The 72,089-nt window shown below is 38.8% G+C and overlaps 1 protein-coding gene and 1 pseudogene across 2 annotated transcripts; one reads left to right on the top strand and one right to left on the bottom strand.

The window, feature by feature from the left end:
• Nucleotides 1–2,834: 2,834 nt before the first annotated feature.
• LOC308531857 (large ribosomal subunit protein eL32-like) lies at nt 2,835–3,315 on the bottom strand (annotated as a pseudogene). Its single transcript has one exon. The product of its transcript is annotated as a large ribosomal subunit protein eL32-like (transcript).
• A 24,790-nt stretch (nt 3,316–28,105) lies between these two features.
• Nucleotides 28,106–71,662, top strand: SMURF2 (SMAD specific E3 ubiquitin protein ligase 2). Its single transcript, XM_081109486.1, has 18 exons — nt 28,106–28,142; nt 34,885–34,993; nt 37,642–37,775; nt 38,788–38,853; nt 40,502–40,586; nt 42,778–42,861; nt 45,200–45,402; nt 47,811–47,895; nt 54,705–54,863; nt 55,292–55,487; nt 58,329–58,432; nt 60,987–61,101; nt 62,838–63,016; nt 63,759–63,896; nt 66,462–66,582; nt 68,517–68,718; nt 69,979–70,054; nt 70,351–71,662. The coding sequence occupies exons 7-18, from the start codon at nt 45,354–45,356 to the stop codon at nt 70,448–70,450; spliced, it is 1,524 nt and encodes a 507-aa protein (XP_080965612.1). The 5' UTR covers nt 28,106–28,142; nt 34,885–34,993; nt 37,642–37,775; nt 38,788–38,853; nt 40,502–40,586; nt 42,778–42,861; nt 45,200–45,353; the 3' UTR covers nt 70,451–71,662.
• The last annotated feature ends 427 nt before the right edge of the window (nt 71,663–72,089 follow it).

Raw genomic sequence — 72,089 nt, 5'->3', positions numbered from 1 at the left:
ATTTTCAAGGTCCACCATTTCTTTCTTCTTTTCAGTCGGGTCAAGTTTCTAAGTTTTCTAAATCTCTGTTTTTTGGCTAATGAAAAGAAAATAGGATTCCACCAAATCTCCTATTTACCTACTCCAGGACTTCTGTGAGGGTCAAATGAGATGAGGCACGGGAAAAGGCTTCACAGACATTTGGTTAAAGTGTGGAAAGTTTGTACCTGGCTATAAAGCAAGTCGTGTTCCTGGGCTGAAGAAACTGCAAGGAGGCTAGTTGTCGCTAGGGAGAGGAAGCTGGGTGTTGCTATGTGACGTCATTACCCGGACGGACACTTAGCATATCCTATCTAATAAAAGAGAAACATGGTAATTGGCGTACGACCGCTACCCTTCCCATTGGCTAATCAGGGCAATATGCAAATTAACTGTCAGTCAAGATGGCGGCCGGCAGCCAGGCAGCTTGAAACTAACATGAGGCTTGCTTGCTTCAGTGACGGAGGACTCCAATGTTCCCCGCCTGCTGCTGCCGGCCTCTGAGCTGCAACTCTAAGCAACTATGTTACAAATATAGAAGCTAAACAAAACTCCAGAAACCTGCTTTAGTCCGTAGGACTTCAGCCAGCAGGATCGCAACATTGTTTCAAATACAGAAGGTAAACAAAGGCCAGAAACCAGCTTTTAGCAGCAGAGGCCTAAGAGCTGGAGCCAAGCCTCAAAGCTAAAGCTGGCCCAGAATAAAAATAAAAGAAAAAAAGGAGCGGTTGGGAGCTTCAGTCACTCGCCAGCCTGAAAGCAGCCTTCAGCCCCTCACCCAGACTGGCCAGGCACCCCAGTGGGGACCCCCCACCCTGATCTAGGACACCCTTCAGGGCAAACCAGCCGGCCCCCACCCGTGCACCAGGCCTCTATTCTATATAGTAAAAGGGTAATATGCCTCCCAGCACCAGGATCAGCGGAGCCGAGAGGCTTCCCGGCACCAGGATCGGTGTGACAGGGGGCAGCACCCAAACCCCCTGATTGCCCTGCGGCTCTGTGTGTGACAGGGGGCGGGGCCACAACCTCCTGATCAGCCCTGCTCTGTGCCTGATACGGGGGAGCACCCCAACCCCCTGATCGCCCTGCAGCTCTGTGTGTGACAGGGTGCGGCGCCCCAACCCCCCCCCCCCCCCACGGGCCCTGCTCTGTGTGTGACGGGGTAGAGCCATAACCTCCCCATCGGCCCTGCCCTGAGTGTGAGAGTGGCGGCGCCCCAAACCCCCTGATCGGCCCTGCTCTGTGGGTGATAGAGGGCGGCACCCCAACCCCCACTCCACGGGCCTTGCTCTGTGTGTGATGGGGTAGAGCCATAACCTCCCCATTGGCCCTACCCTGAATGTGACAGAGGCAGCGCCCCAACCCCCTGATCCGCCCTGTTGTGTGTGTGACAGGGGGCGGTGCCCCAACTCCCCTATCGGCTCTACTCTGTGAGTGACAGGGGGGAGCTCCTCAACCACCTGATGGGCCCTGCTCTGTGCGTGACGGGGGGCAGCGCCCCAACCCCCTGATTGGCCCTGCCCTGTGCGTGACAGGGGGTGGCGCCGCAACCTCCCCATCGACCCTGCCTTGAGTGTGACGGGGCGGTGCCCCAACCCCCCAAACGGCCCTACCCTGAGCGTGACTGAGGGTGGCATCGCAACCTCCCAATCCGCCCTGCTCTGTGCATGACAGGGGGCAGTGCCCCAACTCCCCAATCGGCCCTGCTCTGAGCCCGACCAGGGGCTGCACCTAGGGATTGGGCCTGCCCTCTGCCACCCGGGAGCAGGCCTAAGCCAGCAGGTTGTTATCTCCCGAGGGGTCCCAGACTGCGAGAGGGCACAGGCCGGGCTGAGGGACCTCCCCTCCCCCCCAAGTGCACAAATTTTTGTGCACCGGGCCTCTAGTTAGCTTTATATATATATAGATAGATAGTTATGGTGTTTATTTCCCATGCACAATGCTTTTATGTACTTGTGGTTGATAAATATTCTGTTAATTGAACTTTTCTATTTTGGACTACCTTTTGTGCACTAAATTGATGGTAGTTTTATGTCTTTTATTCTTTTTATTTCAAATATATTTTTATTGAGAGGAAGGGAGAAGGAGAGAGAGAGAGAGAGAGAGAGAGAGAGCGAGAGAGAGAGATAAAAACATCAATGATGAGAGAGAATCATTGATTGGCTGCCTTCTGCATGCCCCTTACTGGGGAATTGAGCCTGCAACCCGAGCATGGGCCCTTGACTGGAATCAAACTTGGGACCCTTCAGTCCGCAGGCCAACACTGTCCACTGAGTCAAACCAGCTATGGCAGGTTTATGATTTTTAATCATGGCTTCTCTACTAGACTATAAAATTCTTAAGGGCAGGAAATATGTCTGATGTATACTTTCAGAATCCTTCTATAATGTATACATAATATACTTTTAAAAAGCTCATTTTTAACAGATTTTTAAAAATATTTGCCAATTTGGTTGGTTAAAAATGTTATCATTAGCCCTGGCCAGGTGGTTCAGCTGGTTGGAGGGTCATCCCATGCACTGAAGGGTTTAGGGTTCAATTCCTGGTCAGGGCATATATCCAAGTTGCATGAGAGAGGCAACCAATTGATGTTTTTCTCCCTCTCTTCCCCCTGCCTCCCTCCTTCCCTTCCTCTCTCTCTAAAATAAATAAGCATATCCTCTGATGAGGATTTTTAAAAAAAGATATTTAATTTCTTTGATTCTTAGTGTGGAAATCATGTTTTTATATTTTTATTTGTCATTTCTACCTCTGTGAAGTCCATGTTTTTATTTATTTATTTATTTTTATTTTTTTGGCAGAATTTTATGATTTTATTAACACAAATACAATGTGTACACAATCTGTCTACCATTTTCTTCGCTGCGCAGCCTGGCATTGGGATCGGTGACTCTGATGGCCAGCTGGCCTGCTCTTTCCACAGGGGCTTTGCGGTTCTTGGAGGAGACGTTGTGAGCAGTCTCAGCACAGTGAGATTTATTGCACTTCAGCAGCGCTTCAAGCTCCTTGACGTTATGGACCAGAAACTTCCGAAAGCCACTGGGCAGCATGTGCTTTGTTTTCTTGTTGCTCCCATAGCCATTGTTGGGCATCAAGATCTGGCCCTCGAATCTTCTATGCACCCTATTGTCAGTGCCTCTGGGTTTCTGCCAGTTCTGTTTAATTTTGACATATCAGTCTGACTGGTGTCGGATGAACTTCTTGGTCCTCTTTTTGACAATCTTGGGTTTCACGAGGGATCTGAGGGCAGCCATGGTGCCAAGTAGGAGATGGCTGCCACCTCCATAGGCAGCGCCAAGGAAGAGCTGAAGTCCCTGTATGTGTATATATATATATTGTTGTTGTTGCTATTATTGATACTCACCAGAGGATTGTAAATAAATACTAAGGGATTTATGGAAATGGTTATTTTAATATCTTTATTATTACTAACTAACAATAAATTTATTATAATTTACATGTTAATAATAATAAAGTTACTATTTTTACCCAGCTAATACAAACATTTCACCTGGGATGGAATGATACTTGGGTGAGTGTGGAGGAGTCAATGGGAAGGGAGTTTCTTGCCTCTATTTCTGTTTTATACACTTTGAAGTTCTTGTCCTTTTGCTCCAATTTAAGGGATCCTGATCAACTCCCAATACTTGGGATACAGAGGAATCTGTCGTTAGGTATTCTTCCTTTTATTATAATAGTAAATATCAAGTACCTCTATTTGCCGACTATTAAATTCTTTACCTAAATCATTTCATTTAATTCTCAAAGTAATCCTATGAAATAGGTGGGTACAAATATTAACAGCAAACACTGATCTTAGAGAGGTTAAGTAATTTGTCCAAGGGCTCAAAGCTAGTAAGTGGAGGGAGCTAGAAACAGATTTGAAAACAGATGTGTTTTTCTCTCATTTCTAAGCTCTGTGTTACATTGTCTCCTAAATTGTTTAAGATCTCTTGACAGAGAGGTCTGGAGGCTTTTGAACAGTTTTTCCCCCTAAGCAGTTCCTTTTTGTGTCAGTTTTCCCTCCAGCTAAAAAAAGAAAAGAAAAGGGAGACAGAATCGTTTGTAACTTCCTTAGAACCAGGTTTTAGGTCAGATAGGCTGAGTGAGTGTTTTGGATTAAGAGAAGTTTGTTTTTTCTCTGCCCATGTCTCTTTTGACAGCTGACTGAATGTTAAGTCAGTTGGAGATTCATTTTGTTTAACTGGCAAATATTCCCTGGGAAGACTGACTGTTGGAGTATGTTGGGGTGTGGTGAGTTATTAACCATGTGGTGTGGATTACACAGGATACTTTGACCATTGTACCTTTAGACTTCTAAGCTAATGGAGACATTTGTGATTAATGTGCCAAAACTTAATCAAGTCAAAGCTTGCGGAGATTGAAAGTGTTGCCTATCCCCCCTTTTTAAAAAAGAGAGGCTTAGAGGAAAACTAGAATGATGGGTAGTTAACAGATAGTCACAGTAAAGCGCAACCTCACTGGGTGGCTGTTCTCCAAACCTTATTTTTCTTTTGTAGAATGGGAAAAATATTATTAATCCAGAGAACTTAATGAGCTAATCATATAAAGTACTTGGGAAGTAGTAAATGCTCAATGAATATTAGTTATTATTGTGTAAATACTTTTTACACTCAATAAATAGGGTGTGAAATGAGTTCAGAAGTAGAATTTAGGATCTTGTGAGGGCATTGGTTAAGTGCATTTGGTGTCATGAAAGAGTAGGTCATAGGAACTTGAGTGGGTTTTCAAAGAACACCTGTCACTGTGTGTTCCACATCAAGGCAATTAATTTTCCTTCTGGGATCTGGAACTTTGCCCTATCAAGTACATTTTTCTATTTCTTTCAGAATTTAAATATTCACATGTGCTTTCCATATTAAAAAGTCCTTCAGGCCATTTTCTTTAACTCCTGCATTCTTTTTTAAAAATATGTTTTTTATTGATTTTGTGGGGGGGGGGGGCGGGGAGAGGAGAGAGAAGAGAGAGAGAGAGATATCAGTGAGAGAGGAACATTGATTGGTTCTGCCTACTGCAGGCCCCCTCTCAGGACTGAGCCCGAAACTTGGGCATGTGCTCTGACCTGGAATTGAACCAGTGTTCTCTCAGCACATGGGATGACACTCAACCAATTGAGCCATACTGGCCAGGGCTTTTGTATTTATTCTTTTCAAGTTTGACTTTTAGAAAAGAGTAGTCTACTCTCATTTCTATCCACATTTCCCACCTTTCATTTAAGTGCTAATTCAGTGTTTGTTCGGTACTCTTATAAAGCTGCTTTTGGTGAGGATACTAGTTCCCTAATTGATAAAATGTGTGGAGACTTTTCTGTCTTACCTTTCTTGACCTCACCATATACTTCATTTGACTAGTAGTTGCTTTTTAAGGTCATCCTAGAGCTAGTTAAGTGCTGTTGAAAGTAGGGCCTCAGGGGGTATTTAAAATTTTCCCCAATCATCCAAGGAAAATTCTTACCTGGATCTTTCAAGGAGCTTGTAAAGCAACTTATTCTTATCTTTATCAGTTCAGCTAATGAGAAGCAAACTCTGGGTGCTTTTATAGTTTTCTAAGGACAGTTTAAAAAAACCAATTTGGCTCAGTTTGTTTCAACTGAGGATGGACCATCATTTGTTTTCTCTCCCCTGATGATTGTCTTAGAGCCTGTAGAAATTTTTAGGTGGAACTGTATTAAGAGATAGTTCTGTCTTACTGCTTATATCAACCTGTTGTACCAGTTTGGGTGTGGTGGCAGGAACTCATTTATTGTGTTTGGGCAGATTAGCTCTCTGCTCACTTGCAGAGTAACATCTTTTGTGACATTTAATTTGATTGGGATTGTATATTTTAGAAATTCCCAGTTGACTGATAATCTCTCAAGTGAAGTGGTTTTCTACTTGATGCAGGTATGAAGTCTTTGGAAGTTTATAAAATAAATTGACAAACCAGCAAAAGCTTCTAAGATTTTTGCTGTTCAGTTAATCTGCATTAAGTTTATATTTCACTACCTAAGGGTAAAAGCAGATGATTATTCTCTCCAGTCACCTCAAGTGGCTGGTCTTTCCTTGTCATTCATTATCCCTTTTTGTAAAACCACCCTTTTCACCGAGATCAGGTAAACAGTTAATCTTCATATTACGAGAGCATTTCTGGGTTCAAACTACATATAGTTTCATGTCTCTCAGGTTGACCCTTGTTTCAAATATTAAATAGCTCTTTCCAGGTACCTTTTGTGATTTCTCATGTCATTCTTCTAAACCTAACTAACACTTAAGCGTTATTGTCTTTATAAGTTGTCTCTACATCTTCCGGGCCTAACCCTTTATTTTCTCTATCAGTAGTCTAGGTTTCTGAATAAGTATTTTTCTTGCAGTCAATTCATCAAATTAATTTCCTGTAGACTTTAGGCCGAAATTCTTGTGTCAAGGCAGCCTTTTTGGTGAGTGTTCTAGGCTCTTTCAGTAGGAGGTTTCTGAATAGACCTACTTTGGTTCTGGATAGTTTACCTGTTTGTTATCAAGATTGCTTTTCCTGGCCTCTGTTCTCTTAGTTCTGTTTTTCTGTTTGCTTCTGTTTCCTTTTGCTATGTTTTTAAAATTCTACTAACATGCTGTTCATCTTAACCTCTTTTCCTATTAAAAAAAAATGTTTTTATTGATTTTTTTTTTTTAAGAGAGAGAAACATCATCGATCAGCTGCCTCTTGCATGCCACCCACAGGGGCTTGAATCAGCGGCCTCTTAGTTCCTGGGTCGATGCTCAGTCGCTGAGCTACACCTGCCAGGCTTAGCCTCTTTTCTTAAATTTCGCTTACCTGTCATTCGCTCTAGCCTTTTTACTGCAGTGTTACTAAAAAGTTGTCTTCAAGATTCTGCCCTGGGACATTAGTCTCAGCCTCTAAGATTCTTTCCCAGGACATCAGTTGACTCCTTTAGAAACTTCATCTCTTTAGAAACTCGTGGTTTACCTTGGTCTGGTTTTTCTTTTAATTCCAGTGCAGTGATAATTGCTCTAATTTGCCTTATGTGTTCTTTTTTTAAAATATATTTTATTGATTTTTTACAGAGAGGAAGGGAGAGGGATAGAGAGTTAGAAACATCGATGAGAGAGAAACATCGATCAGCTACCTCCTGTACACTCCCCACTGGGGATGTGCCCGCAACCAAGGTACATGCCCTTGACCGGAATCGATCCTGGGCCCCTGAGTCCACAGGCTGATGCTCTATCCACTGAGCCAAACAGGTTAGGGCGCCTTATGTGTTCTTAAATACCCTTTACAATTTATAATGAGGTTTTGGGTGGGGATAAAACAGTACATGAAGGGAGCTATTTTCTCTCTAGATTCTACCTATAAATAAACAGCAAAACATAATGGGAAGAGTATGGATCTTGAACTGAGAAAAATTTGAATTTATAGCTTCCTATTCTACATGGTAGTTTTGAGACTCTGAGTCTCAATTTCCTCATCAGTAAAATTATATATTCCTCATATAATTTTTGTGGGACTAAAAGGACAGTTTATATAAAAGATGATGTCTAGAAGAGACTGAGTATGTACATACCAAAGGTTTTATTCCCTCTTGAGAAATGGACCTCAGTTAACTAAGCTTTCTGTGGTAATTATTTTGCAAAATATATGTATATTAAATCATCATGTTGTACACCTTAAACTTACACAATGTTATATGTCAATAATGTCTCAATAAAACTGGTTGGGGGTAAGAGAAACAGAGACAGTCTAGCATACTGAGAGCATCAATCAGTAAAGAATTATTTATTGAGTACTTGTTAAGGGTCAGGCACTATGGTAGCAGAAGAAGTTTAAGAAGATATTATCTTTGATTTTAAGGTAGCTTACAGTGTGGTATTTTAATATGATAGAGATAAAAGTACTGTGAAGAGACTAAGAAAGGAAAAGTGAACTTGGCCAGGTTGGTAGAGGTCTGAGTACGTGTTAAGGGTCACTTTTTGCTGGGAAGTGATGGTTTTGCTCAATTTTTAAGGCTTAGTAGGATTTAACCAGGTATGTAAGTTGGAGGTTAGTGAAGAAGGCGTTCTGTATTGAAAGTGTATAGTGGATGAAGGGTGTTGAGTGTGTAGGAAGATTAGGCTGGACCAAATTATAAAGTACTGTGTGTGCTAAGGTGTTTTGGCAAGCCATTGAAAGATTTTAAGCAAGTAAGTGATGTAGTCTGAATTCTGTTTTAGAAAATTTGCTATGGAAAGTATATGGATAATAGGTAAATTTCTAGTCTTCCTTGATGACTATGTGTATTGGTGATGCTGTTAAACGAAGGAGAGAGGGAAAGATGAGTAAGAATTTAATGGTGGGGAACCCTAGAAACAGTTACTAAAGAGAAAAACAAAGGCTATTAGAGAACAAAAAATAAGCATTGCCAAGCAAGGAACCGGATCTAGCAGAGTCTAGGTAGGCTGGGGACAACTTTTTGGGAAGGAGATATAGAGTAGCTAGAAGACCTTGAGGTTCTCTGGTTTATATAATTCTCTGGTTTATATTAGGATAGCAAAGTCCCTGAGTGTTTTTGATAGGCTGGTGACATATGGATTTGTTGGTCAGACAAGGAGTGTATCAGCCAGAAGTGGTCTGTGTATATGTTTTGAGTATATACATATGTACCTGTCTTGCGATTATGGTGTGTAGGTAGCTGCCAAGGCACAGGCTAATCTGAAAACATGTTTGAAGTGTATCAGGAATTAAACATAGTTAAGCTCATTTCCACTAAACTAAGAGAAAACAACATCACTTTATATTTAAATTAAATCACCAGAGAAATATTATAGCAGTCCTTTTTAATCAGTTAACTGCCACGATATTTTGAATTTAATTAAAAAAGGTCCGCCGCTTGCGTCTATAGATGCTTATGGCATACAGATGGTTAAAAAAAAGAACATATAATTCTGTTGTGTTCCAAAATCTTGTGCAGCATCTGTCAGTATATGTAGTTACGAACTTGAGCTGCAGTTTTGGGGCAAGTTGTGTGTTTCTTGGAGTCATCTGCTTCCGAGTCCTTTTAATTAGACTCAGTTTAAGATCACTCAGGGGCATGGAAATCTGGTGGTCTGGATCGGTAGCTTGTTTTTACTGTGACACATAAACCTATGTGTCAGCACTTTGAAGCTTGACTGTTGTAGCTGTTGACAGGAGGACCTGAAAATGATCCCTTTAGGTGAGATCCTTTCTAGAGAAGAAAGGTGTAACTTACCACTTGTTCAGTATAAGACTGAGTAAATCAGGTTAGTCTCTGACATTACTTAGTTAGGTTTTCATGTAAGAGTACAGAATAAGTTTTCAGTGGAATCGATCCCGTTTGCATTGGGCACATTATAATGATTTCATAGGTAGAAATCATTCCCTCAGCTCTGAGGGAACAACTACATGGCCATTAGTGCAAGTGGCAAAACTTCAGGCTGGGAAACATGAAAGGTTTCTGAAACTTTGAGGATGATATGAACAGTGGAATTTCTGTGTTAAGAGAGGATATTACCCAGTTTGTGGTTAATTAACTCCTCCAGTGAAACAAACTTCTTGGTCATTTGACAGGAAAGTAGGGACTCCCCAAGTTTCATTAAGCAGTGAACCTGCTTCAGTGGCTGCATGTTTAATGGTAACAGTGTATCCTGCACAGGAAATGCCCTTATTTATTTATTTTTGGTTATTTTAAAGATAAGTCATTCCACAGACAATATTAAATCAGAGGTGACAATAGGAGGTAGTTTTAGGATTAGAGCTGGGCATATTAATTTTTGAGTTATTGCTAAATAATCATGTAGTTCCTGTTCATCTAAAGAGGGAGTACTGTTGCAAAATTAAGTTTTGAATAAAGAGTTGAAGAGTGATATGCAAAGGGAACAGAAAAGGATTTAATAAAAAAGGATTTCAGTTGACAAATTATTGAATGTTGCTTAGAAGTAATAAGAATTGCATAGCATGTGGGATCCATAGAGTGAGTAGAAAAGTGCCACCAAATGCAAGCAGGGAGGGTATGTCTTAGCAAGATATGCAGTAGGCTTCTGGTGTGAACACTGCTGTTCGATTTCGTATGGAAGGAATGGAGGATCAGGAGGGGTTTGGTTAAGAGCTACAGGAATTCTAAGCATCACAATTCTTTTGATTGCCCTGAAAACTTGAATGAGTCTGTAGTTTTTTCCATTAATTTTTAAAAAAATATGTTTTATTGATTTTTTACAGAGAGGGAGAGAGATAGAGAGTTAGAAACATCGATGAGAGAGAGAAACATCGATCAGCTGCCTCCTGCACATCTCCCACTGGGGATGTGCCTGCAACCAAGGTACATGCCCTTGACCGGAATCGAACCTGGGACCCTTCAGTCTGCAGGCCGACGCTCTATCTACTGAGCCAAACCGGTTTTGGCTCCATTAATTTTCTAAAGGAGCAATAGGGGAGTATTACAAAATACTTATTACAATAAGCCTTTCTTCTAATAAAGACTCAATGTGAAATTTATTCCTGATAATCATTTAAGGTTTAAATGAATATTGGAGCAACCAAGCAGGGCTTTGTAAGGATCAATTTGAAGTCTTAGTAGGGTCAGCACCATATATTCTGTCATAAGATCTTTAGTCCAGAGTACAGGTATTGGATGCAACATTGGGTTGGGAAAGGCCAGTATGCACAAGAAAACAAGGGCTTCTAGGGCTGCTATAATTTTGTTTTGTGCTCATTTTTCCTTTGGAATCTCTAAATATATGCCTCTGTAAAGCATTTAACTTGACAGTGCTATCTACAGACAAGCCTTAACCTAGTAAGTTAGCCAGAGTAAAGGTCACACTATACAAATGTGTCTTCCTTTTGGTCAGTAGTGAGTAGCTTTCTTTTTCCTTATAGAAACTATCTCTAAAAAATAAGCTGTCACAAATTATTTAGTGAATATTTTAATTAAATTGTAGATACAAAGTTTAATAGAACCATCTTATTATAATCTTGGCTTATTTTTGCATGTAATTGGATAGAGATGGAAACATGCCTTCAAATTGTAATCAAACCCTATACACATAAGACAGTATATGTTTAGCTTATGCTTTTTTCTTTCTACATATTTACAGATTTATAAAAAGATGTTGATAGGTTTCAGGTGCTTTATTTTACATGCATACTAACTGGGTGTTTGAGGGGGCATTATGTATAAACAGGTATCAGTGAATTTCTGGCACTTTCATTGTCAGTGATTTTTCTTCTGCCAATGTTGATAAGAATTTGGCATTGTGCCTTTCATTTAAACTACACATAGCAAGTTAAAATGATCATTTGAATAGAGCTTGGGCAGAATGATGTAAATGGCAATATGCCATTATAGAAAAAAAATCTAGGAAATGTGATGCTTAGTCCTTTGCACTGGAAATTTTCCTGGGGAATACATAACACACGTTTGGCTTGCAGTGGAATAAGAGGGAGGAGCAGTGGAAAAAGGAAGCCTTTTGTTTACTGTAAAACAATGCAGTGAATTAGACATAGCGATGTTAGAACAGGAGTCTAAGTATGATAAATCTAGGCAGATTCCATTGGAATGGCAAGTTATGTTGTGACTCAATCCTGAGCCCTGCTATAGAGCTTCAGAATGTCTGAGACTTTAGTATCTATAGTAGTTACTGAATTGTGTACTCTGTGCATGGTGTTTTAGGCTCTGGGGATGCAATGGAGATAAAAATTAAGTTCTTGACCTCATGGAGTTTAATGTTGTAGTTGAGGAAGACCTTAGGAACTGAAGGGTTAATATTGGCTTAACTGTTTGTTTGAAAAATGTGGGTCTTTATGAATGTTTAAATTTGGTAATTCCTCGGCCCTCTTGGAGAAATGACTGTTTCCTGGGCTGGGCCAGGGAACATACGAGATAAGCCGATAGCTTTTTCTAGAGTCAGAAAGTATGGAAGTGTGCTTCTTTCTCCCCAGTGATGTGGGTATGTCAAAGGAACACAGGAACCAACGGTAATAGCTCCCAATACCAAAGTTAAAATAATTTGAGCAATAAAATAAAGTAGAATTGGATTATAACCCAAAGTATAAAATAAATATTTATGAATCTATACTGATATAAATAAGTGATTGAAAAAAAGTAGATAAATGGAAGAGGGTAAACAAATTTCCAATGCAGAATTACAAATAATTTATGTAGCCATTCCATTGTTAAGAAGGGGGAGAATAACTCCCTGGTTCTTAATATGGGCTGCCCCTGGTGACTTCCATCCAAAGAGTACAGTATGTAAAGGAGGATCAAAGGATAACTTTACAGTGGAGAGACCTTAAAAACACAACTTGAGTCAGGTCAAAGTTAATATCAACAGTGGTAAGTCATGTTGATAGTATATACCCTTGATAGGATATTGTGAAAATGATACTGTTACCTTTTGTGGTTTTTCCTCTAACCTATGAACCCAGAATAACCATGAAAAATCAGACAAATTTAATTGAGGGGCATTCTACAAAACGACCATTGTTCTTAAAAACTGTCAAGGTCATTAATAACAAGTCTGAGAAACAATAAAAAAATCTGAGAAACTGTCATAGCCAAGGGGAGTCTAAGGAGACATGATGACTAAATGTAATATGGTGTCCTCCTTGGGATCTTTAAACAGATAAAAGATGTGACAACTCAGGACATTTGAATAAAATATGAACTTCAGTTAATAGGTATCAATATTAGTTCATTAAAGTGTGACAAGTGTAAAATATTAATAGGATAAATGGGTGTGCGTATATGAAAACACTGTACTATCTTTGTAACTTTTCTGTAAATCTAAAATTATTCTAAAAGAAAAAATTTATTAAATTTAGTAATTCCCTATTAACACAGGAAATACTTCAAAATTATGAAGTTATAGCCTGGCTCAGTGGTTGAATGTTGACCCATGAACCAAGAGGTTGCTGGTTCGATTCCCAGTCAGGGCACATACCCAGGTTGCAGGCTCAATCCTTGCGGGGTGGTGGTGGTGGTGCAGGAGGCAGTCGATCAATGATTCTCTCTCATCATTGATGTTTTTATATCTCTCTCTCCCCCTCTCTTCCTCTATCTGAAATCAATAAAAACATATTTTTAAAAAGTATGAAGTTAAGTTTTTTTTGAATATATATTTTAAACAACAACAAAAATGGCTCACTTATATCAAATGTATGAAGATTTTAGTCAAAAAGTTTCCCAGTAAGTGTAGTTTTTAACTGAATAAAACTGAAACAAGATTAGGATATACAAAAAAGCTTTTTTTAAGTTAAGTGCAAATTTATTAACTTTCTCAACACAAAAACAATGCTCTACTTTGATAGAATAAATGCAGATATAGTTTATTCTAGCCAGCCACACTGTAAATGGTTACCTTATAGAGATCAGAGGTAGCTTTAAAAGAAAGCTTCTCTTAGGAGCATAATAATCACGTTCTGGTGTAAATTCACGTTAAAAAATAAGGTTCAGCTAAAGCCAAGCAAGACATTCAGCACGAAATAAATGCAAAGCAAGTAGTCTAGGTGCCTGGCATATAGCAGGCACACTGTGGAAGCTATTACTGCACTATCTGAAAGCATTTCAGCTATATGTCTTGTAATTCTGTAACTTCATTTCTCCAACTTGAGGATGAAAACACGTAAAAGTACTTTCATTCACTATGACTTAAGAATCTCCTATGCTAATTGTAGACTGAGCACTATCCTGGCTAGTGCTATTGGAGACTCAGCCACTCACCACCTTCTCTTTACTGGTCACCTTCATTCAAACAGACCCACTTCCTTATTGATGACTAGAGACCCGATGCACGAATTCGTGCATGGGTGGGGTCCCTCGGGGTGGCCTATAGAGATCGGGCCCCAGCTTGTGCCCCCAACCTCGCAGCCCCGCAGTCCCGCCTGGCACCCGGCCTTGGTCTGGCGCCGCTCCCTCACCTGCTCCACCATCCCGTCGGGGCAATCGATTGGGGCCACTCCCCCCACCCCATACCCTCAGTGCCTAGGAGCTGGGCAGTGGCCTCGCCCCCTGCCGCCGCCGTCTCTGGGACTATTGACAGGGCGATCAGACCCTCGGTTGCACCCGCCTTGGTCACCTGCTCCACCATCCCACCACAGTCCAGCTCTCATCAGGGCCCTATCAGGGGCCGGCAGCACCTCCACTGCTGCGCACTGCCAGCACTGCTTCACTGATGCCCACCATGGCCCGCCCCTGCCCCCTAGTGGTCAGCACATGTCATAGCAAGTGGTTGAACTCGGTCTTCTGGTCAAACGACCGCCTGAGGGGACAATTTGCTTATTAGGCTTTTACTATGTAGGATGACTGCTCAAGAGATTTGATACAGTATATCTAAATTTAGCCACACAATAATTTACTTTCTTCGTGGGAACACCAAGAGAAAGAAACCTTATATGATTCAAGTAAATAGTTGCAGTGAAGCCACAACACTATTCTATATGTAGGGAGGAAATTGCATCACTTTCTGGCCATTCCTAAGTTTTTCTCCTTTGCCTTCTTTTTCTATAGACACTCATAAAAGACAGCATAGTTTAGTGTTAAGCTATAAGACTATATAAAGTTAGCCGAAACCGGTTTGGCTCAGTGGATAGAGCGTTGGCCTGCGGACTGAAAGGTCCGAGGTTCGATTCTGGTCAAGGGCATGTACCTGGATAAGGGCACATCCCCAGTGGGAGATGTGCAGGAGGCAGCTGATCGATGCTTCTCTCTCATCGATGTTTCTAACTCTCTATCTCTCTCTCTTTCTCTCTGTAAAAAATCAATAAAATATATTTAAAAAATATATATATATTTTATTGATTTTTTACACAGAGGAAGGGAGAGAGATAGAGAGTTAGAAACATCGATGAGAGAGAAGCATCGATCAGCTGCCTCCTGCACATCTCCCACTGGGGATGTGCCCGCAACCCAGGTACATGCCCTTGACCGGAATCGAACCTGGGACCTTTCAGTCCGCAGGCCAACGCTCTATCCACTGAGCCAAACCGGTTTCGGCAATAAAATATATTTTTTAAAAAAAGACTATATAAAGTTAAACACTTAGAGTCAGATGCCTGGGTTTTACTGTCACTTATTAACTTGTGACCAACTACTTAATAGCTCTTTATCTCAGATATCTGTAAAAATAAGATACTATGAGACAGATACCTAATAGTGCCGATTTAAAGATTAAATAAATTGAAATATAAAACACTTAGAATATTACCTGATATACAACAAGTGCTCAATAAATATCAGCTATTGTTATTCCTCTATTCTAAAATTTAAAATTAATCCACCAGGTTGCAAGAATCTTAAAGAGCAAGAAAGGGATCTTCTCACAACCTGGCGAGAAGCCTGTTTTCGTTTGGGCTGCCATAACACAAAGGTGGCTTAACATTTATCTCCCACAGTTCTGGAGGCTCAGAAGACCAAGATCAAGGTGCCAGCAGATTCAATGCCTGGTGAAGGCCTTCTTCCTATTCTGTAGACAGCCGCCTTCTTGCTATAACCTCACGTGGCCAAGAAAATGGTGACCTCTCTTAAGTCTCTTCTTATAAGGGCACAAATCCAAATTTAAGAACTTAACCCTCTGGACCTAATTACCTCCCCAAAGCCCCACCCTCAAATGTCATCACATTGAGGATTGGGGCTTCAACATATGAAATTCGGGGATACAAACATTCAATCAGTAACAAAGTTTATGCATCTCGTAAGCTTTCAGTAAACATGAATAAGTACGTCGAAATCTGTATGTCTCAAAAAACCACAGGACTCTGTATGTCTAGCCTCACTCCTCTCTCAAGCTCAGAGCCCACATTTCAAATCGACTACCACACACCCACTTTGAAATCTCACCAGCACTTCAACTTACAGTTATTCAAAGTTGAATTAATCAGCTTCCCTAGTGAACCAGCTCTTCTTTCTTTTGACTTCTCTGGCTCTGTGAACTGCACCACATGCTTCCCATTATCCAGAAAGCAGATGTCTTCCTTATCTCTCCCTCTCCCTGACCACCCCACATCTAAAGCATTTGCCAGATTACATCAAGTATCACATATCTCTCTGCCTATTTCCATTTCCAGTATTCACATTTAAATAATATATCTATTTTATAATGTGCCAAAAGACCCCCACACACAGTTTCTTGCTTGATCCTTAAAAGTTTGTGAGTTATGTTTAATATCCACAGAAAAGGAAATTACAGCTAAGAGTTGTGGCTTGCCCTAACCTGTCACCTAGTAAAAGGAGCATTCTGAATCCAGGCTCCATCCTCTTTTTCTATAGATTCCTCACACAAAAGGCTATCAATGATCCCAGCCATCTCTCTCATAAACCTCTAGAGTGAAAATCTGAACCTCTTTGTTCCCACTAATAAGCCCAGGACTTTTCTGCCTTTGCCTTTATTCAAAATATTCCCCTCATCTCAAGTGCTATTATTCTAACCACTGACCCTCAAAATCTTGTCCATTTATTATTTTTTTGGTTTTGTTTATTAATCCTCACCTGAGGATATTTTTCCATTGCTTTTTAGAGAGAGTAGAAGGAAGGGGGAGACACAGAGAGAAACAAGAATGTGAGAGAGACACATCAATTGGTTGCCTCCTGCATGAGGCCTGGCCAGGGCTGGGGATGGAGCCTGCAACTGAGGTATGTGCCCTTGACCTGAATCAAACCCCGAGACCCTTCAGTCCACAGGCCCACCCTCTATCCACTGAGCCAAACTGGCTAAGGCTAGAAAGGTCATTTTTAATTGGTTAACTTGAGAACCAGTTTTTCCTTTGGTGAAATATTTAAATGCTGATATTGCTTGTTGTTTTAATAAGACTATTTACCTCATTGTGGTAGAACCTATGTCTTTTAATACATCATCTTATACGCTAATTAAATTACCTGCCAGATACTAAGTACAGTAAGTTAAACCTAGAGGTCCAGTTTGTTCTGCAGCATGAATTGCCTAAAATTCCTTGATTAGATGGCATTGTAGCAAGATATTAAGCTAAAAGTAGATCTAATATGGTTATAGAGGGTAAACTATTATATCTATTGAAAGAGGAAAATTCTTATGTGTTTTTTAAAAATAATTTATTAGAGCCGAAACCGGTTTGGCTCAGTGGATAGAGCGTCGGCCTGCGGACTGAAAGGTCCCAGGTTCGATTCCGGTCAAGGGCATGTACCTGGGTTGCGGACACATCCCCAGTAGGAGATGTGCAGGAGGCAGCTGATCGATGTTTCTCTCTCATCGATGTTTCTAGCTCTCTATCTCTCTCCCTTCCTCTCTGTAAAAAATCAATAAAAATATATTAAAAAAATAATTTATTAGAGTTTATTTGAGCCAAACAGAGGGTATATCTGGAAGCAAGATCTCAACAGACTGAGAACAATGCTTCCCAGAATAACAGTTTGCAGTTTCTTTTCTGCATTTGGAATTAAGGAGGGAAGATTACATGAAGGTGGGCGAAAACTCTTATGTTTTAGAGAAGGCTCTTCTGCAATCTAGGTTTTTATTAACCATTTTTTGAAACTGTATCACCAATAATTGCTTTAAGTTGCTTTGAAAAGGAAGAGCTGACCTTAGGGACTGTTCCATTTTATATATGATGGTTAAGAGTTTGGGTTCTGTAATTAAATTAATTTGACTTGGAATGTAAACTCTAGAACTCAGTGTAATCTTTGGCAAGTCTTTTATGCCTGAACTTTAGTTTCTTTATTTCTAAAATGTAGGTGATACAAACATAAATAAATAAAATGTAGGTAATACTATTGACTTCACAGAGTGGTTGATATATACTTGCACATAGTAAATATTCAGTAAATGTTATACAATCTTTTTATATTCCCTACTAAAATTACATTGTACTAAATGTACTATTTGTAAATGGACTTTTAACCTTTTTAAAAATGCTTTTATTGATTTCAGAGAGAGGAAGGGAGAGGGAGAGAGAAATAGAAACATCAATGATGAGAGAGAATCATTGATGTGCTGCCTTCTGCATGCCCTCTACTGGGGATCCAGCCCCCAACCTGTGCATGTACCCTGACCAGGAATCAAACCTCCTGGTTCTTGGGTCAATGCTCAACCACCAAACCACACCGGCCAGGGTTGGACTTTTATTCTTTTTTTTATTTTTATTTTTATTTTTTTTATTGCTTAAAGTATTACAAAGGGTATTACATATGTGTCCTCCCCCCCCCCCCCGCCCTTGACAATCCCCTGGCCTCCCCTACCCCTCAGTGTTTTATGTCCATTGGTTATGCTTATGTGCATGCATACAAGTCCTTCGGTTGATCTCTTACCCCCCTCCCTCCTGCCCCCCCAACCCTGCCCGGCCTTCCCCCTGCAGTTTGACAATCTGTTTGAGGCAGCTCTGCCTCTGTAGCTATTATTGTTCAAAAGTTTATAATGGTCTCTATTATCCATGAATGAGTGAGATCATGTGGTATTTTTCCTTCATTGACTGGCTTATTTCACTTAGCATAATGCTCTCCAGTTCCATCCATGCCGTTGCAAATGGTAAGAGTTCCTTCTTTTTTACAGCAGCATAGTATTCCATCGTGTAGATGTACCACAGTTTTCTAATCCATTCATCTACTGATGGGCACTTAGGCTGTTTCCAGATCTTAGCTATGGTGAATTGTGCTGCTATGAACATATGGTGCATGTATCCTTTCTGATTGGTGTTTCTGGTTTCTTGGGATATATTCCTAGAAGTGGGATCACAGGGTCAAATGGGAGTTCCATTTTTAGTTTTTTGAGGAAACTACATGTGGAGAAAAAGGAACACTCGTGCACTGCTGGTGGGAATGCAGACTGGTGCAGCCACTATGGAAGACTTTTATTCTTAATAGCATGTTAAGAAAATATTTTGTCAGTAAACATATTTACATAATTTTAATGGCTCTGTAATATTTCAAGATGCTGCTTGTTATCCTTATCCGTTTGATTATTATTGGGCAAATAGGGTTGTATCTGATATTTTTGCTCATTGCAACATCTATAATAATAAAAGGGTAATATGCTAATTAGACCAGACATCTTCCGGACATCATTCTTGACAAAGCCCGGCTGGAGGGAAGCCAGCCCGGGTCCTGAGTGCCTGTGGGCAGCCTGAGGGAAGCCAGCCTGGGTCCTGGGTGCCTGCCTGCGGGTGGCCGGAGGAGGGAAGCAGCCCGGGTCTTGGGTGCTTGCCAGTGGCCGGAGGAGGGAAGCCGGTGCCGGCAGCTGGGGGAGGGCCTACTCTTGCACGAATTTTCGTGCATGGGGCCTCTAGTTTTATAATAATGCTCTTGAATGTGGCTCTTTGTGCAGTGCTCCTGTTTCAAGCAACAATAACTACTAAAACACATACCTATAAAAATTATACTGTGTACAGTTTTCTGTAGAACTTATTTCATTTTCACTTCACATTTAAGAGTTGAGGTAGAGGTTGTTTCTTGGAGCAGAAAAATCTAAATTGCTGTTATGTGCCAGCAATCAGGAAGGGTGCATATTAGTAGACATTTTTAAAACACTAGCCCATCTTGTTGGAATTTGCATAGGAATGTTATCCTGAACTTCAGTTTTATTTTACAATGATAACATAAGTTCAAAGAAAACCCAGAGAATTCTACTCTGTTCAAAAATAGTCTGTACAACTTTTGAGTTGCAAGAACAGTATTATAAAATCTGTTTTTGTACAGTGAAGGAAGACGGGATGTCTGAGTGTTTCTTTTTCCTCTCTCTCAAGCAGTCTCATTCCAATCAGCAGTGTAATTGGAATGCAACTCCAATCTGGAGGAGGAAGGGGAATTTTTGGCAAGAAGACATTGAGCAGTTGGGAGTTTTATTCAGATGAAGCATAGACAGCCATTCATTATGAGTACAACTCAGTAAGAACAGCAATAGCATTCTATTTCTACAGCTGGGATTTATACTCTGATATTATTACATAGTGTTTTGCATGTAGTAACTCCTTTTCATCCAGAAAAGAATTATTGACTTAAGTGAAATGGTAATATTTATTACATCTGCACTTCTGCAATGATTTCCTCCAGTTACTGCCTCAAATAAAAGTTACTAAAAGGGGATCTTTGCAAAATTTGAGAACATTTCTTGAGAAAACAACCACAACAAAGGCATTTATAGCATATTTGAATTATACTTGACTTACAGGCTCTGAGGGCAAAGGACTACATCTTATTTATCTGTGTATCTGCAGAATCTATCATAGCACTTGGCTCAAAGTGGGTGCTCAGAAATTGTTGAATGAAAGAATGAATGCCAGCGGTTCTCAACTTGTGGGTCGCGACCATCGGAAAACACATATAGCATATCAGATATTTACATTAAAATTCATAACAGTAACAAAATTACAGTTATGAAGTAGCAACGAAAATAATTTTATGGTTGGGGGTCACCACAACATGAGGAACTGTATTAAAGGGTCGCGGCATTAGGAAGGTTGATAACCACTGATAGGCAATGCTCCCTTCTCATTAAGCATCTCACGATGGTCACATCAGCATCTGTGTGAAATAGGATTTACCAGTATACCAATGAGGCCAACCTTAGCTTATTTTGATAATATCCTCCACCTATTTCAAACCATCTATCTGTAGAAGGGGTGATTAGAATAGCTAGAACAGGATAGGTTTAAGGAGTGTAAACTTAAGAATGAGAAATGCTTTGAAGGGATTTGAGAAAGGTACATGATTAAAGTAGTCTAGTAAGATTAATCTAGTGCAAATCTATAGGCCATGTGAGACATGGTCCCTAATGGATTCTGGAGTAATGGCGTTGTGCTGGTGTAATGCCACATTTGTAGTTAGTATTAATCAAATTGACACATGACTGCTACATAAATATCTAGAGTCCAGTTTAATGTTTTGTTTTAGTACAAAAATTAGTGAAAATTTATTGAATTATATACTTAAGATTTTTGCACCTTTCTGTATATGTTACTTCAGTAGAAAGCTTACTAAACATTAAAATTATTCAAGTATTGGTAACTATTTAGGAGAAAGTATACTCTCTAGCCTTTGCTCTGGCCCCATCTACCTTACAGGCTTTCTCTCCTGTTAGTCCCTTCTAGTAGCTTAGTCTGGCATTTCTCAAAATTACTTTTACCTTTCTCCTGTAATAATCATTTAGAAAACTAAAATGAAAGTTCTTCCACACTGCTACCCCTCCCTAGCTCCATGATTTCCAATCTTGTTTCAACTTTCGATAGTATCTATTACAAAAGATGTTAAATTTACAAATACAAATTTATACAAATATAAATATAAATTGTTACAAATATAAAGTTACATTATAATATGGTGCATACATTCCCCAGGAGCAGTGGTTCTCAACCTGTGGGTCGCGACCCCTTTGGGGCTCGAACGACCCTTTCACAGGGGTTGCCTAAATACATCCTGCATATCAGATATTTACATTACAATTCATAACAGTAGCAAAATTACAGTTATGAAGTAGCAATGAAAATAATTTTATGGTTGGGGGTCACCACAACATGAGGAACTGTATTAAAGGGTCGCGGCATTAGAAAGGTTGAGAACCACTGCCCAGGAGATTCTGATATATACAATACCTCCTTAGTTGAGAATTTATTATGGTATCAAATTAGATTTGTCCTATTAATACATTAACTCTCGCCCTAGCTGGTTTGGCTCGGTGGATAGAGCGTCAGCCTGCGGACTGAAGGGTCCCAGGTTCAATTCCGGTCAAGGGCACATGCCTAGGTTGTGGACTTGGTCCAACCTGCAAGAGGCAGCCAATCAGTGATTTCCTCTCAGCATTGATGTTTCTATCTCTCTCTTCCTCTTCCTTCCTCTCTGAAATCAATAAAAATATTTATAAAAAAAATACATTAACTCTCTGAGCATTACCTGAGCTCTCATAATTGGTACTAAGGATGGAAAGAGCAATGGGCGCTGGTTCAAGTACCCAGAGTATATTCTTAAGAAAAAGAACAGTGCAATAAAGACTCCAAGGCATGAAAATAATTTATCTATGCAAATAAATTACCAAATCTCAAATTATGTTTAAGAATCAGTCTTTTAAAATATACAACTGAGAGGTTTTTTTTTTCTTTTAGAGTATAAAATAATTTAAGGAAAAACTGGCTGGCCCTGGCCGGTATGGCTCATTTGCTTGGGTGTCATTCCATGCAGCAAAAGGTTGACGGTTCGATTTCTGGTCAGGGCACATGCCTGGGTTGTAGCTCAATCCCTGGTTGGGAATGTGCAGGAGGCGGTCTATCAGTGTCTCAATGTTTCTCTCTCCCTCTCCCCTCCTCTCTCTCTGAAAATCAATAAAAAATCTTAAAACAAAATTGGTTGGAGCTGTCTATCTAGTGTTAAGGTTAGCAGTCTGACCAATCCTGGTATTTCTTTATGTTTTAAATTAACCTTTAAATGAACCTCTCGTAGGACCCTGTTTTATCTTCCCTGGTCTCTGGGTTACTGAAATTCAGTTTTTCTTCATAAACTTTAAACTTGATTTTAAAATTCTTTGTTTTGATTTTTCAGTTGCCCTTTGAAACTTTTTTATATATTAGCAACATCTTATTTGTGATTTTTAAAAGAAGATGAGTATGTTTTAAATAAAGGAATACACTAAAAATAAGATTTCATAAGTCAAAATCATGATGATTTGAGAATTGGTAATTTATCATATAGAATAAAAGTTCCTCTTTCAGTGAAATTATTTTAGATTTTTTTGAAATCTGTTTCATTCATTCAACAAGTATTTATTGAGGGCCCATCAAATGCCTGGCAATGTGTCCTTGATGCTGGAAGTACAAAGAAATGAGGCAGACATGGAGTTTTGCTGTATGGAGTTTTCCAGCTCTATAGTTATAAGCAACGTTCTACACTTAAACAATTATAATGAAGTGTGATAAATGCTTGTGATAGCAATGGGCTTCTGTGAAAATACAAGTGGGCGGAGGGTTGAGAGAAACATGTTCTAAAAGGCTTTCTTCCCTTTTGAGACCTAAAAGATGAGAAGGTGAAGCCTGAGAAAAATGTGTCAGGCCTGGGAAGGTTGTGGGTGAGAGAGTGTACATTTAAGAAAGTGAAAGTTTAGAGTGGCTGGATCTTGGACTTGGGGGCTTGGAAGGGAGAGATGGTGATGAAAGCTGAAGTCAGAGGGGTAAGCAGGAGCCAAGGCCAGAAGGGTATTGTAAATCAAAGTAAAGTTTGGGCCTGAAGACCTTGGGAATGTTTTAAGGATGAAGGTCAGCAGAGGGGAGAGAGACAAGGTCCCTAAGGAAGGGGTAGATTGGGTATGAGCTACAGAGCACAGGCAAAAGGATAGTTTTGAGGAATGCTTTAAGGATGCTTTGGAATATTAGAAGGAGGGAAATGGATGGAAGGACTTAATCATATTTTTAGGAAGATCACTTTGGGTCCAGTGTGGAGAACTGGTTGAAGGGGGGTGAGGCAGGAGATTGATTGGGAGGCTACTGTAATGACCTAGATCAGTGATGGCGAACCTATGACACGCATGTCAGAGGTGACACGCGAACTCATTTTTTTGGTTGATTTTTCTTTGTTAAATGGTATTTAAATATATAAAATAAATATAAAAAATATAAGTCTTTGTTTTACTATGGTTGCAAATATCAAAAAACTTCTATATGTGACACGGCACCCGAGTTAAGTTAGGGTTTTTCAAAATGCTGACTCGCCGAGCTCAAAAGGTTCGCCATCACTGACCTAGATAGTGGTTGATGTGGCCTGGACTAGGGTGGTGGCACTGATAATAGAAGTGGCCAGATGAAGGGTATTAGTTAGAACTGGAAATTGTTGGGAGGTGAGGTGAGCAAGGAGTAGTGAAGGCTGCTGTGAAGGTTTTTGTCTGAGGCAATGGAGTGGAAAGCAAAGCTATTTATTGATAAAAAGTAAATGGGAAGTTTGGGGGGAGAGGGACGATGGAGATTTTATTTTGGGGATATATTTAGTTTGCCTGTGTGGACCTGGAGTTCAGGAGAGAGCAAAGGTTTGGGTTTATAGATGTAGGTGTCATTAAAATGGTACACACCAGGGAGGAATATATGGGAAAATGGCCTTTCAGATGTATATTTTGAGAGGGAAGAGACTTGTGAGTCTATTAAAGTATGAACTTCCTCCCAGAAAAAAAAAAAAAGAGTTCTTTCATGTACATATAACAGTTTACAAATAATTCTAATGTTTACAAATATGAGCATCTGTGTTCCTCAGGTTATAGATTTAAAGAAACTTAGGGCAAAACCATGAAGAACCTTAACTTTCATGGATGGTACATAGGAAAAAAAATCTGGCAAGGGAGACTTAGAATGAGTTTTATGACCTTCTGTAAAACCAGGTGGATGTGGTGTGAAACAGAACCAAAAAGAAGAGAGAGGTGCCAGAGGAGGGAGTAGGCAGTAGAGGCAAATGCCCTTCAGGGAACAAATGTAACAAAGAATGAAAAGTGTCCATTGGATGGATTTAGTTATTAGGTTCCCAGGGCTTTGGAGAAGCAGTTAGGGAAATGGTGGGAGAGGAAGCCCTATACAGTGGGAGGTAAAGAAGTGGAGCCACAAAGTGTAGACAGTTCTTTAAAGTAGTTTCATTATGAAGGAGAAGAGGTTGGATGGTGGCTGGAAGTCGGAGACATGGGTGAGACTTGAGTATGTTTAAGTGCTGACGAGACTTCCGTGGAGGAGAGAAGAGATAATATCCTTGAGAAAGTGGTGAGTTGGCTATAAGAGCCAGAGCAAAGGCAGTAGAGTAGAGTTAGGCGGGAGAGTAGAGTGGACATTGTAAGTGAAAGGAAGAAAAAAAAATGAGTATCCAAGCATTAAGTTTGTAGGTTTAGTAATGAGAAGTTGAGAGAATTTGCATATTTTTCTCTTTCTCTGAAGTAGGATGTGAAATCATTTCACTTCTTGAATTATGATCACCTCTTTAATACTGAAGATTATAATTTGTATTTATATTGTATATGTGTTGATCCTAAGTATTCTATTTAGTTTATATGATGATCATAAAAATATGGAGAAGACTTCCAATCAAGTTTGTGATTTGGTACTTAGTTATGGCCATAGTTTTCATGATTGAGTTATTATGATTTGAAAAATAAAACTGTTTCTAAGAGACTTTGCTTAGTAAATCTGTACCTTGTGCTTACTTAATAATTTTATTCATTTACTAATGGCCTCTGTCTTCAAAATGACTTTTATTTGAACTTGAAAAGTGATTAGTTATATTTAGATTTGTTCCCAAGGTTTATAATGTTAAATGAATTTTTACACACTGAACTTCCAATAATTGTAACTAATTGAATAGACTATTTAATGGTGAGTAGAAATAGGTAGAAATTAATCAGCCATTACTTTCATAAATATTTTATAAATTATAAACCATAAATACATGGAAATTGATGTTTCCCCTTCACTTGTATTGGGCTTGAATTAAAAAAGTGAAGTTTATGACTCTGTATAGGCAATAATGTTTTAATTTAAATATAATTCCCATGCTATAAAATTCACCCCTTTATAGTGTGTAATTCAATAGTGTTATTTTTTTAAAATTGATTTTTAGAGAGAGGTAGAGGGAGGAGAGAGAGAGAGAGAGAGAAAGAGAAAGAAACACCGATGTGTGAGAGAAACATCAGTTGGTTGCCTCCCATATGTGTCCCGACTGGGGGGTCGGACCCACAACCTAGCTGTGTACGCAGGCTGTGAATCGAACCCCAGACCTTTGGTGTTATAGGATGGCACTTCAACCAACTTGAGCCACCTGGCCAGGGCTGCAATTTAGTGGTTTTAATATATTCACAAGATTGTGCATCTATCACCCTATAAATAATAATTTAATACAACGTAATCAAGAGAATGTAGATTTGGGATATCTAGCTCAGTATACTAACTTTTATTTTTTGTTAAGATATAGTAGATCTGTCTTGTCACCTATATATATAAAAGGCTAAGTGACCAACTGTCCATTCGACTGTCTGACTGACCAACTGGCCAGTACATCTGACATGCACTGGCAATTTAAAAAATAAATGTTGAATCATGCTTGCGTGATACATATAAAGCTCTCAGAATGGATATTATTGAAATCCCCTGTGAAATGATTTGTAATGGATCTATTGTTGAAGCTACCTTTGGAAATAGTATATCTATAGATAATATTAAAAATATATATAAAGATGCGATTCTTTGTCCTAAAAATGAGCACGTTCATAAATTAAATGAAGACATTTTGGATATACTTGGAGTTTTTCACGCCTATTTGAGTGATGATTCCATTGATTTGACAGATGATGCCAGAATGGAAAATTTTCCCATCGAATTTCTTAATAGTATTACCCCTTCGGGAATGCCGTGTCATAAATTAAAATTGAAAGTGGGTGCAATCATCATGCTACTGAGAAATCTTAATAGTAAATAGGGTCTTTGTAATGGTACTAGGTTTATTATCAAAAGATTACAACCTAACATAATCGAAGTTGAAGTATTAACAGGATCTGTGGAAGGAGAGGTAGTTCTGATTCCAAGAATTGATTTGTCCCGGTCTGACACTGGCCTCCCATTTAAATTAATTCAAAGATAGTTTCCTGTGAGCCAGCATTTGCAATGACTATTAATAAATTACAAGGACAAACTCTAGACAGAGTCGGAATATTTCTACCTGAACCCCTTTTCAGACATGGTCAGTTATATGTTACTTTCTCTCGAGTTTGAAGAGCGTGTGACGTTAAAGTTGTAAATTTCATCACAAGGGAAATTAGTCAAGCACTCTGAAAGTGTTTTTACTCTTAATGTGGTATACAGGGAGATATTAGAATAAGTTTAATCAATTTATCAGTCATTGTTTTTATCAATGTTTTTATATAATATTTTGTTTTTATATCATGTTTTAGTTGTTTTTATATCATGTCTGTTGTTATGGCATGTTATTGTTTATTAATCAATTTACATATTATTATCATATACATTTTACTAATTTTCTTTCATTTCTGACACTTCTATTACAGAGAAAGGGCGAATAGCGATATTAAAATATTTCTTCTAGCCAAAACCGGTTTGGCTCAATGGATAGAGCGTCGGCCTGTGGACTGAAAGGTCCCAGGTTCGATTCCGGTCAAGGGCATGTACCTTGGTTGCAGGCACATCCCCAGTGGGAGATGTGCAGGAGGCAGCTGATCGATGTTTCTCTCTCATCGATGTTTCTAAATATCTCTCTCCCTTCCTCTGTGTAAAAAATCAATAAAATATATTTTTTAAAGAAAATATTTATTCTAATTAATTTCCTTTCAATGTGCACAAATTTGTGCACTGGGCCACTAGTTGAGCTGATAATTTAGAAGGTAATTTATCTCTCCTGTAAAGTTTCTGTGGCATTTAGATGCAGGGTATATAACAGTGTTATTTTTAAAAAACTCATCTATATCAGGGAAGCTTTATTTTATTTATGATCTTCTTAAGCATAAAATTATCTCCTAAACCAATGGTCGCCAACCCTTTGGACCTCACAGACCACCAGTGGTCCGCGGACCATCAGTTGACAACCACTGTCCTAAAATATATGCCAACCCGAATTTACATATTTCTACCTTAGAACTGTTTTTCCCCTTGCCACCAGGCTACCCTGAGAACAGATCTTGGTGGAAGATAGGAATTGGGTTGTTATTAGAATACCAGATTTACAAACTTTTTTTTTTTTTAATATATTTTATTGAGTTTTTACAGTGAGGAAAGGAGAGAGATAGAGAGTCAGAAACATCGATGAGAGAGAAACATCGACTAGCTGCCTCCTGCACACTCCCCACTGGGGATGTGCCCGCAACCAAGGTACATGCCCTTGACCGGAATGGAACCTGGGACCCTTCAGTCCGCAGGCCAACGCTCTATCCACTGAGCCAAACCGGTTTTGGCTGGATTTACAAACTTTTTGTCCTCAGCTGTTACATTGCTAAAGATGCAACCACTGGTTCAACTGTCTTCTGCTAGTCTTTTAATGAAAGTTTGTGATCATATTTCATACATTGCTGTAGTTAGTGTTTATTATTCAGTGGTGTTTTCAGTGTTTAAAAAATGACACTTTTGACAATGCAGTCTTACCATTTTATTTTAATTTTCCTTTGTATTTTTTGTTTCCTTTACAGTACTCTGTGCAAAAAACTTGGTGAAAAAGGATTTTTTCCGTAAGTAAAATTAACTTTAAATCTTGTATGTTGTGTGTGAATTTTTTGGGTAGCATTTTCAGAATTGTCTGACTTAGGACTTTTTCTATTCAGAAATATACTCAGTGTTGTTGTTGTGGTTTTTTTTTTGGTTCAGAGCCTTTTGGCATCACTTTTTCTGTTTTGTTTTTTAAATATATTTTTTTATTGATTTTAGAGAGGAAGGGAGAGGAAGAGAGAGATAGAAACATTAATGATGAAAATCATTGCCGAAACCAGTTTGGCTCAGTGGATAGAGCGTCGGCCTGCGGACTGAAGGGTCCTGGGTTCGATTCCGGTCGGGGGCATGTGCCTGGGTTTCGGGCATATCTCCAGTAGGAGATGTGCAGGAGGCACCTGGTCGATGTTTCTCTCTCATCCATGTTTCTAGCTCTCTGTCTCTCTCCCTTCCACTCTGTGAAAAATCAATAAAATATATTTAAAAAAAAAGAAGAAAAAAAAAGAAAATCATTGATAAGCTGCCTCCTGCATGCCCCCCACTGGGGATCAGGCCCACCATTCGGGCATGTGCCCTTGATCAGAATTGAACCTGGGCTTTTCAATTTGCAGGCCGACACTCTATCTACTGAGCCAAACCGGCTAGGGCACTTTTTCTGTTTTTGGAGGATTTTGATCTTTTTAGTTTAACCCCTTTCCCTTTAGTCACCCCTTCCATATATTTGTGTGAAATGTGTATGTGTGTGTGCGTGTGCGCATGTGCGCGTGGTGCTGTGTATATGCAGATGTGTGTAATGTATATTAAAGGTGTTCATGCTACTAGATTTCTAGAAAAAGTTTGAGATTATTTTGTGAATACTTTCCCCCCTAACATTTTATAGCAAATTTTACCCATGCATCAGGATTCCTTGGAAAGTAGCAAAGTCATTCATGGAGTTTCCAGGCTGTAGGAAAGAAATCTATGTCACATTTGAGCATAGATGCTCTTGTTTCAGACTCCAAAGTGGACATTTGGTTCCCGTATTTGCAGTCTTTTTGCTGATCTGTTGTGAATTTTCTTGTGGCTTTATTTAGGATTAAGGTTTGTGAAGGAGGATTGTGGGTAGCTTTAATTTATTGAGTAAAACATGATAAAATTTTTATTAAAAACTCTAAGCCAACAAAATTTTATATGTAAGGTATTTGAAGTTAGAAATAAAGAATTATTAGATTTTTAAATTCATGTCCTAGCCCTAGCTGGTTTTGCTCAGTGGGTAGAGCATCGGCCTGTGTACTGAAGGATCCCAGGTTCGATTCTGGTCAGGGCCACATATCTGGGGGTTGCAGGCTTGATCCTCAGTAGGGGTCGTGCAGGAGGCAGCTGATCAATAATTCTCTCTCATCATTGATGTTTCTATCTCTCTCCCTCTCCCTTCCTCTCTGAAATCAATTAAAATGTATTAAAAAAAAATTCATGTCCTACCAGCCAGCAAAAACTAGCTGTAAGTGCTAATTTAATATGACATTAGATAATTCTTGAGGGTTTGGTTAAAAGAAATAATAAGCTCTTGATATATTTTTAAATCGTACTTAATTCATTCCACTTGAAATTTTATTAATTCCAATCTTCCTAGTGTAGAATCTGAATTAAAGCTTATAAAATAACTTCTTATAAAACTCTATAATTAAAATTTGTATGGTGTCTGTGCTGCTAAAGGACATAGCTAAGAATAAAGATATAACCAGTTGATGTTCCATGTACCCTATGCCCCAATTTTGTACCCAGTGGTCTTTCTCTGGGCTACCACTAATTACTGTTGTCTTCACCAGCTGGTGCTGGGCTACTCACCTCAATCAACCCTATCTTTAATAACCTAGTAAGGAGTGTGTATTCTTTTTTTTTTTTTTAATATATTTTTATTGATTTCAGAGAGGAAGGGAGAGGGAGAGAGATGATAGGAACATCAATGATAAGAGAGAATCATTGATTGGTTGCCTCCTGCATGCTTCCTATTGGGGATTAAACCCATAGCCCAGGCATGTGCCCTGACCAGAAATCGAACCGTGACCTCCTGGTTCATAGGTGGAGGCTCAACCACGGAGCCACGCCAGCTGGGCCAGTGTGTACTCTTTTTACCCTTCTTAAGGTTGCTCTGAGGTAGGATTTATCCTAGTAGGACTGCAGCATGGCGGGTAGGATTGGATAGGTTGGTGACAAGGAGAAAAGGATGGGGAAGTGAGGACTGCACATGTTCAGCTGCATACTTCCCAAGACATCTGCTCTGGTTTTAAAGAGAAAATCTTCAGTTTTGTCTTCCAGCCTTCCTCCCCAAATTGTTTTCCTTCCTTCAGAGCCCCAAGATACACTTTCTCCAGTGAAATATCCAGATAGCCTTGTCTCAGTTTTCCTAGGAAATCTAGAGGGATCTTACTTTAATTCTTTGTAAACCTCTAAGACAGCGGTTCTCAACCTGTGGGAACATATAAAGAATTTTACAGTGAAAACTCACCATTTGATTTTACTATTAACTTTATCCATATATCCATTATGTTTATTTTTAAAAGAATGCTATTAGCATCAAATTATTTTTTCTTTTATACAACATTTAAATACAATATCTGTGTGTAACATATTCTGTTGAGATGTTGTATAGAGGCCATACTGAAGTCACTCAACCAAGATTGGTTAGCTGAATTATTTTTTCTTCCCCTAATCAAAAACAAAGCTTTCTTTTCCCTAGTAAGTAACTCAGTTTTAAGTTGAAATTTTTATTTTATTATTAACTTCAGCTTATTAAGTAAATTTGTGTAGTGAAAAAGTTCTTGAACTTTAGCTGTTTTATATGACTCAGGAGTGATAGGGAGAATTGAGAAATTTAAAAAAATACAGAAAATATTTTACCCACTTTATATTTACCACTCTTAGAGGTCTCACTAACTTCAGCAAGTTTGATAGCTCTTGACCACATTAGATTAACTTGGCTCTCAAGTGAAAATTCTGTAGAATAATATAATTAGGTAAGTTGAAAAAGGTATTTTTTGATTAGGATATAGAGCTTGTATTTTGTGTTCTTTAACAGAAGAGAGAAATAGGAAGGTGAGATTCAGGCATTCATACTTTTTTAAAAAACTTTATTTTTAGGTGTTGACACCATTACAGATGTCCCCATTCCCCTTGCCCCTTGCCCATCTCTACCCATCCCCCACTTCCTCTTCCCTCGGGCCATCACCTCACTGTTGTCTATGGGTTATACATATAGCACACCTAGTGTTTTTGTGTGGAAAAAGTTGTTTTTCTTAATCCTCAATGTGATTTTTTGCTTGTTTTTGCTTACAATCATATATTTATATGTTTATATGCTTATATTGAAGACTCAAAAGAACAAGGTAGAGTATTGTAAAGGCATGGGAGGAGGTAGGCCCAAGGAACCTTATCCTTAACCCCACTGCAGCCTTTCTACCCCGGGAAAGTGCAGGATTGGCAAGCTCTCCGTGGGGTGATAGATCAGGACTCAGGTAATAGCGGAAAGCGCCAATCCTACTCTTAAAATGGATACAAGAGAGCATTTCGGGTTTTTCTTTTTAATGCCTGCTTTTAAAAAATAAAAAAGGGGGAATTTGCCGGGAGCCGGTCCATGCTTGCTGTTTCAAGGGACCTGGCATATATGGCATACTGTTCTTAATATGTTTGCTCACCTTCTTGGCACTACGTGTTTTAACCAAGGTCTCTGAGAAAGGTTGTTTCCCCAGGTAGGGATTTTCCCCTGAAGTTAGGGAGGGAATAAAACCTCTTAACTAAGTTCCAGGTGGGAAATTAATCACTTTAACTACGAACAATCATGCTTAAGCTACATAATCTTTACTCCCTGGAATGGAGATAAGAAACGCCCTAACCTTTGAAATAGAGATTGATAGGATTGGAATCAACTGGTATAAATACAGATGTAAGAAGACAGAACAAAGAGAGACAGAAATTGGCACAGAACCTACACAGAACGTTCTCTAGAGACAGAAGAACTTCGCTGGAGAGAACATGGCAAAAGATCCTGGACAGAAACTGGCCTCAGAACCTAGAGACAGAACCTAGCGAGAGAACATGGCAAAAGATCCTGGACTGAACCTGACTACAGAAATTGGCAAGAGAACCTGACTAGAACCTGGTGACTGAACCTGGCTGGAGAACCTGGACAGAACCTGGCTGGAGAACCTAGCGAGGGAACATGGCTACAGAACCTGGCTGGAGACCCTGGAGAACCTGGCTGGAGAACCTAGCAAGAGACCATGGACACAGAACCTGGCTGGAGATCCTAAGCAGAACTTCGCTGGAGATCCAGACCAGAACTTTGCTGGAGATCCTGGCTAGGCTGCTGATCAACTGAACGCTGTCTCCGTGTCATTCCTTCTTCGCCGACTCCGTCCACACCTTTGGGGACCCCTGGACCCGCTGGGGTTGGACCCCAGCAGAGTATATTACTCCCAGGAGAAAATACTTAATGTTAGTGAATGTAGAGGGAAAAGTATTTTCTGTTGAACACATTTACAAATTGTTAGGCATTATGGAAATAATATGAACAACAGTAAACTTCAAGAACAATATCCTATATAATAAAACCCTAATATGCAAATCAACTGAACGGCAGAACGACTGGTCACTATGATGCACACTGACCATCAGGGGGCAGACCCTCAATGCAGGAGCTGCCCCCAGTGGACAGTGCGCTCCCACAGGGGCAGCGCCGCTCATCCAGAAGCCCTGAGCCAGGCTCATGACTGGCAAGCACAGCGGTGGTGGCGGGAGCCTCTTTTGCCTCCGCAGGCGGGCGGTAAGGAGCGAGGGGTCTCAGACTGCGAGAGCCCCGGACTGTGAGAGGGATGTCTGCCTGCCAGCTTACTAGATCCCCCCTAGGGGATCCCCTAGGGGGGATCTAGTAAGCTGGCAGGCAGACATCCCCCAAGGGGTCCCAGACTGTGAGAGGGTGCAGGCTGGGCTGAGAGACCCCCCCCCCCTACCTAACCTCCCCCCCGCCAAGTGCATGAATTTCATGCACCACACCTCTAGTAGTTAAATAAATTGATACCCTAATTTACCAAGTTTCTTCTTAAATACTTAACACTCTTAGGTTAGGTCTTCTCTCATTTTTTTGAAGTTGCAGATCACAGAAGCATAGAATTGGAACTGGCTAGGTGATTTCTGTCTGACCTTGAATCTTGGCATGTTAGTATCATGACTTTAAAAAGAAACTAGCATAGATGTCTAGGTGCAAAGTTTCTCCAATTATTAACACTTATAAAATTTTGTTGAAGTATTTTCAGCTGTCCATAGGAAATCTATACCATCCCAATATGTCTCACATCTAAACGGTCATTTTTGTCTTTTTAATATTTTATTTAGCTCCACTTTCTCCTAACGTTTTTTGGTCAAAAAGGCTACCATTTAAAGTGTTGTCTGGGCTGAAAAATGTAGTGTCATTTTTTGATATTAGTTTCTTATGAATTATGTTAGATCTTTGAGAGTAGCTTTCTTCACTTCATTTCCTTTTCTTTTCCATGTGACTTCGCTAGTTCAGAGTCTACTCGTCTTAGTGTTCTTTATGCTGCTTAGTCCGTCTGAATACCACTAATAGAAATTATGAAAATGTATTCACAGCCAGCTCAGGAACCTAAAATGGCTCCCTGCTATCTACCTCAGTCACTCTGAGCCTGGATTTTCTGACTTTTAAGCCTCTCTTGGATCAGTCTTATCTCTCCAACCATATTTTTCACACCCTAGCACAAACCCTTTGGTTAGACTCCTCTGAACCCTTCAGATATTATCATACTCTCCTTGGTGCTCTTCCTACTTATTCTTTAAAGCCCAAATGAGCCCCATCCCCTCAAAAGAAAACAAAAGCTTTTCTTTACTGTTCACACTCAAACTGTTCTCTTTTTTGAAGCTCTTGTACAGACTGGTGAATCACATAGTAAGAGAGAGGTATAGTACAGCATAGTAGTTAAAAGCATGAAATCAAGAACCAGACTGTGTGTGTTTGGGTTTAGAATCTAAACTTTAGACCCTGGCTTTGCCATTTACTACTGTAACTTTGGACTAGTTAATTACCCTTTGTGCCTCAGTTTCCTTATAGATAAAATAGAGATAATAGTATTATTTACTCCATAGGGTTATTGTGAGGATTAAGAGATTTAATACATATGTAAAACATTCATCATATTGCAGATCAGTACAATCAAACATTTATTCTCAGGGCTGTGTGTGTGTGTGTGGCATTCTTATTTCCCCAATTAGATATTAATCTCTTTTAAGGCAGGGTATTAGATTTTTTGTTTCAATTTCTCACACTCATGGAAGTTACTCAGTAAAACTTTTTGGCTAGTTTAATTTCTCTGTGGCCCATGTTCCTGTGTGAAAACCTTTAGTAAACTCTTTCTTTAAATAAGCTACCCAGGGAGACCTTGGGAAAGCTATGAGAGCCAGGAGTGTTTTAAGCGTTCTCCTTTCTGGGGTCAAAAATAAAGATCTACAAAAATTCCATGTTTGAGGTAACCTCTAGACCTCGGTAGTTCAAAGCTGAGAATGTTTTCAGATAGGAATAAGAAAAAATGTAGTTTTTGGTATTTAACGTAGAATTAACTTTAATCTTAGTTTTCAAAATGGATCACTTTTATAAGTAAACATTAAACTTTTATAAAGAATGAAGTAATCTTTGTAGCAAATAATAATCTTCATGTAATTATTCTATCTTCCATGTCAAATATTTTTTAATAAAAAAAATCATCTCCTTTTTCACAGGACTTCCAGACCCATTTGCTAAGGTGGTGGTTGATGGATCTGGGCAATGCCATTCTACAGATACTGTGAAGAATACACTCGATCCAAAGTGGAATCAGCATTATGACCTGTAGGTTTAAATGATTAATCTGAAATGAAACATAGAAATCAGTATTATTTGATAAAGTCTTGGAAAAGAATCACTAAAAAAGATCTGAGTTTGATCTGTGGTATAATTTGGCCTTCACCAAGGGATATAAAACCTACTGAGAAGGTACTTTGGTTAATTTATAGCTGGTTTTGGAAGATGAAGTAACCTTTATGACTCTATGAAGAACAAAATGTTTACACAGTATAGAGCAGTTCCCCTCCCTCCACTTTTATTAATTAAATGAAGGTATTCACTTTAGGCCAGTATAAGTATAAAACCAGAAATCATAATTGGGGTTCACTTATAGGCATTCTTTTTGCTTCTATATGGATGGTTTATTTCCTTTAAATTTTATTTTAATCATAATAATACTAGAGGCCTGGTGCATGAATTCGTGCACCTGTGGGGTCCCTCAGCCTGGCCTGCAGGATCGGGCCGAAACCGGCTCCCCGACATCCCTTGAGGGGTCTCAGATTGCAGGCCAAGCCGAGGGACCCCACTGGTGCACGACTGGGGCCGGGGAGGGGTGTGGGAGGTTGGCTAGCCAGGGAGGGACCGTTGGAGGGCTCTGGGGTGTGTCTAGTCTGTCTTGCTCAGTCCAGATCAGCCAGAACCCAGCAGCAAGCTAACCTACCAGTCGGAGCGTCTTCCCCCTAGTAGTCAGTGCACATCGTAGCTACTGGTCTACCGGTTGACTCTCTGCCCCCTGGTGGTCAGTGCATGTCATAGTGAGTGGTTGAGTGGCCTTAGCATATCATTAGCATATTACGCTTTGATTGGTTGAACGGGCGACCTAACACTTAGCATATTAGGCTTTATTATATAGGATAGGAAATGTACTTTTTCAAAATGGCAAGTGATACTACTGTGGGACTTTTAATGGGAAAATGCAATTCTCTGCTTCCTTCTTATTTCTGCTCTCACATTTTTAACTTCCAGGTAAGAGCCAGAGTTCATACTGTGGCTGACAAGGCCCTTTATGACTTTTCCTCTCTATTGATTAGAGCAGACAACATCAAATTTTCATTGGCTTAATACAGTAGAAGTGTATTTTATGTATAAAGTCCATTTGGCAGGGAGGTGAGACACTGTCATACAGTCATTCAGGAATACAGGCTGACAGAAGCTTCCCTGTTTGCAGTGTGTGGTCTCAGGGTCTCTATGGGCCTTGACATCTAGCCTCCCAACAGGCTACTTCAGCCATGGTGGGCTGTTCTCAAACCTGAGGGAATCAGTATGTTAGCGTTCCTATAAATCAGCTTCCCAGTTGGGGAACTGATTTAATGTGATTTAAAAAAAAATGTTTGGTTTGGGATATTTAGCTATTTAATACCTGATCTGGTTCTAGAATCTCAACATGTCATGTGGTAGATACTGGTCATGTTAGGTCTGTTAGGTCTTTTTGAAAATCGGTACATTCATACTGAGTGATACCTTAGTTCAGATATTTTATTTCAAGCAACAGACATGAAATTCAAATTGGCCTAATTAAAAAAAAAGAGAATGTAGAAGCTTGCTTAATTAAAAGTTAGGGGGTTGGGTGGGCATGCTTTAAAGACAGCTGGACCCAGGAGCACACATGTGGCTTCCATGTTCCTCATGTACAAGTTTTAGTCCTCACTTGCTGGTTTAGGCTTTTTAATGTATTAGGTGAATTTTTCTGAATTTGCTGCTTTATTAATGACATTAAGATCAAGGTTGCTGGACCAAAAATTTGACCTCTTTGAGACACTGAAATACAGTTAGGGTCCTGCTGATAGAATTATGTTATCTTATTATATTTTTGCATGGGATGACACCATGTGAACAATTGGCTGTGGTAGAGCTTTTACATGCTTTCAGGTATATGCACAGACAAGTGTAGTAACGCTTTTCCCTGCTCTGCTTGTCTGCAGGCAGTGAAGTGAAATCTGCAAGAGTCCTGCTCGCTCAAGGCCTGCATACAGGAAAGAAGCAGGGAAAAAGCGTTACAGTCAGCTTTTGTTCTACAGCATTTAAAAACATAACAGGTATGTCAGATTTTTGGTCTGTCAGCCTTGACACTGCCCCTTGAGAATGAACGGAGTACTCTATGAGGTAGCAGGTCATATCATTGAGATATATTTAAAATGTGACTATAAAGATGTTCTTACAAGATTTTGTTCTTGGAAAGAAATAACCATACACTCTCATGGTGTTATTTAATACCAGTTACTAAAAATAGTTTTTTCACTAACAAAAATTGTTACTCAACCTGAGAGTGGCAGATGTGATAAGGATATATTAAAAATTCTTTTTAGCCCTGGCTGGTGTGGCTCAGTTGGTTGGAGCATCATTCCATGCACCAAAAGTTTGCGGGTTCGATCCCCAGTTGGGGCACTTACGGAAAGCAACACATCAATGTTTTTCTCTCTTTTCCCCTTCCTCTGTTTAAAAAGCAATCTAAAAACCAATTAATTTTAGCTTTTACTCTTAAGATTTAAAAAAATATTTAAATTCAATACTGTGGATTGATTGAATTCAAAACATGTTTTACATTACCTAGCCATACTCTGAAACATTTGTGACTCTAGGCTACAAAAGCAAAATAAAAATTTTATACTGCTTATAATTGCCAAGTTACTCATGTAGTCATTTTGTGTTTTTAGGTACATTGGAAAGTCTGATTCAGTTACTATCAGTGTATGGAATCACAAGAAGATCCATAAAAAACAAGGTGCTGGATTTCTTGGTTGTGTTCGTCTTCTTTCCAATGCCATCAACCGCCTCAAAGACACTGGTTGTGAGTAGATACTAGTACTTTTAAAAATGTGCATATATACATACACCTACATACATGTTTGGGGGAGGAGCTCAAAAACTTCTGTGTATGTTTGAAACACTGGTTATAATTCCTGGTCTAAATTTATTAGATATTACTTTTAAAAAGCAACGAAACATTTTAGATATGTGAATCCTAGAACTGAATCAGAGCTGGTGCTAGGTTTCCAGTGAATATGTAAGGGTTCAGAAATGATTGCTCTCCAGAGAGTAATAAGAAAGATGTCAGAATACATGTGCCTTTTTTATTTCTTAGCACCCTTCTCTGGTTTTGGTGGATTTTTGAGATAAAGTGAGTTTTATTTAGGCAATTGGAGTGTTTAAGATGGTAGTTAAAGGGGAACTATTAGTGAATAAAAATGATATATAAAACTGAAAAAAATTAAAGTTATAGAAAGGTAAACATTATAGATGAGACATGAGAGAATGAGTTGCCCCTACATGAGTTAGTAGCAGAACTGACTCAAACCCTTATCTTACAGTTAATACTTGGCTGCTTGTTAGTACTTACTTTGTGTGTGGTGGTTGGGCGTGAGGGGGGGGGAAGGGGGGTGTTTGAAGTGGTTAGAGAGAAAAACAATGACACGAACATTTATTGAATGTTACTCAGAGATGAATTGTTAAGAACAAGTGGTCTGAAATCTTTGGAGAGAAAGTAATTGCATATTGGCAGTATCACACCAGTGTCTCATGTTTTTTGAAATCTAAATTTATCAAAACTTTTGTTGAGACATTTATATTAATTATATATACAGTCAGAAAATTTAAAACATGTTTCATCATTAAAACATGATTAATTCTTTAAATCAAGCATGTCAACAAACTCGGCCTGCTGGCGAGTTTGACATGCTTACTTTAAATGACAGGCCTGATTTCCAGTGGATTGTGGAAATTTGCTATCACTTAATAGATGTTAGAATTTCTGATACCAGCCTCTTTTTTCATTGCTTTTTGTTGTTGTTGATTTGAAATAGATCAGAGGTTGGATCTCTGCAAACTTGGGCCAAATGACAATGATACAGTTAGAGGACAGATAGTAGGTAAGTGTGGAACTCAAAGTTACATGAATTTTTGCCTTCATTTAAGCTGACCTAAACTCTAAATACCTTTTAAATAAAAGTGCAGCCCTGGCTGGTGTGGTTCAATTGGTAGAGCACATCCCATGCATAGGAAGGTTATGGGTTCGAAGCCCAGTCAGGGCACATAGATACATTTCTATAGCATTTTAAAATTTTGTTTGGTAGTCTATGGGCACATAGATACATTTCTATAGCATTTAAAAATTTTGTTTGGTAGTCTGTGGTATTAGTTACAATTAGTAGTAAGGGATTTTTTAGTTAGTAAAAAATAACTAATTTAACCAGTCTTTATTGTTGGACATTTAGGTTGTTTCTGATGTTTTAATACTATGAGCAGTGCTGTGATAAACATAGTTTTTCTATGACTTATTTTATATATTGTTAGAGTTAGGCTACTTAAAATCAGAATATCATCTAAAAATTTCTTAGGTCTTTTGTAAGACAGCGTTCTGGAGATTGTACATTGAAGCTTATAAAATCCTATAGCTTTGATCCTTAATATTATTCTAAACAAAGCTAATGAGAAAATAACCTTGTTTCTGCCGTAATTGTATTGTGGTAAGCATTTCACTTAGCCTTTCTGATATAGTTTTCGAGTACAATTCTAACACTAATGTCTTATTTGCATTCACTGAGAAGGTGTGTTAGGGTATTGTCTCCTGTAAATGGAACAATGCATTGAACTGATTTTTCAAAATTTTTACAGACCTGGAAAATTTCAGAATTTTGAGACCCTTCGTAGAAGGGTTGTAAGTTGTCATACTTTATATAGTGTTCTTTTAAGAAGTTGGGCTGTAGTCAAGTTTCCTGTATCCCTTCTAGATTTGAGAGAGTTGCCAAAAATACAATCTATAATAATAAAAGTGTAATGTACTAATTAGACCAGACATCCTTCCGGGTGAAGCTGGGCTGCGAGGGAAGCCTGGGTCCCAGGTGCCGGAGGGAAGCCTGTGCCGGCAGCCAGGGGAAGGAAGGTCTACTCTTGCATGAATTTTGTGCGTCGGGCCTCTAAAGAATAATAAAACAGCAAGGATTTCAGGCATATTATTTAGCCAGACTTCCTCATTATTCAGATTGGGATTATCTTACCCTCAAAAACTTAAGTGTTTTGTTCAAGGTCACAGAGCTAAACTAGTTGCTATAGCCTGGTTTAGAGTTCACATCTCTTGCTGCCAAGTTTATAGTGATAGTTTTATACTACACTGGATGATGATGTACTGTTTTAACTCATGGAATTCAGATTGCCCAATGCCGGAATCTAGTGTATTTTTAAAAAAGACGAGTCAAGAATTAAACTGAAATTAATGTGATCTTTTCAAATTCTTCTGTACATGAATATACCCTTCATGTGTTCTGCCTCTTCTTAAATGAAGTAGTAGCTTTGCATTGCCCATTATAATGGAAAAAAGTAATTAGACTCTTCTCCATGAACATGAGAAAGCGTAGAAAACCTTAAAATTCTAATATCACTCGTAAAGGAAAAAATCTCATGGAAAAATAAATTACTAAAGAGTTCATTCTAAAATATTAAACTAAGCCAGGTGTCTTATGAAATTGTAACAATTCTTTATTATCTATGACTCTTAGTAATGCTTCTGTTGTTTAATAGTAAGTCTTCAGTCCAGAGACCGGATAGGCACAGGAGGACAAGTTGTGGACTGCAGTCGCTTGTTTGATAACGATTTACCAGATGGGTAAGCTAAAATCATTAGAGAAATATATGGATAACATCCTTAAAATAATGAGAAAGAAGTTGGTGTTTATTGTATACGTAACTTTAAAAATTTGCGGGTCAATTTCAAAATCTAGGTTTTCCTTGTACTTGGAAAATTAGTAAGGGATCTTGTCATAAATTTATAAAATAAACCACGAATTAGATGTTAAATTTGGTTTTTAACAGTTTTGATTAGGAAACGATTTTTTGGCAAATAGAACTCTTGAAAATATTATATATTTTAAAAAACACATTTTTTGTTTTATTAAATTACGCAAGCCTGGCCGGTGTGGGTCAGTGGTTGAGCATCAACCTATGAACCAGGAAGTCACGATTTGATTTCCGGTCAGGGCACATGCCTGGGTTGCAGGTTCGATACCCACTGTGGAGTGTGCAGGAGGCAGACGATCAATGATTCCCTGTCATCACTGATGTTTCTCTCTCCCTCTCCCTTTCTCTCTAAAATCAATAAAGAAATATATATATATATGTATATGTATATGTATATGTATATATATATACACACACACACATATATATACATATATAAAAATTTAAAAAATAATTTATTATTATTACTGCTGCTACTATCCTTGTTACACTCATTCATTTCACAGATTAAAAAACCGAAACTCAGGAAATTATGTAACTTGCCGAAGGCCACATGGTAGATGGCAAGAGCTGGAACATAAATCTAAATTTTATTCCAAAGCTCATGCTTATTTATCATGCTTCTCTTTCTTTGATACTAGTTCTGACACTTTTCTGATTTTATTTTTAACTTTCAAAGTATTTTTAATTAACTTCAATGAGGAGCAGTTTATATTCTATAGATTATATCCATATAAAGTGTATAAGTGGCTGAGTTGTGATTTAAATTATTTTTTTTAAGTATATTTTATTGATTTTTTACAGAGAGGAAGGGAGAGAGATAGAGAGTTAGAAATATCGATGAGAGAGAAACATCGATCAGCTGCCTCCTGCACATCTCCTATCGGGGATGTGCCCGCAACCCAGGTACATGCCCTTGACCGGAATCGAACCTGGGACCTTTCAGTCTGCAGGCTGACGCTCTATCCACTGAGCCAAACCGGTTTTGGCAATTATTTTTGACATGACATTTGACATCCAAGCTGTGGCATTTGCTCATTTTATTTAAATTGGTAAAAATTGCTATAACTTAAGTTTGTCCAATTTATAGATCTCTTTAGCTTCTTGATATATCCGTTAACTTTTATGGATGTGAGGTAGATTATGGTAGTTTTTAAGGGGAAGTTTAAGGTGAAATAACTAATCAATATTGAGAGATTACAACAATCTAAGGCTTAATTATTCTAAACTTGCTTTATATTATACTATATAATTATAATCACAGGGAAGAGATCATGTTAACATCTCCTTATTTTCTTTTTTAAAAAAAAAATTTTTTTGATTTCAGAGAGGAAGGGAGAGGGAGAGATAGAAACATCCATGATGAGAGGGAATCATTGATCGGCTGCCTCCTGCACACCCCACACTGGGGATTGAGCCTGCAACCGGGGCATGTGCCCTGACCAGGAATTGAACCATGACCTCCTGGTTCATGGGTTGACGCTCAACCACTGAGCCACGCTGGCCAGGCCCTATTCCCTATTTTTTAAGGCCTTCCAATGTCTGCCAATGTTTTAGTGGAAATATTAACATTACCGCATCTCTATAGTCATTAGACTATTTTTTGTTATGTAAATAAGATATTGAGGAAAATGTGGCATTCTTGCTTTTTAAAAAATTAGTTTGAGTAGGTTAAATGCTTTAAAAAGCTTTTATATATTTTCTTAAATATTTAAAAAATTATGTAATTTTTAGTTGGTCTGCATCTCCTTCCCCACTAAATTCTGGATAAATTAGTGTAATTTAATTGAACCTTCTTGACATTATTGAAAAATTCTCAATTTGGCTGATGGGAAATATTAATTACACCTCAATGTAAATATATTAGAAGCTTCAGAATTCCAGAAAATATATTGTACATTTTAAGAATAAGTTGAAAAAATTCCTATGTCAGTGACTTGATCTTTCAATTTGTCATTCTTGATTCATACTCACATCTTTTCCTGGCTTGGTTATTGCACTAAAAACATTTTCTATCCAGCTTCCTACTAATACCTTATTTTTCAATATTTTTATTTAAGCTGGGAAGAAAGGAGAACTGCCTCTGGAAGAATCCAGTATCTAAACCACATAACAAGAACTACGCAATGGGAACGCCCAACACGGTAAGAACATACAAATATCTTCCCATGGTCTATGTTGTTCACCCTCCTGAAGGCGTTCCTTTCTGTTTAGCTATCAGCTTTACCAGATTTCCTATCTTGGTTTATACTGCTCTAGATCAGTAGATCTTATAGCAAGTGCCATTATTATTTTTACAAGTAATTTTCAATAAGGATTGTTTAGCAGGTTATCCTGTTATTGTAGCTGCAGGGCCTGCGATGATACTCAATCTATATTTATTAAATAAAGTAAATGAATAAATTGAGAAGTCATCTTATTTCTAGGACTCTTAAAATTTTTTGAGCCCATTATTGAATGGCTGTAACAAAGTATGTATACAGGATCTACATTTGTTCAGTCATGTAAGGGGATGAATATATTATAATGCATCCAGTAAGGTCTGTAATCAGGATAAGAACCAAATGCTCTGAGATTATATGGAGGGGCACCTGGCTTAGAATGGGGGACAAGGGGATGGTGGAACTTGCAGAGGAAAACTCTGAAGGAGCAGAATCTCTGAACTAAATCCTGAAAAATGTTAGGATTTAGCCAGGTAAGGGGAAGGTGATGAGAAGTGTTCAGGGTAGTAGTGCTCACAGCTATCGTTCAGTGCACCAAATGGTTATGTGCCGGGCACTGTGCTCAGCATTTGGGCTGTAACATTGAACACATTGGAAAGACCTTCATGGAGCTTAATGTGTAAAGACAGGGATGCAAGATACTTTTTGGAAAGTCCGAGGGAGTGCTTTATAAGTAACTGAAAATGAATAGGATAAGTGGCTGAATACTTTTTTATTTTCTTAAAAGAACAAAGTTCAATAACAACAAAAGAAAGTAAGAACAAAGTTTATTTGCTACCTGTACTCAGTGTTTGTTTTGCCCCCACCCTTTTAATATTTTTCCCCCCGAGCAGGCCTGGCTGGCACCAGACACAGAACATCAAATGCTTCTCATTAGCTATACGTACTGTTATTTGCTAAGAATTGTTTAACTCATTGGATCACAGTTTTCCCTAGTGTGATTCTTGGTTAAACACTTAGCTCATGTTGCTATTTTAAAAAATGCTTGATAGCACAAATGAGCAAATTAGCATTTTGGTTTTTGTGTCAGGTTATTGTCCTGGACTTTCAGAGTCTAGCAGAAATTTTTTTTCTGCTGTTAGAATTTACTTCCATGCCCAGCCTTCACTCTGTTTATCAGACTTGCCTTTCTGAAATAAAAGCCTACCTCAGTCTCTTAAAAAAAAATGCTTGAGAGTTGAATTAAGTGACCAAGGTTTTTATTGAAGTCAGATAGCTGTTTTTATTATATCTGAGTGTAAACGAATGTGTACTTATGTCAGTGTTTTAGCGAAATCCGTTTCCTTCTACTTCATACAAACTGATAAAATTGACTTTAATTTCAACATGTATAAAGTTGATTGTGTTGTGTTAGTTTAAAAATTAACTCTTGATTATCCTCTTATTTTGGATGACCTTCAGTAGACTGGAAGCTCTTTGAAGAGACAGATTATTTTCTTTCCTTTATTCATTCAATACTTATTGAGCTGCTCTTACATGTATGCCAAGCTCTATTCTGGGTGTGGGGTATGTGTAGTGGGGAACAAACTAGGCACTCTAGTCTCTCAGAAAGTATTCAAGTGCTGGAAGACAGACGGAACAAGGTTGCAAGTAAGAAAAATATCAGAAATAATTGCCATGCTGATGAAGTAGGGTGATGTACTATCAAATGCTGGTGATTACTTCAGATTCTAATGTCAGGAAGGACCTCTTCAAGGCCACATTTAAGCTAAAGCTACGATTTGAATGATACACACACACACACACACACACACACACACACACACGAAAATAAAGGAGCCTGGCCTAGATGGAATAGGAAAAAAACCACATTTTAGGTCGAAGGAGGAGCTTACTGTCTAGAACTAAAGGTAGCCGACCTGTGCAGGTTCAGGGAGCAGCGAGAATGTGAATGTGGCAGAAGCAGAGTGGGAGAATGGTGGGAAGTCAGGTCTGAGAGGTGGGCTGTAGCTAAGTCAAGTAGTGCTTGGTGAACTAATACTCATATCTACTGATATATGTAGATTTCATATAAACTGTAATTAAAATAAATATTAAATGATTTAAAGACATGCTAGTAATCGACATTCTGCTGATGAGTTGAGTTTCATTGGTGCTTAGAGGTTTCAGGTTTTTATTCAGAGTTTATGAAATCATTATATTTGTATTAGTCATTCCATTTTCCTATAAGTGATGGTTACTGCAAGTGCACACATTGTTTAGAGAGCTCTACTTTTGATATTTGAATTGAATAACTTTTTTCCCTGTTACTTTTCAATAGACCGGCTTCTGAATATTCTAGTCCTGGCAGACCGCTTAGCTGCTTTGTTGATGAGAACACTCCAATTAGTGGAACAAATGGTGCAACATGTGGACAATCTTCAGATCCCAGACTGGCAGAGAGGAGAGTCAGGTCACAGCGACATAGAAATTACATGAGCAGGACACATTTACATACGCCTCCAGACCTACCAGAAGGCTATGGTATGACAACTAGCAAAGGAAAAATAAAGTGTGGTTTACTAATTTCAGCTTGCTAAGAAATCTGGAAAATCAACTTTTTAAATAAGTTATTAATCTGGGTTTAGGAATTCTGCATGAAAATAAATGTAAAACCTCCCAACTTTGAAAAGTCTTTGAAGTGGTAAAAGACTGCCTAACCAACAGTTTGACCTTGGGCTAGTCATTTAACCTCAGCCTTTTTGATCTTTTATGTTTTTTATTTTTATTTTTTTTAAAGTTATTTTTATTGGTTTCAGAGAAGAAGGGAAAGGGAGAGAGAGAAACATCAATAATGAGAATCATTGACCGGCTGACTCCTGCGTGCCCCCAACTGGGGATTGAGCCCACAACCTGGGCATGTGTCCTTGACAGGAATCAAACCCGGGACTCTTCAGTCAGCAGGCCGGCGCTCTATCCACTGAGCCAAACCAGACAGGGCCTTTTTGCTCTTTTATAATGAAATAGATCACAAAAGTATTGTGAGTAATATATGAAATAATTTACTTCTTTGTAAATAGGCACTGTATAAAGATAAGATGGTATTGTTATTGATAATGGAAATCTGCAGTCAGACCTAAAATGTAATTTTCTAGACATACATATTTAGAAATAATTTCAAAAGCATATTTCTGACGGTATTTATATATTTGTATTGCCTATAATTTTGAGTTATCTGAGTAATTGGGTTATTGTTATAAATGATTTAGTCATTTCTGTTTGTATAACATTATAATCTTATATAATTTCCTGAATTGTAGAATTTCATGTGAGGATGACATGAATCTTCTGGTTGAATACGAAACTTTCTAAATCATAACTTGTGAACACTCTTGCAGATAGTATGAACTCAACTGTCCTCTCCTTTCTTGCTAAATGCTAATCAGTTACTTACATCCTTGTGCTCTCAACAGCCTGCCCATAAACTGTCCTGGACTGCTGGTGACGCCTAGTGGCCAATATTGGGAATCGCCTGATCCTACTTTTATTTTTAATGTAGGATATTTTTTAAACTTTTCTGCAGACACATGATTTTAACTTTATTTTTTAATGTATTTGAACTCTTTACTTAAATTTTAAAAACCCTGTTTTTCCACTGTGCTATGCTTCACAGGTGAACTTATAGCACAGTTTGGGCTTGGAAGACAGGCAGGCATGGTTTATACCCTGGCTTGGCCACATATTAGTTGTGTAATAGTGGGCACATTATTTAACATCTCTGAACCCCAATTTTATCTTATATAAAAAGAGGAAAATAATAGTACCAACCATGTAGGCTTGTTACAAGAAATAAGTGGTAATTTCATTTGAAGTGCCTGACACAATGTCTGGCATAGAAAGCACTTAGTAAATTGTAGCTGCTATTATTAATGCTCAGACCTCAGAATAAAGTATTTCTTGCCATTTCTTTTTAATTGAGATTATAAGGCAAGCTGTGTGGAGTGGAGGTGGTTATACTTTTATAATATTTGTGTGATATGGATTAAAAATTTTAAAAATCCAACCAAAACATAGGAGTAAAGTGGGTACCAAGGCTAAAATCTTTGGAGCTGTCTTATAGAACCAATTTTAAATATTTTTATGTTTATAATTTTAAAAAGTTTAAAGTTTAAATTCATTGACTTAATTATAAGTTTATAAACAAATTTATACTAATAAATATTAGCAATAGTGTTGTCATTTAATATGTTGGAATTTTTCATTAGATTTTGTTTAAAAAAATGGATAAAGACCAAAACCACCAGTGAAGGAACCTTTCATAGACCCCCCTCTCTGCCCTGGCTTCCTCACTCCCCAATATGCACGCTGCTGTTTAGTCCTCATCTTTGCCTATTTTTGACTATAGAGTGAGAGTCTCCCCTGTATTCCATCCTTTTTGCTTCTCGTTAAGTTCAAATGTAGTCGAGAATACACCTCTCTAAAGAGAAGAATTAGGCATAAGGAAAAAAAACCCATTACTGTCCTGCAAACCCTTTGAAAGTTTCTGAAAGTTCCTCAGAATCTTCCCAAAGTTGGCTAGCCTCTTTCTCTGAGCCTTCTCTTGTTCCCTCACACTCCACATTCAAGACAAATAAAGGATCATTTCTTCACGTTTGTCTTGTTGAATTCTATTTTGCATTGCACCATGGTTAGTATTTGAGCCATGTTATAAGTATAGTTGGCTTTAAATAGCTGGCCTGTGACCCCTCATCACTACTTACAAGATTGTTTTTAGGAGAACATGTATTCTCCAGGAGTTCAGAACAAATGATTTGTGAAACAAAGTTGTTGTAATGATACAGATTAGTCATTTGGATAACTTACTTATTAATATAATATTCTGATGTCTATAGCTGTCTTTGATTTGGACATTCTGAATATATCTTTATTATTAGTATTTCTTAATTTTACAGAACAGAGGACAACACAACAAGGTCAGGTGTATTTCTTACATACTCAAACTGGCGTGAGCACGTGGCATGATCCAAGAGTGCCTAGGTAAGAACACATTCTAAATGTTCCCCATACCATTGAATCTCCATTTTACTTAGGATTTCTTTGATTATTTAATCTTTACTGTCTTAAAATAGCTTATGTAAAAGAGTGGCTCTTTCTAATACTCATTTCAGTTTGATGTTTGTAGAAAGTCTTACTTACCTCTCTGTGATCCTACCCCAGTGCCCTATCCCCTAACCAGTCCTTCTCCACTCCGTTTTAAAAAGTCTGGGCAAAATGCCTGGCCAATGTGGCTTCTACCTGTGAACGAGATCAGTGTACAATTCCCAGGCAGGGCACATGCCCCAGTTGCAGGTTAAATCCCTAGTAGGAGGCAGCCGATCAATGATTCTCTCTCATCATTGATGTTTCTCTCTCTCTCTCTCTTCCTTCCTCTCTGAAATCAATAAAAATACATTAAAAATTTTTTAAAATAATAAAAAGTCTGGGCAAAAACATGAGTCTTTTAGGAGTTTGAAAACTGACCTGGGGAAAAAAACATACAAAATCTTACAAAAAAACACCCATTTTTTAAAGGGTAGTAAATTGATATTTTTATTTCTGGTTAGGCTTTTTTACAAAAGGTTTATTTATTTTAACCTTATATGAGTGTATCCAGTGTTCTTTTATGTGTTCCTTAATAAAGCTTCATTTTAATATAGAAAATAAATAACCTAATTAAATGAAATTTCTATTAAATGCCAAAGCTTATACTCAGAGCTCTATTTGTCAAGATTCATGTCAAAACCAGATGTGACTAGCTGATCTTGGATTGCTTTGATACCCTCTCTTTATTTATAACTAAAGCAAAGTAATAAAAATATTTTACTTTCTCATAGAACTTGATTAGAGTCTTTTGAGGTTGGCAACCAAAGAAATGTGCTATCACTAACTTTTGTATCAAGATTGCCATTTCTCTGTCTTGGTAATATAAGTTTTTAGTTTAAAAAAAAGTAGTGAGGAGGAAGTTTTTGTTTTATTAGTAAGCTCATTGAAAAAAATCCACGGGCTTAACTTTTAGCAACAAGACTTTTATTATGTAAATTATAACAAGTGGTATGGATTCTGTTTATCCAGTTGAAGGTCAGTGACAAGCTTTTCAATAAAATAATTTAAAATCATTAGAAGGAAATGTATAGAAGAAAGTGATTTTTAAAAATTAAATGTTTTACAGTAGTGAGAAAGTAGACCTTAAGTTATCTGTTGAAAGAACAGCATGTAAGCTGGCATCAGAAGATGAAATAGAGAGAGGTCTTGGGAGCACTGTTGGTAATATGTTCTTATTCCTAAGGAAATGTGTCAGTTTTTCATTAACATATACATGATTTCAGTAAAGGTTTAAGAATATTTCAGGTTGAGTACTGAATAATGGCTTTATGAAACTATGCTCTGCATTATTTTTCTTCTCCTTAATCTCTACGCTCCAAATTGTTATCTTAACAATCATATCTTCATATCATCATATCTGTATATATAAAAGGCTAATATGCTGTCCATCCGGGTAATGACATCACATAGCAACACCTGGCTTCCTTTCCCTAGCAACTAGCCTCCTTGGAGTTTCTTCAGCCCAGGAACACGACTTGCTTTATAGCCAGGTGGAAACATTTTACACTTTAACCAAATGTCTGTGAAGCATTTCCCATGCCTCATCTTATTTGATCCTCACAGAAGTCCTGGAGTAGGTAGATAGGAGACTTGGTGGAATCCTATTTTCTTTTCATTCGCCAGAAAATGGAGATTTAGAAAGCTTAGAAACTTGACCTGACTGAAAAGAAGTAAGAAATGGTAGACCTTGAAAATGACTTCAGGTTTTCTCACTGTGCAGAATATAGTCAAACACTGCTTCAGTTAAATATTTTACCCTTTGTTCTCCCTGCATGATCTACAATAATAATCTGCTTCATGTTGATATTTACTGCTGTGTTGCTGACAATTACCTGAAAAAGAAGTTGGGGTATTTCACTGGGCTGGAAAAAGTTTAGCTAAATCAGAAAGCAGGTCTAATTAAGCAAGTTTATTCTATATATATAAAAGGCTAAGTTAACTCGCACATGCATGATACATATAAAGCTCTCACTGGCGCCAATCATATGTGTGTGTTTCCATCTGTCATTGGTTGACACTTCTGTTATAGAGAAAGGGCAAATAGTGATATTAAAATATTTCTTCTAATTAATTTCCTTTCAATGTGCACGAATTTGTACACCAGGCCACTAGTATCATCATATCTTTTGTTTTTGGAGGATCCTTTAGTAAACATGCTGTTTGCATGGAGGATCTTTTATCAAAGCAGACTATTTAAATATGTAGATTCTATTAAAATACTACTATTCAGCCCTAGCTGGTTTGGCTCCGTGGATAAAGTGTCGTGTTGTGGACTGAAAGGTCCTGGTTCGATTCCAGTCAAGGGCACATGCCTGGGTTGTGGGTTCAATCCTCAGTAGGGGGCGTGCAGGAGGCAGCCGATCAATGATTCTCTCATCATTGATGTTTCTATCTCTCTCTCCCCTCTCCTTTCCTCTCTGAAATCAATAAAAGTATATTTTTTAAAAACCACTATTCAAAGCTATTTATAAAATAGTGTAACTCAGATACTTCTTTTAAAGATATCCAGTAAACTTAGATTTATCTGAGAATTCCCATTTCATCAAGTTTTGCATATCTCTTTAAAACAGTGATTAATGCCATTGCATCCTGACTGTGTAGTCTTGAAATACAGCTCTGTTTTACTTTTTATGGCTGTGAAACATTTTTCTTCAATCATTTTCCAAGTGGAAATAAAGATTGTTCCCAGTTTTCTGCTCTTTTAATCAATTCTTTAGAGCTCTCCATGTATGACTGTAGATTTATAAAGTTCTAAATAAAAGTAAATAAAATTCTGCATTATATCAAGATTATTCTTTGATTTCAGTATTTGCTTTTTATTTCTAAAAGCTCCACTTAAAAATCCAGCTGATCATTTTTAATAATCTCTCATTGATAGTTTGCCTTTGTAATTGTTCCCTTATTTTATTACTTTTTTTCTCTTTTTTTTTAATGTCACATGTCATAGCTGTTCTCTGATCTGGACTACCAGATCTCCTATCTACCTACTCCAGGTGAGGGGCTGAAATAGTCTGTCACTATTTCTTCAGTACTTGGGGATCTGATTCTGTGGTTTATTGTTTCTACTGACTCTCAGCATGACTTTCTTTTCTGAAGTGTTTGGTGATCTGTGTGAATTTATTTGATCTTAATTGGTTTGAGTTCTGTGAACCTAAGTTGGAATTTAGGAAGTTTTCCTGGGATTCCTTCGTTTTCTTTTTTAGTTTTCAGCTCAGGGAGGAAGTGTCAGATTTGCTTTTCCAACCTTGCTGCTGGCCTGAGGCTGTTTTCCAATTAACAGCTACCCACCAGCAGTCCTACCCCTCCTACCCCTGTGCCTTCCTGCCACTCAGGTACCAGCTCCATTTCAATCCACTTTATTTTTTAATCCTCACCCAAGGATATTTTTTCCCATTGATTTTTAGAGAGAGTGGAAGAGATATTGGGAGAAAGAGAGAGAGAAACATCCATGTGAGAGAGAAACACAGATTGGTTGCCTCCTGCATGTGCCCTGACTAGGGCTGGGGATTGAGCCTGCAACCCAGGTACTTGCCCTTCACTGGGAATCGATCTCTTGACCCTCTGCTGCTTGGGATGACGCTCTAACCACTGAGCCGTGTCAGCTAGGGCAAGCTCAGTCCACTTTTTCTTTTAAATTTGAGAAGGATTTTTAGAACTTTCCCCCTTGTCTCTTTTGAGACTAGCAGTGTCTCAAATAGTGTGTTCTTGTCAAGCTATAGTTCTGTAGCAGGAGTCTCTTGAAGCACCCATAAGCAGAAGTCAGAATTATGGTTGCAACAAATCTATTGGTGCTTATATGTGCCCATAGCTGTGTTTCATTATGACCAGGCAAAATTTTTTTCTAGTTCAACTTTTAAAACATGATTTTGAAGATATTTGTCATTATAATTATCTGTTATAGTTTAAGTTTACATTAGACATGCTGCTCTTATTTTATTCTTAAAGTCTTGTAAATTTTAAAGTCTTTGTATATAAAATTCTTAAAGTCTTTGTATATAATAATATTTAAGAATGTGTGATACATAACAATGGTCTTTGGTCCATTAAAAGTCTTTCTGCTTTTTTTTTTTTTTTATTGTAGCAGCAAGCCTTAGACTATTCTTCCTTACATATCTTTTTTTTTAATTAAATCTTTATTGTTCAGATTATTACATTTGTTCCTCTTTTCCCCCCACCATAACTCCCCTCCTCCCAGTTCCCACCCCACCCTCCGCCCTCACTCCCCACCCACTGTCCTCATCCATAGGTGTACGATTTTTGTCCAGTCTCTTCCTGCATCTCCCACACTCCTTTCCCCCCCAAGAATAGTCAGTCCATTCCCTTTCTATGTCCCTGATTCTATTATAATCAACAGTTCATTCTGTTCATCAGGTGGTTTATTCACTTGATTCTTAGATTCACTTGTTGATAGATGCGTATTTGTTGTTCATAATTTGTATCTTTACCTTTTTCTTCTTCCTCTTCTTAAAGGATACCTTTCAGCATTTCATATAATACTGGTTTGGTGGTGATGAACTCCTTTAGCTTTTCCTTATCTGTGAAGCTCTTTATCTGACCTTGAATTCTGAATGATAGCTTTGCTGGATAAAGTAATCTTGGTTGTAGGTTCTTGGTATTCATCACTTTGAATATTTCTTGCCACTCCCTTCTGGCCTGCAAAGTTTCTGTTGAGAAATCAGCTGACAGTCGTATGGGTATTCCCTTGTAGGTAACTGAGTTTCTTTCTCTTGCTGCTTTTAAGATTCTCTCTTTGTCTTTTGCTCTTGGCATTTTAATTATGATGTGTCTTGGTGTGGTCCTCTTTGGATTCCTTTTGTTTGGGGTTCTCTGCGCTTCCTGGACTTGTAAGTGTATTTCTTTCACCAGGTGGGGGAAGTTTTCTGTCACTATTTCTTCAAATAGGTTTTCAGTATCTTGCTCTCTCTCATCTTCTGGCACCCCTATAATTCTGATGTTGGTATGCTTGAAGCTGTCCCAGAGGCTCCTTACACTATCTTTGTATTTTTGGATTCTTTTTTCATTTTGCTTTTCCGGTTGGGTGGTTTTTGCTTCTTTGCATTTCATATCTTTGACTTGATTCTTGTGCTCCTCTGATCTGCTGTTGGGAGTCTGTATAATATTCTTTATTTCAGTCAGTGTATGCTTAATTTCTAGTTGGTCCTTTATCACAACATTGAGGGTCTCATTAGATTTCTTGTACATCTCATTAAGTTTATCGGCAGTCTCTAGAAGACTCTCGAAAGACCTCAAAAGTGTGGTTTTGAATTCTGTGTCCAGCAGCCTGTTTTCCTCTAGTTCTGTCATTTGTGTCCTGTTTCTTTGTCTCGGCATTTTTTATGCTTCACTGTGTCGATAGAGTGGCTTTCTGTGCTAAGTGTCCCAATTACCTGAGGTAGACACTCTTGGTGCACCTCCTTGTGGTCTTTGTGTGCAGTCTTGTTGTAGCTAAGCCTTGATTGTTGTAGGTAACACTGGGAAGGATTTGACCTCCAGGCCAGCTGGCTGTGAGAATCAGCTGTGTCTGCAGTGGGAGAACTTCTGTCCTCTAGGGAGGTGCTAGTCTAGCCTTTGCCTGAGGCTATCCCGCAAATGCCTCTGTGCAGGGCTTGGGCGGGGCGGGTCCCAGGGGATCAACAGGGCGGGCGGAGCGAGCAGTTATGGCTTCTCTCAGTCCCGTCCCCAGAGGCTCTGCCTCTCAGTGTCCCAGCAACTGCTGCAAACCTCGGAGAGAAAGCAGCCCTTGAGTTCCGACCTCCGACCGATGCCAGAAAGTCCCGCTTCTCCCGTTTGAGTCTGGGTCCCTAGAGACTCGCCTGGAGCTGGAGCTCAGAGCCTGAGACTCCCTCCCGATTGAAACAGACAACTGCACCCTCAGCCGCCAGCCCGCTCTGCGTGCACCTCCGCACCTTAGTATTTCACTTCCGCACTGTGCGCCTCCTCTGAGTCTCAGTATGCTTTTCTCTTTCCTTGTAGTTGTGGAATTTCCACTCAGCCAGCCTTCCTGTGGTTCTGGGTGATGCCTGTTCTGTCTTTTAGTTGTATTTTTGAAGTGGTTGTGCGAGGCAGCAATCTCCGGTGTTTACCTATGCCGCCATCTTGGTTTCTCCAGAACCCCTTACGTATCTTAAACAGGTTCTTCATTTACTAGCTTCCAAATTCAAAATGCAGACGTTATTCGTTAAAATATATACTGTGATTATTTTAAGGATCCGAATTTTAATATAATTTATAGTTTTGTTTTGTTGGAGAGCTTAAAATTAAAAATGGAATGAACATTGATTTACCCACATTTTACAGTGTAGTAATGAAAGAAAAATTGAAGGGAAATTTTAGAAAACATCTCATTCCTTATACCACTGACATTTGTAAAACAATATTTTGTCAGATAAGGATTGAAGTACAGTTTATGTTGGCAAGTATTGTGTTTGCTTTTATATTAATTTAAAATCTGTGTCACATTAAAGCCCAGGAACAAACTTTTTAAAAATGTAGGCTATGTGATAAGTTTCTGGGCCATTTATGGATTGAGTTTTGAGTATGCAAGTTTGTTAAACCATTGGGAATTAAAGATTCCAGCTGAACAGCTCAAGTTTCTGAAACAATACATTTTCTCAGACTTCATGAAATTGTTCTGTGTCATTTACACTTGCTTGGCTCAGCAGGCCCAGCAATGAGGTATTTTTTATTTTTTATTTGTTTTGCAGGGATCTTAGCAACATCAATTGTGAAGAGCTTGGTCCATTGCCTCCTGGATGGGAGATCCGTAATACAGCAACAGGCAGAGTTTATTTTGTTGACCATAACAACAGAACAACACAGTTCACAGATCCTCGGCTTTCTGCTAACTTGCATTTAGTTTTAAAGTAAGTTTTTGAAACAATATGTGTGAAAATGAGAGTCTGAACAAGAGAAGACTGATGATGCTTTTTGTAATAAATGGTTAGACTGCTGTCTTCAATTATTACTTTCATTGAACAGAATGTTGTATAAGAGTATGACAAGTTTTACTTTGATATATGAGTATTTTAATCCTGCTGTGCTAAAGCAGCAACGTACACCGTGGCACACCTGAAGAGACAGGCTGCTTTATGGGGTAGATGGATAAAACTCCATACATTCATACGGATTCTCAGAAATAAACTTTGGAGCTAGTTTATCGTTGTCAAAAATGACAAGCCAAGAACACAAAAAGGTGTGGAAATGATATAGTAGATTTATTTTATGATTGGTGGCTATTTTAAATGTGTAATTATAATCTTTTTCGTTTAATAGTATTTTTGTTTACTTCTAGTCGGCAGAATCAGTTGAAAGATCAACAGCAACAGCAGGTGGTATCCTTATGCCCCGACGACACTGAGTGTCTGACGGTCCCACGCTACAAGCGAGACCTGGTCCAGAAACTAAAAATTTTGCGGCAAGAACTTTCCCAACAACAGCCTCAGGCTGGCCATTGCCGCATTGAGGTTTCCAGGGAAGAGATTTTTGAGGTAAACTTCCAAGTCTTATTGAAAAACTAGAGGCCCGGTGCACAAAAATTTGTGCACTCGGGGGGGAAGAGGGGGTCCCTCAGCCTGGCCTGTGCCCTCTCGCAGTCTGGGACCCCTCGGGAGATAACACCCTGCTGGCTTAGGCCTGCTCCCGGGTGGCAGAGGGCAGGCCCAATCCCTAGGTGCAGCCCCTGATCGGGCTCAGAGCAGGGCCGATTGGGGAGTTGGGGCGCCGCCCCCTGTCATGCACAGAGCAGGGCGGATTGGGAGGTTGCGATGCCACCCTCAGTCACGCTCAGGGTAGGGCCGATTGGGGGGTTGGGGCACCGCCCCCTGTCACACTCAAGGCAGAGTCGATGGGGAGGTTGTGGCGCCACCCTGTCGTGCACAGAGCAAGGCCAATCAGGGGGTTGGGGCGCTGCCCCCTGTCACGCACAGAGCAGGGCCGATCAGGGGGTTGGGGAGCTCCCCCCCGTCATGCACAGAGCAGGGCCCATCAGGGGGTTGGGGAGCTCTCCCCTGTCATGCACAGAGCAGGGCCCATCGGGGAGTTGAGGAGCTCCCCCCTGTCACTCACAGAGTAGGGCCAATAGGGGAGTTGGCACACCGCCCCGTCACACACAGGGTGGATCAGGGGGTTGGGGCGCCGCCCTCTATCACCCACAGAGCAGGGTCGATCAGGGAGTTGGGGCGCTGCCACTCTCACACTCAGGGCAGGGCCGATGGGGAGGTTATGGCTCTACCCCATCACACACACAGCAGGGCCCGTGGGGGGTGGGTTGGGGCGCCGCACCCTGTCACACACAGAGCAGGGCTGATCAGGGGGTTGGGGCGCCGCCCCCTGTCACACACAGAGCCACAGGGCAATCAGGGGGTTTGGGCGCTGCCCCCTGTCACACTGATCCCAGTGCCGGGAGGCATATTACCCTTTTACTATATAGAATAGAGGCCTGGTGCACGGGTGGGGGCCGGCTGGTTTGCCCTGAAGGTTGTCCTGGATCAGGGTGGGGGTCCCCATTGGGGTGCCTGGCCAGCCTGGATGAGGGGATGATGGCTATTTGCAGGTGGTCACACACCCTTCAGGGTGGGGATCCCCACTGGGGTGCCTGGCCAGTCTGGGTGAGGGGCTGAGGGCTGTTTTCAGGCTGGGACTGAAGCTCCCAACTGCTCCTTTTTTTCTTTTTTATTCTGGGCCAGCTTTAGCTCTGAGGCTCCAGCTCTGAGGCCTCTGCTCCTGAAAGCAGGTATCTGGTTTGTTTCGGTTCTCGAAACTCTGTATCAACTCCAGCTCTGAGATCCCAGCCGGCTGAAAGCTGGTTTCTGGGTGTCTATATTTGTTACAATGTTTGAAACTGCAGGCTCAGAGGCCTGCAGCGGCTGGCGGGGAACGTTGGAGTCCTCCGTCACTGAAGCAAGCAAGCCTCATGTTAGTTTCAAGCTGCCTGGCTGCCGGCCGCCATCTTGACTGACAGTTAATTTGCATATTGCCCTGATTAGCCAATGGGAAGGGTAGCGGTCGTATGCCAATTACCATGTTTCTCTTTTATTAGTGTAGATAACATTTTAGTGTTTTGCTCTGTTTTCCAATGAACTTTTTGAGACTCTTTAGAATGAGAGAGTTTTCATTAATTTCTTTTTCAATTGTGGGGATTAACGGCAATAACATGGGAGAGATTTAATGTAGAAGGTACACATTTAAATAGGATGAAGAGTGTTTGGTGTTCCAGGTGGTTCAGCTTACCCTCTCCATTGCCAGTGTTTGTTAATAATGAGTTTTGAAAGACCATAAGTGTCATCCACCTCTTACTTTCTAATGCTTCCAAAAGGTGAGGGGCTTTTAACTCAGAAAATCATTTTGTTTCATTACTATTGGACTATCTCCTTCGTTTATTGAAAATCCTCCTTCGTGCCCTGACCGGTTTGGCTCAGTGGATAGAGCATCGGCCTGCGGACTCAAGCGTCCCAGGTTCGATTCCGGTCAAGGGCATGTACCTTGGTTGCGGGCATATCCCCAATGGGAGGTGTGCAGGAGGCAGCTGATCGATGTTTCTCTCTCATCGATGTTTCCAACTCTCTATCCCTCTCCCTTCCTCTCTGTAAAAAATCAATAAAATATATTTAAAAAATAAAAAAAGAAAGAAAGAAAAAAAAGAAAATCCTCCTTCTTACTATACTCTTTACCTTTGGCGTTTATACCCCTAACACCACCTTCAGAGTTCTTACAGAATTGGTGGCAGAGCTCCAAGGCAGGCACTTCCCACTCTAGAGGATTCCTGGGCAAGAGGTTTGGGGACTTGAGAACCCTTTTCCCAAAAGATGAACTTTTTTTCTTTCAGAACAGTTCTGGCCTTGTCTGTAGTCCATCATTTGTATTTTAAAATAATAACATTGTTGATTTAATGAAGAGAGCACTAATGATTACTGATATTCTTTTGGAATTTTCTTTTTCTTACCTTTACTTTCTATTGCTGCCTGTGACCTACCTAGATTTAGGTCAACCAACTTGAAAAATTTTGGTACTTCTATCAAATTCTGTTTTTAATATGAGTGAAATCATTGCTGTGGTTCATAGAACTTAACTACGGAGTTTTGCACTTAGTAGGCTTTAATATAATATTTATCACGTGAATTGGTTTCAGTAGCATTAAGCTATATTCATTTTGTTTTTAGAAGTTCCAAGAGGTTTCAAACACTTGGAGTTTAATCATTGATTTGATTGTTGAATTTCACCTTATTTATAAACATGCTCTGTAGGTAGAATGGGAGGGAGAGTTTAAATAACAGGTTAAAAGCACCTACTAATTATAGTATATTAATTTTTTTTTTTTTTTTTTTTTTTAGGAATCTTATCGACAGGTCATGAAAATGAGACCAAAAGATCTTTGGAAGCGATTGATGATAAAATTTCGTGGAGAAGAAGGTCTTGATTATGGAGGGGTTGCCAGGTAAAGACTCGCTCATTAGGAAATGCCATGTGAATCCTTATATATACAAATTTAAGATACTCCCTGTGGTGTAACCTTCTCATTGATATTTATTTTCTAGTATAATATTCCCTAATGTTTACAATAGGAGGATATCCTAATCAATACATTCATAATGAGGTTAGGGTAGTACTTTCACCAGAAGAGAACAGTAATGATTACTTACATTTTTTTCGACTTTCCGTTTGGGACTCCTTCATGGATCATAGAGCCCAATGGAACACCCTCTGAAAACTAGCTGCAGCCATACATGGACTGTTGGTGGACCATAGACCCTGTATTTTCTTCATCTCCCCTTTAGTGTGTGTTATTCCCTCTGCTTTATATTGTCAGGGACAGTCTTCAGGCTTTAATGACATAATCTAAATGGAGTACTGCTCCCTTTGCTTTCATTGCCATGCTTTTTAACTTTGTTAAAGGAGTGTGTGTGTGTGTATCCTCAGTGGTCCTAATGTTATATTCATAAAGTATTTTTTTAGGTGTGAAAATTCACTTTATATAAATGTAGCAGAAACATTATAGCTCTGTATTGAAACATTCTAAAGGACCATCATGATAATTCCACTTACCCGAATCTAAATCCAGGCTTAATTAAATTGTATTTTCACCAAGTCCTATAATTATTACTTAGCATTACTTGTTTTTACCTGTAGACTTTTTTCATTCTGCAACCTTTTTACCTGCAAATGGAAGTTCCTTTAATTTGGATTTTTAGAATTGATCCCTTGTACATCATACTTAGGACTTGATAGTTTCTGTGGAATTCTAATGATTTATTTATAATTTGGTTTTTAATGCTTATTGTGAAAACTTATTAATTACCTGCTGATGGGATCTAAATGCTATAATTATATGTATAAGCTAAACAAATCGTTTTTTGTTTTCTTAACCTCACTACCCTCAGGGTTTGGGATGTGGCAGTGAACTGCTTTTTCTGATCTAATTCCATGCTAGAAGCCAAAAGTAGGGTTCTGCTTTCATGTGTGTTCTAAATACTTGGTGAAACAAAACAAAAATTAGGATTTTCTTTAAAAAATACACAAGACACGTATAAGGCACGTCTGTGGGTGTTACCTGTTGTGAATGTTCTTATATGGAGACCTCCCTTTCGTTTTAATCTTGAGTTTTTCAAATATTACCTCAATGGTGGTGATGTGAGCTAGACTTCATCACATTATAGAACTGAAAACTTGTTTCTTTAACTTTTTATTAAAAGTATTTCACTGTATTTCCTTAAAGTGTATTATTCAATGTGTTTATTTCATAATAACAGAACATATCATTTAAATACCTTTCCTAGGTGAGGAAGGACACGAATCGGGATGAGAACTACATCTGTGATAGCCTAGTGATTGTATTTCAGTTTCCTCAAAATGAGTGTTATCTTTCATCCTTTGAAAAATATGAAGGATTTAATAAATTTAAGGTGATAGTGCTACTTATTATGAGGCTTTAAAAATATTTACACTTGAAACCAAGAAGTGGTAAGGAACACACCAAAAAATACAGGTTAGGACAAACATGTATTTTTTGGTATGTTCTATACCATGTCTTGGTTTTAGGAGAACACTTACACTTTTATCACGCCACATTTCAAGGTTTACACAAAAAAGATGATGGAATGGATAATGGAATTTCCTTTTAAAACAATACCAACAGGAAGCACACCCTAGCCCAGTGGTTGGCAAACTCATTAGTCAACAGAGCCAAATATCAACAGTACAACAATCAAAATTTCTTTTGAGAGCCAAATTTTTTAAACAAACTATATAGGTAGGTATATTGTTATTAACTTAATTAGGGTACTCCTAAGCTGGCCTTTGCTAAAAATGTCCTCAATCTGATTGAGGTATGTTCGCTGAGGTCTACCCCTTCCAACTCTCCCATCCACACTCGTATACTTGTTTCGTCTATCTCCTTTCGTTCATCCTCTCTATATGTCCAAACCAGCTCAACATACCTTTCTCAATCCTCGACACTACATCTTCTTTCACTCCACAACGTTCCCTGTACGTGTGCACCCGCAAGTGGTATTTTGAGCCACACTCAAGGGGCCAAAGAGCTGCATGTGGCTCGCGTGCCGCCGTTTGCCGACCACTGCCCTAGCCGAAAGCAAGAGTGGATTACTGCTGTGTCTATGCTACTGAGTACATTTTGAACCATACCCTTACCTTTATTTTATATTTATGATGGATTACAAATTTATTTAGCAATTAAAAGGAGCAGACTGCTGGGAGGCATTATGTAATTAGTAGTTGGTACTTCTGGGTAATACCTTTATACTCTGCCGCTATGTCATAAAGTTGCCTGCGTAAGTGAGAAGTGACTGCATAATAATAAAACAAGCGTTTCCATTTGCTTTTTGGGCAGGGTAGATTTTTCTAGTGTGATCTATAACTAGTTAGTGCTTTATTTTCTTTTATTTAAAAAATTCTTTGCTAAAATGATCAATAGCATATTTTAATAAAAATAAATTCTTTAACAAAAAATTCCTTTGTCATGTCTTGTTTTCTAGGGAGTGGTTATATCTCTTGTCGCATGAAATGTTGAATCCATACTATGGCCTCTTCCAGTATTCAAGAGATGATATCTATACATTGCAGATCAATCCTGATTCTGCAGTTAACCCGGTATGGTTGCTGTTCTGGTGACGTGAATTAACAAGTGACCTACAATACTTGTCATCTTTAAATGTCAATTAGTTTGGATTACTTTCCTTGTCCTAGTCACAGCCTTGGACTTAGCAGTTCCTCTTTAGAAAATTTTCTCAAGTAAATGCTTATGGATATGTTCAGCAGTTTGGGCCTAGGGATATTGACTGCATCTTTGTTTGTAGTAGCCCCAATTCGAAAGAGGATCACTGTCCATAAGCAGAGGGTTGATTACATTGTGACATGAAGCAGAATGACGTTAGCAGTTACAAAACAGATTCTGGAGTTAGACATGAGATCATAACCAGGTCCCATTACTTAAGCTTTGTGACCTTGGGCAAATTCATTGACTTGAGCTTCAATTTTATTATTGCTAAAAATAATAAATAGAGTTTGTACCTCAGAGAAGGGTTGTGAGAATTTAATGAGATCTTGCACAGTAACTATTTAGCATAGTGCTCTACATTATTAACCATATAAATATTATTCATCACTCAATAAAAGTTAGCAGCTGTTACTAATTTGTTTCTACATTATTTCCATTAGCTATCCATACAAGGGCATATTATATAGCCTCTAAAATGACATTGTGGGATAAAAGTTAATGACATGTTAAGATGGTATTTGTGATGTATTAAGTGAAAAGAGGGTTGGAAAATATAGTATGATACAATTTTGGTAAATAGGTATATATTTCAACATCGAAAGGCTCTACCCTATAATATGACATTAGTTACTTCTGGGTATTAGACTATGGGTAGTGAACATATATTACTTTTTACAAGGAAACAAATGCTGTTTTTAAGATAAGAGGGGGGTTTAAAGATCACTTACTAAATAGAGAAATAAAAGAAGTTTAAAATACTAATTAACAAAACAATTTATCAGGAAAGACCAGATATACCCAAACATGGTAGGAATGTTACATTCATTGCAGGCAGTCCTTCACAAAGGGAAGATTTTCAGGCGAAGGTTCTGCTTGGGGTCCCATTACTGCCATTGTAGTTGTAGTGATAACAGTTTATGTTCGTTGAGCTTTTACCCTCTGCCAGCTCCAGTGCCATGGGCTCCATCATCTTTTACTCCTCACAGAGATCCTTTTTAGATACTATTATTGCCCTTATTTTTCCAGATGTGGAAAATTAATCCTATAGGAATTAAGTAATTTGCTCAAGTATGCATAGCTAGTAACTGGCAGAATCGGGACTCAAGTCCAAGTTAGACATGAAATCTGTGCCCTAAATCTGTGAGGTTTTGAATTTCAGTTTCTGGTTAGGTCAGGGAAATAGGGAGGTTTAGGGTTGAAAGCTTTTTTTTTTTTCTTCTCTCTATATGACAGCCAAGATTGTAAAGGGCTTAGCAGGATGTGAGAGGAAGAGAACAGGATCTATGGGTGGTTTAATGAAGCTGCAGTGGGACTCTTGTCTGGACTTAATTTCTAAAGATGAATTTTACAAAGTGATTGTATCCTTTGAGAGAGGCATTGACTCTGGTGTAACATTTTATAACAATGTAGGGAATCTTGAGCATGCCCAATAGAAACTCTCCCTAATGATTACTGAGTTTTGGTATGATAGCCTATTCCATTGAAATAGTTGAAATTAGAGTATAAGTTGATATAAAAAGATTAATGTTGCTTAAATTTTAATTTTTTATTAAAAATTCCCTGAACGGTGTCTAACTTCAGTATTTATATAAACTCTTTTCAATTTCAGGAACACTTATCATATTTCCACTTTGTTGGACGAATAATGGGAATGGCTGTGTTTCATGGACATTATATTGATGGTGGCTTCACATTGCCGTTTTATAAACAGCTGCTTGGGAAGTCAATTACTTTGGATGACATGGAGTTAGTTGATCCAGATCTTCATAACAGTTTAGTGTGGATACTGTATGTATTGAGTCTTGTTCATTATAGTTAGAATCTGAGCTTTTAAAAAATATCCTGTCTCAATGGATATACTTCTTTAAAATTTAAAAAACACAGAAAATACCAAGAGTGACTATTTGAATGATAGAACCACATTAGATTTTTCCTTATTTTACTGCTTCCCTGTATATTTCAAATTCCTAAAAGTTAGTGGACATTATTACTTTAAAAAGGAAAAAAAAATATCTATCATGTCCTATTTTAAGAAATACTACTATATGTAAGTGATTTTCCCAAAGTGATGCAAGTTTGTTTCCCATCCTGCATGTGTTACAATAACAGATTCCTGCAGAAGTAATGATTGTTGAAGCTGTACTTTAAGAAGGGGCGTCTGTAAGAACCAGTTCTGTGTTGTGGGAGGGCATTAGCTTATGAAGGTATATTAGCTATACTTACTTGCCAAACCAATGAGACTCAAGTAGGGCCTCTTACCTGCAGGCCAAACACAGCTGAAGTTTCCCCGTAAAGCCCGGCCGTGGCCAGCGCCCTTTCTTGTGGCTCAGGAAGTGAAATGCTCCTGGTGTTGATGAGGGTTAAAGCTCTGACTTTTCTGCCCCAGAACCAGGTTTAGAGTATAGGAATATTCAGAGGAATCTGACCTTATATTTGTCATGCCATAAACTGTTCTAGTTTTATTCATCTCACAGTTAATCTGTGTTTTAGATTTCCCAGTTAAGTATCTTTCCTTTTCTTTCTTTTCTAGTGAGAATGATATTACAGGTGTTTTGGACCATACCTTCTGTGTTGAACATAATGCATATGGGGAAATTATTCAGCATGAACTTAAGCCAAATGGCAAGAGTATCCCTGTTACCGAAGAAAATAAAAAGGAATATGTCAGGTAACACTTCTGTGTTCCCAAGACTGAGAATTGTTTGAATGTTCTAGAATAGCAGAACAGAAAAACAATTTAGTATTTAGGTCATGTTACTTATTGCTACAAAACAGGTTTCTGCAGAAATTTGTGGCTTAAAAACAACTATTTTATTCTTGCTCAGTCCTGAGGGTTAGGAGTTAGGATAAACAACAGCATAGCACACAGCTCCTCCGCATGGTGTTGGTGGGGACAGAAACGTCAAGATGGCCTCCTCACTCACATGTCTGATGACTCAGTCGGGGGCTCCAGGGCTGGGGCTGGCTGGACCAGCCACTGGGGCCTCATTCTCACTGTTGGCTGGGTTCCATGGTTACACCCAAGTGGAATCAGAGATCTCTCACTTTCCCCGTGGCCTCTCCCCAGCAAGATAGAGGGGTGGTTGGCTAGTTTCCCAGAGCACAAGAGAGGTTGTCGGAGCTTTTTAAGGCCTAAGCCTAGAACTGGCCAGCGCCACGTCTGTGCTGTATATTTTTGGTTAGAGCCAGTCACATGCCAACCCAGGATCAGTGTGGAGGAGACTAGAGGCACAGATACCAGGAAACACTGCACAGGCGTGTGCCGCGAGCTACCAGGGCTGGCTATGCAGAAGCACTTCTGTGCTGTATTCTAGTACCTGCCCTGTTGCAAATAAGCATGTTGTGAGGTTAAGGGTAGATATAAGAAAATGTTCCCCAAGTTTTATAAAATCACCCGTTGATGGAGGAATTTAAAAGTAGTGGGTTAGATCATTTGACTATGGCAACTAAAGTTCTCCTGAACATAAAACTCTGGTAATCAAATGAGGAGTGTAAACAAAAACATGCATTATACTACTTTATATAGATTATGTCCCCAAGTCTTAACTGGCTAAAATGTTTCCACTTTATACACAAGGCCCATCAGTCTCACAGATGGTTGATGGGCGTGAGCATTGAGTTAGCTTTTTTTGGAAAGCAGTTTGATAATAGCTTCCAAAATAAAAATGTGTATGCTTTTTAACTAGAAGCCCCAGCTTTAGGAATCTATGCTGTGGAAACACATGTAATTAGATAATTACGAAAAAGGATGTTCAACTAAATATTACTTGTAAAAAATTAAAAAGTGCTAAATGTTTTTAGAGGAGAATGATTAAATACATATATTTGGCAGAATAGTATGTGGATTTTTAAAAGGAAGAGAGACTCTGTATAAGCTGTCAGATTTAAAAAGCAAGTCTTAGAAAAATTATCTAGGGACATTCTGTGTTTTATAGTTATATGGAAGATGTTCAGAAAGGCTGTTCACCAAATAAAGTGTTTGGGATGAGGGAGTAGAGGTGCCGGGCCTGGGAGTAGAGAAGGAAAAGAGAGTAAAATAATGGACTTTCAGCTTTTACTCTGTCTCCACAGTTAGGGGTTTTTTTTTTCTTTACCTAACAAGCATTTATTATATTTCTAATTAAAAAATGAAAGAATGGATGGGCATTTCCTGAATTTGTTGTGCGTCACTTCCAGGACCTGGTGTGGACTGCTCAGCCCCTGGCCGTGTTTATAGTGCTTAGTAATATCCCTCATCCAGTAGAGTTTTGAGACAAAGCAAACCTTTTTGCAAATGAGCAGTTTTGGTGTCCCCTTAACCAAACACACAAAAATAAGGTCCCCCAAAGGATATAATGTTAAGTAACTTATTCCTTTCTTTTTTTAAAAAAAATATATTTCATTGATTTTCCACAGAGAAGAAGGGAGAGGGACAGAGAGTCAGAAACATCGATGAGAGAGATCGATCAGCTGCCTCCTGCACGACCCCACTGGGGATGTGCCCGCAACCAAGGCACATGCCCTTGACCGGAATCGAACCCGGGACCCCCCAGTCCGCAGGCCGACGCTCCATCCACTGAGCCAAACCGGTTCGGCAAAGTAACTTATTTCTTAAAGTAGAGAACTATTTCTCCAAATTTGGGAAAGGATATGTTGACAAACTTGGAAGATGAATAGTTCTGAGATGTGTGAGATGGAGAGGTTTTCCTGGGTAGATTTTTAAAAAAGCAATTCACTTATAAAATTACAAGTCAAAAGCATAAGAAAAGCTACACATTGGATGTAGTGTACTTTTTGTTGGTTAATTACCTCTTCTGGGGGTTTTAAAGCCTCCAGGGAACAATGAATATTTAACTAAAAAGTGCTTACTATTGGCTTTTACTATTTCTCCTCATTCTCTTTACCTCTTCCCTCATCTACTGCTCCCAAAATATAAACAAAACACCTAACATTTTCAGACCATATTTTCAAGTGAAACCAGAAAAATAGTGATTTTTGTTGAATGGGCTCTTGTCTGTGGCTTTTGGCTAGAAGTTCTGAAGGAATTTTCATCCAGATTGTGACTTCAGACCCATCCGAGCTCCAGCCAACTTCCAGTTTACTCGGAATTTTTCTGATGGGAAGAGTTGCTTTGTTGATGCAGCTTTTGTTAGTGGAAGGTTGCCACCTTGTAATGTTGCTAAAGTAGAGATTCATCATAATGACCAAATCTGAACATATTGGATCATAGGAAACCCCCGCCCCATGTTTCTAGGCTCTATGTGAACTGGAGGTTTTTACGAGGCATCGAGGCTCAGTTCCTGGCTCTGCAGAAAGGATTTAATGAAGTCATTCCACAGCATCTGCTGAAGACATTTGATGAGAAGGAGTTAGAGGTCAGTATATTAATGTCATGACATCATCTAGTGTAGCAAGGAAAGGTTAGGAATTTTCTCTTAGTTTCAGAGGAAAGTTGTATTTCTGGCACTTTTGAAGTTTCATGGTGCAGGACTGTGAGCACTCTTATTCATAGGAAGTCCATCTTGCTGTGGAATTTCTACAAATGAGCAATCTCCCTTATATTGTGGACATTTTTTTTTTCATATTATTCGTTCTTGTTTTCAACAGATTTCATGTCTTATGTGTAACTTCTTCCAATGTTGTTTTCTATTGAAATTTATTTGGAATGAAATCCTAAGCTCAGTCGATTTACACAAAGCTTTGCAAGAAGGCATTTGGTAAACAAGATCATAGAGGAAATAATTAAAACACTTAGGATAAACTGTGTCTAAACATCCTCAGTCTCTTTGGAAATATTATTAACAGTAGCAGTAATAAAGTTAACTTTTTTTTTTTTTGGTTTTGTTTTCTTTTAAAGCTGGTCCTTAAAGCACCTTAGGTCTGATTTTTTAAGTAAGACCTTTAACAAATACATCTGAACTTTCATTGAACTACTTTGTAAAAAAAATCGAGGTTTTATTCTACCAGAGGTTCCAAATTTAACTATGGAGAGCATAAATGTTCAAAGTCTACATGATTCATTAATTAACCTCAGTGTCTTTAAAACTAAATCTGTTAACAAACCTGTTAGTAAACAAGTCTAAAAATGGATTTGACTCAGTACCATCCCCTTTCCTCTTTGTGATTGAACTGCTTAACAGTGAATGGTCAAGAGGAGGAAGAAAACAGTATCGACAATAAAGCTGAAATACAATGCATTTTCATTAGTTCATACAATGAATGAGGAATTTGGCCTTATAATTACCACTTCTGAAGAAAAGAATTTAGGAGTTACCTTTTTGGTATAAATACTTCTGTGATCCTATTTGGATAGCCACTTCCCTCTTCAGTGTGGCTGTGGCTCCATAATCCTCGGAACACTATAGAAGCTTTGTTGGAGATTTTACTCAATAGAGATAGGGTTTATTATATAGCTTCTGCTGCTAATGAAATTAAAAATTTTTATATATTTTACAAAAATATATAATTTATTTTAGTGTTATACTGGGTTAATAGAATGATAGGATTTGCAAGTTATGTTTTACACTACACACGATCCTAATTCACTGTTAGAAACACGTTACTGAGATGAGCTAGCATTGGACCCGAAGGACCCTAAGTATGAATAGCATTTAGGTGATGTTGATGGCGTTCACCTCCACTGACCCTGCATCAGGACGCCACACAGAGCACTAGATCAGTGCTTTTATGTATTTTGTACTTTGATACAATTGTGAGATTATCAAACATATTGCATCACTTTTTCAACACATTTCTTGAGTTCCTGTATGCCACGGGTTGCTGTCAAGGATGCAGTAAAATAGATGTTACTGCCATAGGGAACTAATTACTGGCCAAGGGATGTACTGAATTGTTCAGAATCCCCAAGCTAGTAAGTGTTGAAACTAGAATATGATGCAGGTCTTAAGGAAGGCACATATAAATTGTATTTACTTGTGGAGTCTAGTTTCTGTCCATTAAAATAAAAAAAGTAGAATTATGTGAAATTATAGAACTTCATCTTGCCGAGTCGCTCACAGGGATGGTTCTCAGACTCTGGGTGGGTAATCTGAAAGTGAATATAGGTGCCTGTAGAGCTAATTTTTAAAACACAGCTTCTGAGTATCACCCCAATCCACAGAATTAAAATCTCTGCACATAGGACCTGGTGTGTGTATTTTGAAAAACTTTCAAATGATTCTGGTGTGTACCCTCGAATTTAAGAATCACCCTATGAGAGCCAACACTACAAATCTGAAGTTCTATTTTGAGGAATTTTTGGCTTAATTTGGGTTTCCGTTGGCTCATGCTTTGTGCAATATTTTAACAGCTCATTATTTGTGGACTTGGAAAGATAGATGTTAACGACTGGAAGGTCAACACCCGGTTGAAACACTGCACACCGGACAGCAACGTGGTCAAGTGGTTCTGGAAAGCCGTGGAGTTTTTTGATGAAGAGCAGCGAGCACGGTTGCTTCAGTTTGTGACGGGATCGTCTCGAGTGCCTCTGCAGGGCTTCAAAGCTTTACAAGGTAGTCGGCCAGAGGGCCCAGCCTGTCCCCACATGATTGGGGGAGGGGTCTGTATTTGGGTTATCTAGCTGGTTTACAACCAGGTGCTTATCAATAGATTCTCTTTCCACCCTCTTTCTGATCTGTAACTCTCACATCTTGATCCCTTCTTCTCCTTCTTTCTCTTTTTTCCCCTCCCAAGAGCTTTTTCTGCTGGGGTTCTCTGTGATTGTAGTGAGTGCCGCACGCTCGATTGTGTGTGGTGATGCTCTGCCTTTCCATGCCCCTTGCTTTCGATTCTGCTGCACATTCCTGTGGGGGAAGTCTGTCCACTGCCATCTCCACATCTCAGCCTGGCAGAACGTTTACCCCCACACCTCCCCTGGGTGCCTCTCACCTCTCCTTTTTCATCCTTTAACAGAAAGAGGCAGCATGAGTTGTGGAAGCCATTTGTTGGGTCAGCGCATGTGCATTGCATGGCATCAGCCTGTTTATTTACAACCATATTCAGTGTTAAAGCATAGTTTTCTGTGGAATAGCTGCTTGCTTTTTGGATGAGTTGGTAATATTGCTAATGACTGGACGATGGCGCTTCACTGGATGGCAGTGCTTTATCTTTGAAGCTCTTCATTTTCCAAGTTGCTGCTGCTGGTGATGACTGAGGATATACAAAGCCAGACAGTACATGCTCCTACAGTGTTGCCCACAGCGCAGTGTCAGAAGTCCCTGGGGAAAGCATACTCGGAGTTGTGTGACAGTCCCTACTTGGAGAACTCATCCTTATCAGACTGCCCATAAAGTGAAGTTGTATTTCTACATATATTTGTATGGGCTGTCTTATGTTAACAAATTTATTCTGTAGACTGCTGATTTTTTACTCTCAGCCAAGTCTGAGCCACTAAAACCTAAATTTGCATTTAGGCTATCATCTTTCTGAATGGTGTATATTTAGTCGTGGATTTGCCCATTTACTTTTCTTCTCATGCTTTTGGGACATTGATATCCTATATAAGAAAGAAGTTGGCAGAGGATTTCAATCCTGAACTTTTTCTCAAATTTGAAATGCTAGGATATTAAGGAATCCAGCCTATCCAAGGTCAATTCCAGCTTTCAAACCCAGATTCTTTTCCTGGGAAAAGAATTTTTTTTGGCAGCTTGTGTGGAGTCACCAGTTTTCCTCTATCCCTAGACCCTGGGGTTTATGTACCAGTTTCATCCTGATGTTTTAGGGATGAATACAGGCACCTGCAGTGAACTGACCCATGGTTACTCCTTTGGCAGGTGCTGCAGGCCCACGACTCTTTACCATCCACCAAATTGATGCCTGCACTAACAACCTGCCCAAAGCCCACACGTGGTGAGTTATTTTTGTAGCTTTCCCCTCTTATTCCATGTGTGTTGTAGTTTTAAACAGGTGGCTTTTCATTTATTGTTCTTACTATTAAATGGACCTTTAAAAGGAATGATAAGCAACTCAGTGATTTAAGATTATTCTGACATTGGTAGGAACACCCACAAGTGGTAATCTCTGCTCTACAGAAATATAACCTTATTCCTTTACTTCTCTGTGTGACACAAAGAGCGATGTGGCTATTGGAGGCTGGTTTGCTTATCTTGAAGGAACTGTGTTAAATCTGATGTGCTTATTTACAGCTTCAATCGAATCGACATTCCACCCTATGAGAGCTATGAAAAGTTATATGAGAAGCTGCTAACAGCCATCGAAGAAACGTGTGGATTTGCTGTGGAATGACAGACTTCAAGGTTCTACCCAGGACTATTTATGCTCGACAGCCTCCTCTCAGCAGTGTCAAGGAATGCTGAAATACAGGAACATGCCCCCCTCCCTTTTTTAAATTTTAGGACACTGTGAGGGGAAAGGACAATTTTGAAATTCCTTTTCAAGGAAAAAAACAGGTCTTTATGCATTGCCATGAGGCCGCATTCAGCTGCTATTTAAAATTAATATCTTGAACCTAAAGAATGCTGACTTTTCCTACATTTCCAGAGTTAGGCAGTATTCTACACTTAAAGACTACTACTATTTTTATAAAAGGTAACCTATTCACATCGCTTCACAGATTTCAAGTCTCAGACATCAAGACAACTTCAGCAGGCGGTACAAGTCACATTTCATTTTGATTGAATACATGATTTTGAACAGCTCCTGTACTTGCTCTTTGTAAAAAAATGAAATAAAATTATTTTGAATTATTCTACCTTTGTAAACAATTGGCTAAAAGAATTATTGTCTTTAAAAAAGCCATTTACACGTTTAATTACATTTTTCTATAGCAAAGCATTATATTTTAAAAGCATTATATGTTTCAATCTAGCCTAGGTGAGTCTTTTTTATATTTTTTCAAGTACAAATTACCTGGAATGCAGCTATATAATTTTGGTTGTCAAATTCCTAATGCAACCATTTAGTCTAAACTTAGTAGCTTATTTGCTACATAAGATGCTTTCAGGGGCTCCCTATTTTTAAGAGACTTTAAAAACAAATCCTAATTTTTTTTCTTGAATCAATATGACCAGGTGTTTTGGATTTTACTTTTCACCTTAAAATGGAAATCCTGCATTTTTATAGCTTCTCAGATCATGTGGATGGGATAGGATTTTAACTCTTTTGCTGGGTCAACTTAACTTTAATAGATATACTATTTCTTGTAAACCAAAGTCTCCTCTGACCAGTACACCTAGTTTATATTATATTTTAATTATGGTGTAAGTTTCTATCAAGCAAATCATCCTAAATCTTTATTCAGCTGCTCATGATATTTTAATCAGCTAAAGTTATGAAAAGAAAAAAATTTGCTCTAAAGATTATTTAGCAAACTTAAAACATCCTGCTTTTATTTAACAAAATGCAGTGGGGCAGGTGCGGCTGGGGATGTGATTACTAAAGAAACAGTGATTCTAACTCTATAGTATAAATTACTTTAAACCGAAGAGTGAATTTTGCAAGTAAGGGAATCCCAGTTCCCTTGGTGTTGAAGATCAGCATCTGATTTTGAAATATCCAGATTTAGCTTTCAGGGTGAGGCATGTTGCATGATCCAGAAGGCAACCAAAATTCTGGAGTGAGGGACTGGAAAAATCTGAAATCATGGGCAAGTTTTTTTAAATTCAGCCATTAGAAATCTGAACTATTCTTTTTTCAATATATTGATGTGAAACCAACAATAGCAAATTTTGATGATATAGCTTTGTTTAAATTTTGTGGCTTATCAAATGAATAATAGGCCCGTGTGTTCTTTCATGGGATGGATTGGTTTTCAGTCTGTTCATAGAGCGAAGGGGTTCCTCAGAGGTGCCTCAGAATAGTGGTTTGCGAGAAGAGGGACAGAGTGAGGGAGAGGAAAGGACTAGTTGGTATTCAGCAGGGCTTC

This window comes from Myotis nattereri (assembly GCF_964212035.1).
Source record: "Myotis nattereri genome assembly, chromosome: 16".
Taxonomy (NCBI): domain Eukaryota; kingdom Metazoa; phylum Chordata; class Mammalia; order Chiroptera; family Vespertilionidae; genus Myotis; species Myotis nattereri.
Note: the sequence above shows the minus strand (reverse complement) of the source record. Positions and strands in the feature narration are given on the sequence as shown.

Bases quoted from the DNA above. Each gene is read 5' to 3' on its own strand.
- SMURF2 (XM_081109486.1), top strand. From the start codon at position 45,354: ATGAGCAGGACACATTTACATACGCCTCCAGACCTACCAGAAGGCTAT. The intron at 45,403-47,810 runs GTATGACAACTA...TTAATTTTACAG, and splicing joins AGACCTACCAGAAGGCTATG to AACAGAGGACAACACAACAA. The intron at 58,433-60,986 runs GTAAAGACTCGC...CTTGTTTTCTAG, and splicing joins GATTATGGAGGGGTTGCCAG to GGAGTGGTTATATCTCTTGT.